A 71,515-nucleotide genomic window follows, 5' to 3' on the forward strand; every position below is an offset into this window, starting at 1 on the left:
ATGCGTTTCCTCTGCCCTCAGCCACGTGGCCAGCTCTGCAGGCGTGCTCTGTGAATCTGTGGCAGCTGCCCCACCACACCCCCTGCCCGCACGCTCCTTCAGGTGTCCGTCGCTGCAGTGCACCTGCTCAGCCAGCACAGATGACAGAGACAGGCAACACTCGTGCCCATGAAGGAAGTTAAGAGGTAGAGGTTGACTGCCAACAGGTAATGCAAGCACTTCCTGCGAGTGGTTAGTATTTTATTTAAGATACCATAGAAAAAGTAAATTAAACATTTTTATATTAGAAGAAAAAATTCTAGATGATTCTGCAATGTTAGTGCCGAATCAAAAGAATCTCTATAATCTAATGGCTTCAGAAAGAAGGAATTCTCTCTCCCCCTTTGTCACTCAAGGGCCCAGTGGTGTCAGCTGCTTTAACAGTGAGGTAGGAATTATAGGAGTGTAGGGTAGCAAAACACTAAAACAATAATTATCTATCACGTGCCAACATTAGAGTATTAAAATCACAGTTAACATGTCACCCTAACATGCCACCATTCTGTCCCCGGTGTTTTCATTTTTACGTATTACCTTCCGTTTGCAGGAGTGTTTCTTCACGCACTTCGGTCTTGCCATAGGATTTTGCACTCTGCTTTATTCACCTGTAATCTGTAAATACCTCTTCTGCTCTACATAGTGTCCGAAATTCCTATTTTTATAGACTATATAAGAATTAATCACGTTGACATCCCTAAACTCATTAAATTCTATATTCCAACATGGGATATTTTTATTATTTCAATGTTTTAGGTAGTGAGTAATGTCGTTCTAAAGAACTTTATACTCATGATGAATTGTTTTCTTAGGATAAACTCCTGGTAGAGCGTGTTGGCTTTGCAATGTGTCCGCTTGGCTGAACTACATTTCCCATAATTCTCTTGCCTGCATGTTTCCGGTTAGGATGGGCCCCAGGAGAAATTCTGAAGAGAGGAGGTCTGGAGGGTGGAAGTGAAGCAGCGGCCATTTTACAGCTCACATGCACTGAAACTTATCTCACGTCACCGTCGTGTGTGTCAGGTCTACGTCCATTCCTAGATCCTCCTTCAGCCTTTCCGACTCCTAGTCCAGGTGTGAGGGTTTGACTTTATGACAAAGAGCCACGACTTTTGCAGGTCTCCCTTTCAGCAGGGCCAGAGCAACAAGCGCTGACACGGTTTCAGCCTGTCCTCACGGGCTCCAGCTCATGCTTGTGAGTCTCAGCTTATCCTTGGGCTCTTCGTTTTATAGCTAACTTCCTTTCCCAGCTGCACCTCATCACCTTCAAGTCCCAACGTCAGGTGTGAAGAAAACAACCTTAGAGACAGCTCAGTCGGGTCCTGCAATTACACCAGATCAAACCCCTGTAACGGGTCCTTAATATAAGTATATCCCCTAGTGATTTTGCTTCTCTGGTGAACTCTAACTGACAGAACGGTTGCAAAGGAACCTTGGCTCCCTCATCTGATGAGATTCAAAAGCACTAAAGACCCTGTTTTCAGCAGAAAAGGAGGCTCTGCTTGTCCATGGCATTCGGTAGGAAATTAGTTATTCGAATGATCACCTTAGACACCTGTAATCAAAGCACATAGAAAGCAAGGATCTGGGTGACCCAGTGTTGATCGCCACAGGATGATTAGGTCAAAATGAGGATTATAATAAAGTAGATTGGTTGCTTTCTACTTTGCTGGAGAACTTGGAGAAAGAAAATAAGCTCAGAGCTTTAAATTCCCAGCTCAAGGTCTGCATAAGGAAACCAAAAGCTTCCATGACTGCCTTAAAAAAAAAAAAAAAAAAAAAAACCTTATCTCCTGTGGTATGGCTGAAATTTCCGTAAACCAAACCCAAAGTCTGATCCTTAAAGTGACTGAATTCCAACACAAACTGAATTCTCAACCTTCCAGGTTTCTTTGGCTAAAGTTACGGCGTCGATTAGGAAGGAGTAAGATGCTGAAGATTGGGATGGGCAGATTCTGACGCAGGTGGGCGCTTTAACCCCTATATTTCACTGAGCCTCCTCAACAGCAGAGGTAGCCCCTCCCCTCCCCCCACCCTCCACCTCCCCACCTACGTGAAGAGTTTAACCCCTTTGCCTGAAGAACCTGTGATGGGCTCCTCTGAGGTGAGCACATTGTCAGCCCCTGCTGATCTTTCTCAACACCTTTTCTCTCACCTCCTCGCTTCTAGATTTATGTCCCCACAGGCCCCAAAGGCAAGATGCGAAGCATGACCAGAGAGAATTGCATGCTCTTGTCAATTTTCATTAGCAGAAAACTGGGGAACATATGTGGGAATAGAGTTTAAGATTGAAAAATAATGGTAGAAGAAACATAAAGTTGGATCGGGCCAAATTTATCGACATGGACGAACTGAGCAGAGATTTTGGATTCGGCATTTTAGCTTGAAGAGCTGGGAATGGCTCTCACAGTTTGTTTGCTGGTTGACTGAACTATGTACCCCAAAGTGGCCTACACTAAACGAAGCAGAAATGCCATAACTTCCTTGGTACAGGATAGAGAAAGTCTCTAACTGCTTAGGGAGATTGAAATGCTACAGCACCCACTCTACCATGTAAGACCCACTCACCCACCCACGGAGTACCTAGGGGACATACCCTTCACCACACAGCGAAGAATAAATGAGCTCCAACATCCTTAAATAATTCCGTGATGGCTCTTCTCTGCAGGTAAGAAATTACAGCGGGGACGGCTGCTCTCAAAATGGGATCTCTAAATGCAAGGGCATCGTGAGGAAGCAGGGACCACGTGATGACACTTTATGGCCAAAAACAAGGCAACTGGGAGTGGTGATCATAATGGACAACAGAGCCCAAGCTGTCATCAGTAGTCTGACAGACTTGGCGTTGGCCACTTGATCATGATGTGCCTAGCATCGAAATAGATGGGTGGCCATCTAAATTCTTACATGATCTGTGTAAGTGGAAGAGTTCGAGGTCCAGCGAACAGAGGTCTAACTTGAATCACCAAATAGAGTGACGGCCCCTGAATCAATTCTAAGATTTGAGGCAGTTTACGGTCCCAGAACCTCTTGAATGAAGGAGAGGCTGGACCCCCTTAAGAAGGAGCCCCACCACACTGCAAGCGATTTATTCTGATACTCTCTCCCGGCCTTCCCCAGAGGAGCCCAGGGCCATTTGTCAGGGTGATTGCATTTGGGAAAAGGAAACAATCCAGCTTTGGGGGATTCCTGAACACTGGCTCCAAACTGACACTAGTTCCAAGGAAACTAAAGCGTCACCGAGGTCCACCTGTCAGAGCAGGGGCTTACGGAGATTGGGTGATCACTGGAGTTTTATCTCAGTTCTGTCTCACAGGGGCCCAGAGGATGGGTCCCCGAACCCATCCAACAGCATTTCCCCAGTTCCAGAACAGACACACTCAGCAAGGGACAGATCCCACATCGACTCTCTGACCTGAGTGAGGGTGGTAATGGTGGGAAAGGCCAAACGGAAGCTGTGGGAACTGCCTCTACCTGACAAAACGCTAAACGAAAAAAATACTGTGTGTCTGGAGGGTTTCCCGCCAAAATTTGAAAAGCAAAGGAGGGCGAGTCTCACCTCGTCCCCACGGAACTCACTGATACGGCTTGCACAGAAGACAAACGGATTTTGGAAAATGACAATAGACCACCGTGACCTTAACCAGGTGGTGACTCCAACTGCAGGGCAGTTTCGGATGTGGTTTCATTGCTGGGGCAAGTCAGCATCCTCCCACACCTGCCGTTGACAATTCTTTTTTCTCTAATCCTGTTAGTAAAGGCCATCGGAAGCTGTTTGTTTTTCCCCCTGGCAAGACCAGCAGTACACCCCCAACCTGGGTCCCACCAAATGCCTAGGAATGAGGGATCCCTCACCATCCAGGGTCAAGGCCCAGCCCAGGAGCTGCAGACTGTGTGCTTTGAGCGGGGGCGGGGCGGGGGGAAGCATCTGCCCAATGCCTCATAGACCTTCTCCCTCCCTCTCAGCCATTATTTTGGTTTCTACCACAAATACCCATAAGCAGAACATAATATTGTTTTTCATGTTTTTAAAGTTATGTAAATAGTCTTATAACGTTAAGTACTTCTGCTACTAGCTCATTGTGCCAATCTGCAGGCAAAGTAAGTTTCTGAATGGCTCATTGGTTAGCCAAGCAAGGAAAGCCATTTTATTAAGTGGAGTTAATGGAATCCTGTTTGATTGCACAGTAAAAAGAAAAAAAAAAGTGACCAGAGGAAAAAAACACATTAAGGTCTGTTAGACTTTTGTTGACAACTCTTGCTCAAAGAGGTGAAGACAATTAGGAACTGCACCAAGAATCAATTTTTTAAAATGGCACGAATGATTTTGGGTGGTTTTCCTTGGCGTTTGACGGGTCGACAGATGCTACAGGTGAGGTGAGTTTGAAGTGAGGGAAAAATTAGCCTCCGAAATGGTCTGTATGGAATAGCTACAGGCAAGAATGCTTTCAAAGAAATTGAGAAGACACTCATTTGATACAATCTGAAGTGGAATCGGCTAAGACGCGTTGCAGTTGATGACGGTTAAAATACGTGTTGAACAACAAAAGGCTTCATCGAACAAATTTACAAAGCCTGTGAACATGGACGGTATTTAAAGACTATGGTTATTCATTAGTGGTACTTTGTGGAACATATTTGACACTATTTTGCATTAAACCAGCAGTGTCAATGATGAGCTTCATTTGCTCTGTGGACTTAACCATCATCAGTTCCGTGGATTTCTTTTTTTAGAAATAAAAATTCAATATCCTATTCTCCCTGCCACACAGCAGTTTGACAGCTTAGCAATGGTAAAATGTTACTGTGATATTTTAAGGTCAGACCCAAGACTGAAATTTTTCTAAACAAGGACGATCTTTACCTTACAGAACACTGAATGGCTCTGAAAATTAGATTTTTCTGCATAATCGATTATGGTTCTTAATAAACTCAACCTAGAATTAAAGGCGAAATAGCACTTACATATGAAACAGACAGCAGTAAAGTCACTTGACAACTGATGTTTGAATCACAAAGAATGTCAAGCCACTTTACACACATCCCTACTGTTAGAAGTTAAGATCAATTAGATCTCAATTTATATATACATTTGTATCAGATATTTTTTCTGAGCTCCAGCTACTGGCACAAAAGTGTTTTTCAGTCCTCAGTGCAAGGACAAAAGAGATCTCCATATTCCAAAGTCAGTTTGTGCAACTAAAGAACATCCTTCTAATCTTTAGTTGGACGTGGTCTACGATCTAATGACATGCTATGATACAAGAGAAAAATCGAGAAAAGAATCTAATACAATTCAATGAATGCCTTCCGAGTGATAAATGTACACACTTAAAATCTCGTTTGCGGACCGATCTCAGTATTTGTCAGTACCGATGAGAAAAGACATTTTCAAGGATGAAATATGTAAAATTTCATGATAGATCAGCATTAAGAGATGAACATCTGCAATCAATTTTAATGATAGAGAATGCTAATTTTGAATGTCAATTAAGCTCAATGTTATCTCCCCCCAAAAAGTATTTCATTCTTCTCATTAGTAAACCTATATTACAAAAAAAAAAAAAAAAATGGTACCCAAGTTGTGAGTCTGCACTGATCCCTCCCACTCCAGCTCAGCCTACAGGTTCTGTCTCGCTTTGCCCAGTACATATTTCCATCTTCCTTCCTTCTTTCGCAGTAACTCTAGGTCCCAAAACATCAACATATTTACTCATTTTCTCCATCCCACACACACATAAAAGATTTCAGAATTGCTAGACCCATACCACTCAGGTTCCCCAGTAGACAGATAGAAAAAGGTTAAGGACATGTACCCAAACCAGTCCTGCCCATGTGGCCAGGAGAAGGGGAAATGAAGTCAGCACTGGACCAGGAAGAGTGACAATTTTATAAGAGAAAGCAGTGACCTGACTGGCGGGTAACCGAGATCTAACGTGAATGATTCTGCCACGGGGAGCCCAATCCTGGATGCTACTGTCTGGTTGTCTGTATGGGGAAGTGTCTTCAACGCAAGAGAAATTGCGAAATATCACAGAAGGATATTTCTAGGAGGGGCCAGCGAGGCGTCCTCTGATCGACTTCTGACCAGGTGCCTGAAATGCTCTGCAGTCGCTTCTTCTTATGTGCTAGTTCCCCTGCACCATCGCCCGGCCCCCACGGCCCTCCGTCCTGAGGGGGGCCATACACGTGCGCAGGTCTTTTCCTGTGAAGCCGACCTTGGGATCCCTAGTGGTTCTGTTTGTCTGAAGACTCTTGAAATTAAACATGTAGAAGTTTAATTTCACTTCAGGGACGATGAGGACGGTGTGGCTTCTTCTAACCGAGACCAGGCTCGGAAAAGAGGAGATGCCTGTTGAGTCTTCTTTGTACAGCTCTGTAAAGCAGGGCCAAGCCACCACTGCCAGAGGCGGAATGGGAAGCAGGGCGGCGCGGGGAATGGCCGGCCTCCCCTTCGTCTGTCTGGCCCAGGGCTGCAGGGCGTGTTTGCTTCTACTTGTTCATGTCCCTTGGAGCAAGGTCTGGGGAGGAAAGGCGGCTGGAACAAGAGTGTTCTCACCCCACAAGTCATAATCTCTTTGCCTCGTCTTCCTCTCCCCCTTTCTCTGGTACCCTAACTTTAATCGTTTGAAATATCGGGATGTGCCCAGGAATGACACCCTCAGGCTCTCCCCCAACTCGTGGAGGAAACAGCTAAAGGTCTCTTTTAAGTTTTGCTGTGGTGGTTGTTGTTTGTTGTTACACTTTGCAGTTAAAGTAGCACAACCAAGCTCTAGAAAATTCTACAGTTTAGACCAGGGACCTACAGCAGAACTATCGGCCAAGAAAACAGTTTGTCTGGGCTTTCTGAGGGCAAAGATCTGACGACCAGAAGGGTCAGATTACATTCCTGAACGTGTCGGAGGTCATTCTCCACCAGGACAAACAGAACGAGGAGGAAAATTCCCACGCTCGGAGGCAGAGGGAATTCCAGGGCAGAAGGCAGCTTAGCCCAGAGCCCACAAGGCCTGAGGACCCCGCCGGCGGGCAGAGAAGCAGAGAAAAAGAGCCGAGAGTGGAGTCTGTGCGGAACGCAAGGCCGTGAGCTTTCCTCAAAGACTGTGAGGCCCTAGGAGTTTGATCACGTGGTGACGGGAACACCAAACGAAGCCCCCTATCAAGCCAGTGTGACGGGAATGACTGCAGGGACCGAGGTCTCATGGTGGCTCAGAGGTTTGAGGTGCCTGGCCCAAACGTGGAGCGGGCAGAGAAAGAAGCATCTGAGTGGCCACGGGATTCTCCGCGCACAGTTCCAACTTTTGGAGAAATCTGTGGGCGTGATTGTTCGAGAGAGTTCACCGTGGATAGTTCTGGGTTTAGTTGCTGGCCCGGTTGCTAATCCAAGGGAGCAGGTACCTGTCCCCCACTGGGCCCTGTTTGCTCACTCCCCCGGTGAGGGTGTCTGTGTCTTTGTAGCTAAAATCCGGCCATTTCGTTCTCCCTTAATTCCCTTCCCTGGCATCGAGACTGTGGGTCAGAAAAAAAACTTTGGAGAAGAAAACCGTGGGGGACGCGCTTAAAGGACAAAGCGTGGACCCACGAGAAGGCAGGGAAAGGTAAGAAAGGAGGAGGGGTGGCCGCGAAGCCGGGGCGGTGTGGTCAGCGGCATCGAACAGCAAAGGGCTCAGAAGCAAGAGGGCCGAAGACCGTCCTAAGCCTGGCGATGGGGAAGGGCAGGGATGGTTTTTTTCCATAATCACATCAGGAGAGTGAACAGGTTAGAATCGAATGATCATGAGGTGAAGCGAGAATGGGTGACCCCACCCCACTTCTGAAGAAAGGGTAGGCAGCCCGCTTAGACCCGGTTTGAAGACCCCGGCTGAGAGCAGTAGGGAAAAAACTAGCAACAAGTGGCTAACTGGAGGATGAGAGCCCATCGGGCCAAGCGCTAGAAGTGTTTTGCATTTTCCTACGCTGCCCATATTTGTACATTTGCCATACCCGCTGCTATTCACTCAAAGCACCTAATGCTCACCAGCCTTCTTGATATCCAGAAGTTTCTTTTACTGATTCCCTGCTTCCTCCTCTTCATTCCTTCCCCCCGCCCTAGACACACACACACACAGGCATGCACGCACGCACGCACGCAATGAGACAACCCTGCGGATGACCAACCACACGCCCTTGGGGAGAGTAGTTGCTTGGCCTGTCCTTGGCTTCCAGACCGTCTGGCGTCGCACCCAAAACTGCAGGAAAGAGGAAGAGCTGGACCAGAAAAGCCTGGAAGACAGGTCCAACTGTGCCGGTATTCGGTCAGACACACACTTTCAGTATACAATTCTGGGAAAGATGAATGATGATGCTTCGTAAGGAATAAAAACCAATAGCATTCCTGACTTTATTTCTTGCTAAGGTGACAGCAGGGAATTGCGAACGCAGGTCTAACTGGCAAACAGCACCTCAGGAAGGGAGAAGGCCCCAGAGTGCCTGGGGCCAGGGGCCGGAAGCAGCGAAGGGCCGAGGCTCCTCGGGGGGCCCTGGGTCATCATTTGGGGCATTATCTCCTCAGGAAGTTGCAGGATTCCAGAAGGGCTGTGGGACACAACAAAGCAGGAGATTCAGAAACCGGTTTCTTTTCTTCGATCAATAAACCAATCAAGGAGAACACGAGAACAGACTTTCTCCGGCCCTTCTCCCTCCATCGTTAAGTCAGTGCTCGTCCTGCTCGCCCTTCCCCATGGCCCCTCCCCCTAACAGCTGCAGGGCCCAAGGGAGCCCATGGCAGCTCTTGTCCCGACCTGGGTAATTCTCCCCACCCGATTTGTCTCTAAACAAAATCCATCGAGACACACTCGATGGATTGTGTCAGACATTGATGGCCCTCTAACTTCTGGAACGTGAGCAATTAACTACGTCATCAAAAATATCTCCAGGCACTGCCAGGTGTCCCATCAGGGGCAAAATCACCCAGAGTTCAGAAGCACTAATACAGAGATTCTTGGATGGACTTCTCCTATTCCTAGACACCCCCGCACCGCCACCAGCCAAGGCCACCAACATCCTGGGTGAAGGGCCAGGAGTAGGACTCTGCGTGGTCCGGGGACACAGGGAGGCCGTGCGCCCTGAAATCTGAGAATCATCACCTGAAGCCTGACAACGCTGTGCGATGCCTTCGAAATATTTTTAAAGGAGTAAGTTATTGTCAGTACATTTTCCTGGCTAAAATCTTTTTTTGAGCATTTGTATCCTCTATAGTTGGTATTTATATGGTAACTGTCTAGAAACCAGAATTTGTCATTTCTCAACACATATGTGTGTACATGTATGTACCTGTGTATATATACACACATTTCATTTTACAGAATCAAAGGATCCGTTTCTAAAAAACCTCCATGACAGTCACAGTCAGCATTATAAAAATTTAGCATATTATCTACTGCTTTATTTTACTCTCTACATCTTGCACCTCATCAATGAGATTGTAATTTCCTGAGGCACAGAGATGTCGTATTGCCTTAACGTTTTTATATCCATCTTCCTTCCTCGAATGCTGTTTGGCCCTCTAGCCTTGACCTTCATTCACCCTTGGTGATTTCTTAGAGATGCTACCTATGGTTCACTTACGGGAGATAGAACACCGTCTCAGATTAGTAACAGCTGTGACATACTCTTGTCCCAAATATTGTTCATACGTCGTTTTGCCTTGGAGTTTGGCCAGACACTCAGTGTTGTCGTTGAACAGAAGGTTTCTGGTTTCAGACTGGAACAAGCAAAACTTGCTCGGGCAGTCACTTCCACTCTTTCCAAACCGAGCCTGTGTCAGGAGGAAAGACAGCCAGTGAGCCGCCGGGGAGAGCACATGGGTTAAGAAGGCCAAGGACATTTCTTCCCTCCTGGGAAACCGTAGGGTGCACGGAGCTGAGCTCTGGAGTCCTTCCACTGCCTTGGCCAAATGTCCCCTGTGCCATGTCCTCCTGCCACCCAGGCCCCAGGAGGAAGCCCCATCCGGGGCAGCACCCAGACTCCTGACCACTTCTGATCTCGCCTGCCATAGTCTCTCCTTTCTGCTTGACCTACAGCCTCTATCCTTATGGGTGACAGCTGACGACTTTTGAGATCTGCCCCCCAAACTGATCGATCACCTACGGCACTCTAGCAGACCAGCCCTCTCAGAGAGGCAGTCTGCATTGGGAACCGTCTCTGCCACGGACCAGGTCATTGCCACTTATTGTGCCTATCAGGGCACAATTCCAGGGCCTCTGTCTTTAAAGCACATCTAGAAACATGATATTTTGATACAAAACTAGAAGCTCTAATAGAGAATCACAGGCTTGAAAGAAATCGTAGGACTTCCACTTCTCACGGATCGCCTTAAGGCGACAGAAGCTCTGGGTTTGTTGTTTGTAAAGATGTCGCATGCAGCGGCCTTGCCTAGAACATTGCTCAGTCGGCCCAGATTCAGGGAGCTTGACCAGAGCACGCCACTTTCTACCTAGTTGTGGGAGGAAGGCTCAGTCGCCGCCCTCATTGGCCTGAAGAACAAAAGGAGGGACAAGGAGAGTCACCATCTCCAAGCCGGGCAGTGAGCACAAGTCCAGGGGTATGAGACTCAGGGCAGAAGTGAGGTCACTCCCAGAAAGCCCAGGGTCAGAGGCCTCTGTTGTCCTCATTGAGACTCTGGGCAGCCCCGTAGCAGGAAGCGAATACTGTCACCACCAGCTTCAAGCAGAGGGACTAGAAAGAAAGGCTTGGGATGGGCTGTTTCATCTAGCTCTGTGATCGGCCCACCTAACAGAAGCCCATGCAGTTAAGAAAGGGCAGGAGCCCTGGCGGTCCCTACCTGTTGTTCCAGCAGCACCTGTTCCAGATGTTCTACCTTATCTTTCCGAGATACCACACCATGATTTGGGGACACGGCCAGGTGACAGCTCTCAGCCTCAGTCACTGGCTTCCGGGTGCCATCAAGACACAGCAGCTCAAAGTCCTCCAGGTTCAAATCCTTAGCCCATGCTTCAGTGCTCTTCCCTGGGGAGAGAAAGAAGGTGGCATCAGCCATGGCTGCCCAGCTTGGTCAAAGGGTCGTCCTTCCTTCCAAGGAGGTGTGACCATCCACTGGCCTCTTGAAATGCACATACTGGGATTGCAATGAAGTGAAGGAGGAGGAAGCTTTGTCCTGCACAAGCTACACGAACTTCAAACATATCAAACATTATATCAAGCATATCAAACAATGCTGTATCCACACAACGAAGTAGAATTCAGCCATAAAAAAGAGTGAAGTACTGATACACACTACGACATGAGTGAACCTTGAGGACTTCACGCTAAGTGAAGGAAGCCACACACAAAAGGCCGCTTATTGTAGGATTCCGTGTATGTGAAATGTCCAGAATAAGCAGATCTAGGGAGACAGAAAATGAAGGGATGGCTGTCCGCTCTGGCTGAGAGGGCAAGTGACCGCTAACGGGGACAGGGTTTCTTCACGGGGTTCCGTGAGCGTTCTGGAATCGGACCGTGTCGGTGGTTGCCCAACTCTGTGAATGCGCTGGAGACTGCTGAGTTGTACGGTCTGAATGGGTGGATTTTACAGTATGCGTATTGTATCTCTCTAAAGCTGTTAATTTTTTTTTTTTTAATTTTTAAGAAGAAAACCTCCAGCTGTGCCATATATGCCAGTGAGGTTCAGAAAAAGGACAGCTGGTTTGTGTTCGAGAAGAAATCGTTTTCCCCTTTCTTTCCTATTCAAATGCTCTGAGAGCAAAGAGAGGAACTTCTAGGGGTTTATCAAATTGATTTAGTCAGTGCCGATACAGGACAGTTGTAAAATCCCACAGAAGCTTATTAATTAAATTCGACATCAATCCGATCCCTGGAGATCACTTAGGTTAACGGTTCATAAATCTGAAATGGAATCGCACGCACGTCTGTGTGTGTGCAGTGCAGGTTCATGGTTCAGGCCCCCGCTTCTCGCCTTCTGCCCTGTCCCCACGAGAAAACGCCCCATCCACTCTCGTGGCTTTGTCTGCTGGACACTGAGGTCACTGCAGATTTACATGTCTGGCCTCAATCCCTCTCCCAAGAGACATGAGGAAGGAGAGGCCGCGACTGTCGATGTCTTTGAAGGAAGGAGGCAGAAAGTTGAGACAGTTTTTTTCTCAGGGGAAAATTGCAAGTCATCGGCTGAGGAGGACGGGTGGGAGGCTGCGTGAAGACGGAGCAAAGGGGCACAGTTCAGGAGGTAGCAAATGGCTAGGAGTCCTGACTTTGGTCATTACGATTTTCATCTAAAGATCAGAAGAGAGAGTGATTATTAGGCATTGGCTGCATGTGCCTGTGATGTTGTCCCCATTCACTCCCAAGGAGTTTCCAAATGGGGGATTCTCTGGGGCTGAATGGGGGCCACTACTTACCTTTCAAAAAAAGGGAAATTTTATTTGCATATGTTTAATTTTTTTTTAGCATCATCCACACTCAGTTTCCCATAGGCTGGGAGAGGCAGACATTGTGCTTCTGTAGCTGTCTAGACAAAACCAGGAAGATATTTGCTACTGGGTACTGCTGGGGTGTGTGTGTGTGTGTGTGTGTGAGAGAGAGAGAGAGAGAGAGAGAGAGAGAGAGAGAGAGAGAGAGAGAGAGGAGGAAGTGGGAAGAGGAGGAGGAGGAGGAGGAGGAGAGAGAACTGTTTCAAAATCAATGACACCTGTAGACATTACCATATTTAGGTAAAAAAAAATTTTTCAGAATTAACTTACTCAAAAGTCTAGAAAAGGGTATACTATTTTCCCAGCTGCAAATCTCAATGCTAGGATGTGTCGTGATGCTGAAGACTTTGCTCTGAGGGGGAAAGGAAACACTTACCATTAGTGTTATCCAAGACAGTGGTATCTTTCACAAATGCAACATCTCCAGCATTCTCAGCCAGGCATCTAAAACGTTCCGGGGAGAAAAAAACAAAACACATTGCCAGAAAAGACAAACTATTAGAGTTTTCATAAACCTTTGCAATATCCATTCCAAAATCTGCAACACGAAAGTAAACATGGAAAAGATAAAGACAAATCTTTCCAGAAACGTATGGTTTAAAACAGAAGACTGAACACATATGTGTACGTTCCCGCCTTCTAAAATCCCAATAAAATGATATTTATGAGATTTTTTTAAAAAGCTATAAATCCATGAGCGAGAAGAGAGCAAGGAGAGAGAGAAGATAATAATGACGGATGAGCAGTAATTGACCCAGCAGAGCAAAGAAAGCTGGAATGTAAATCGGAATGGGGGAAGCCCAGAAGAAAGCCGAGGTGCACTGCAGAGCCCCAGAAAGCCTCGACAGTTCGAAGAACTGGACTCCACGGAAAGAGGCTGAGAACGGGGGGAATGAATAGAGCCTACGCAGATGCAGTTTAGGTACCTTCCTATCCCATGCAGCTGGGTGATTGTTCCCCTCACCCTGGAAGAAGACGGAAGGTCTGTTCCCAGGGAAACTGAACTTGAACAAGACCGTGGACCAGACAACGAAACAGAGCTGAGGACAGAGACCCAACACCGAAATCAAAGAGCAGAGTGAAAATCTATGTCCTGGAAGGTGAAATCATAGCCCCTTACCCTTCTCAGGCTCCCTAGAAGCAGAACCTATAGGTACTTTCCTTGAGTTGATCAGATACTTCTCTGGATATGTTCCATTTTTTTTTTAGCATCATCCACACTCAGTTTCCCATAGGCTGGGAGAGGTAGATGTTGTGCTTATGTAGTCGTCTAGACAAAACCAGGAAGATATTTGCTGCTAGGTACTGCTGGCGTGTGTGTGCGTGTGCGTGTGTGTGTGTGTCTGTGTGTGAGAGAGAGAAAGAGAGAGACAGAGAGACAGAGAGATACTTGTCTGGAGTATCTGATCGACTCAAGGAAAGTACCTATAGGTTCTGATATGTGGATGCCCCACAGTGAAATGACACAAACCAACTGCCCTACAGCGAGGTCTGTACTCGCCAAGATGAGGCAACCAATGCAGAGCTAACGGTCAATTCTGGTTCGTCACTCTTAAGTGTGGGCCAGTGGCCAGAGACCGCTGGATATTTGAAGAAATATCAGAAAAGATGGAAACCAAAGCAATGATACTCAGAGGATACAGAGACAATATAGGAGAGAGAATAAAATATTTTAATTTAAGCTGCAATTAATATCGTTCAAGGGATGAAAGAAGATATGGCATTCATGAGACAAGAACGGGAAGATCTAAAATAGAAAAAGACTAGAAAAAGAGGTTTTAGAAAGTAAAAGATTAATAATCATAAAATTCTTAAAAATGATATAATAATTGAAAAATTAAAATGAACAAATATCCCAGAAACTAAAAGGTATAGAAGAGCAAATAATAAAAAAGAAATAGTTCGAAAATGATATGATAATCCAGGAGGGTCTATAACTTAAGAATTAAAGTTTAAAGAGAAATCAGAGGAAACAGGATAAAAATTATCAAAGAAATAACGAAGTAAAATTTCCCAAAACTGAAGAACTTGAGAATCTAGACAAAAGGGTCCGCCAAGGGCCCGAGCCAATGAATTAAATAAAAGACTCACATAAAGAAATATCGTTGTTAGTTTCAGAATGCTGGAGATTTTTTTAATAGTTTTTTATACTATTTTTATTGTTATTTTTTAAACTCAAAAAGTTTTCAAGAAACTAGTTTTCAAAGCATTTTATATTTGATGAAACCCAAACCTCATTTTTCCTAAAGAGTATTTTTCATTCATTGTTAAATCTCTGTAAATTTAGAGAGAAATAGAAATCATATGTGTCTGATTAATATACTCTTTACAAAATATTCTTTGTGTAGACCTGTTTGTCTAAAACACCTCATAAGTCTTCTGAAGCTTATTCTCTCAGAAGTAGGAAGACGAAAATAAGTTGTTGAAAACTCTAAAAAAGTTTTCAAGAAGAAAAAAGGTCATGTACAAAGAATCGAGAATCAAAAATAGTATCAGATTTCTCAACAGAAACTCTAGAAATCAGAAGACAATGAATTAATGCTTTAAATTTGCTATATTTTCTGTCTCTCTTATGGTCTGGATAATCTTTTTCGTTCATCTTATGCTTCGCTAATTCTCTTTTTAGCTCTGTCTATTCTTCTGTTAACCTGGCCAGTTGCGTAGCTAATGTCAATTGCTGTATTTTTTTTCCTTTATAGAAATTCTATTTATTCTTTTTAAAAATGTTAACTTGCTTCTCCTGCTGGATTTTGCTTCTGATGACTTTTTTCTTTGTATATTTGGTTAATATTATTACAATTACTTTTTACTGTATACTGCTCATTATTAGTGAAAGAATATTTTTGAGCAGCCTTTGAGACCTATCCTGAATATGCTGTCTTTCAGACAAGTTCCTAGAGGAACTACTGGTCTGGGACCACTTTAAAATTATATATATATTTATGTTGAGAATTTCTGGACCTTCTAGGAGACACAAGTTTGAGCTACAGATTCATGCAAGAGCTGGCTCATGGTTTCAATTTCTCAGGGACGGTGTGCATTTTCCTCCCTCTTTTCCTCAGCATCTAGGCAATTCGAAGTCTCCTTGGAGAAAGCATGGAACGTCCTTCTGGTCCACTCTTACCTTAACGGTGTATGTAACCTCTGGGTTCAAGTTTGTCAAGTAAGGCCAATGTCTTCGGGGCAATGTTGTTCCGCTTAGCTCTCTGGATTCCTATTCTCCCTTAGATTTTAATTTAATTATTTCTTATTACTTTGTCAGTTATTCAATGCTTTAAGAGTGTGCGAGCGTGTGTGTGTGTGTGTGTGTGTGTGTGTGTGCCTAATCCAGCATGTGTGCTTATTTTCAGTGAGAAAGTTGAGAAAAATAGCCTAATGCTGCCATTTCTCAGACATGGAAATCTTGTCAAAATTCCTAGGGAAAATGTTTTCTAACCTACACTTAGTTATTCAGCCAAACTATAAATCACTTCAAGGGTAAAATAAAGATGTTCTCAGACACATAAATACTCAAAAAATAGCAACTCCTATTCACCCTTTCTCCAAAAGACATGTTCTGCTCCAACAAAACCAAGACACCTAATGATATGGGATACAGAAAATGGGCACTTTAACATGAAGTAAGACAAAAGGAAGTTCTAGAATGATGGTCAAGGGGAATCCCAGAACCACAGATGTGCAGGGGGGCCTGGAAGGCGCCGATCCAGACTGGGCAGGAGGACTGAGGTCTCCGGGAGGGACAGTCCCAAGGAAATGGTAAGCTGAGACAGCACCCACTCTGTTTATGCACGTCTCGTTAGGAACTGCACTACTGGTAGAGGGTTTTGAGATGACTTAGTGATTTTTTTTTTTAAAGCACGGAAAATAAAATCTATCAATCAGACATCTGTTAACTTTGTACAGAACATACAAAAACTTTGTACAACAAGGGAAATTTAATCTTATGCCATTATCACATGTTTCATGTGAGAAGAATATTTATATATTCATTATCATGTAAGCACTGAATATGACATAATCTTGCTGGGAGCCGAAAGGAAGTGAAGTCTGTGGTTATAACCAGAAGCACAGGACCAGAAGGAGAGGCTAGATCATCTTTCTCCATAACAGAAAGTCATCAGAAAACAGCTGACAGTTAAAAATTAAGAACCAGAAATATACGGATGTTAGTTATAAATATAGAGGTAAATAGGACTTCTGGTTTCAGCTTTCGATTTGAACAAAAGGCAAAGCACTTTATTCTAGTGTAAATGCGAAAGTGTAGGTGTTTCAGTGAAATGATCCCTTCCCATAGGTTTGCAAGAGGAACTACATAATTTCTTTGGGTTTTTCTCAGATGCGTGTTGATTTGATATTTCTGAATGGGATCTCATCGCAGCTTTTCCATTTGCACATTTCCCTTACAGATATTTGTGTACGTTCACAAATTATTTTCTTATGAGTCTCTGAGGGCAGAGTAAAAGCTATTTTGTATCATCCCGCCGCTGGGAAGAAAGCTATACTGAATTTGTTATTAAAAAGTTCAAAGACCAGAGTTTGATCCCGGATATTCTCAGACACATGACGCCACCTGGTGGTGAAATCTATTCTTGGAGACTGGAGAGAAAAGGTTGGTGGAAAACTGTGCCCTTCAAACCCCTAACCTGGTAAGTACCACTGAGAAACAACGTCCAATGGATGAGATTGCAAAACGTGAGTTGCGGATAGTTACTGCAGATCACTCGGTGGTCATAATTCTGAAAACCTATTTTTTGTTTATTTTTCACTTCATCAGCAGAGAATAACATGGCAGTGCTGATTTTTCTTTGCCATTTCATTTCTAAGGCCAAAATCAAGGAGAAGAGTGAAGTGTGAAACATGATGGCCCTAGATTAGAAAATTCTTCCCCATCAAACTGAAAATCGTAGCAAGGACTTAAGATGCCACGTACTCTATAAATTTGATTTGGAGGATGAGGACATGGAGGCTCACTGAGGTTGACTTTGGTTCCAGGTTCCACAGAGAGGAGCTCAACAGAGCCGAAGTCAGACAGCCCCTGTGTCAGCCTCCGCTCTAGGGTGGTGAGTATGTTGGGAGAAGCCCTCCCTGGTGCTGCCCATGAGCACACCCCCAAGGTGACCCCCGGCTCTGCTGTAACAGGCCATGTCTGACCACCTTAGAAATGCAGTGCCCAGATGTTGGAGGATGAGGCACAAGGCCCTAGCCTGGTGGAGCTCAACCGTAACACTCACCTGAAAGCCCCATTGTAGCCAAAGTATCTCTCATTGCTGTTGGACGCACATTTGTCCTGGCCCAAATCATTGCCAATACACAGAGCACAGAGACTGGAGCTCGGGTCTGACCCGGGGGCACAGCTTTGACTAAAGAATTCACCTGCAGAGAAGAGACATGGGAAGTCAGCACTCCCTACCTGAGTTAACACAAGTGACCTTTACCTAGCAGGTGACGCAGCTTGATTCAGGTTCATGATATTGCCACCGGCAACGTAATCTGCTGGTCACCTATCCGGGACCTGACTTCCCTTCTTTCTCAGTAATAGAAACTCTGCTTTTTACATGGGTGCCTGGTACCCTAGAATAAAGACTAACCCTATCTGATGCCCTGTGACTGGTACAGCCATGCAGCGAGGTACCGGCCAGTGACATAGGAGTGGGAGTGCTGTGTGCCAGCATCTTAGAAACAGCCTTAAAAGGTAGCTGGCACATGCCTTTAGCCCCGCTTTCTTTCCCCACTTCCTCTATTCTACACATGGGATGCAGAAACAGGGACTGGACCTCCTGTTGTAACATGGGCCATGAAAGAGACTTTGAGCAAGAAAGCCACCTATGTCAGAGGAGCCAGATGCTGGAAGCCCAGGTCCCTGATACCATGCCGCCATCACACTAGTTCTGGACAATGCGCTTCTGGAATTCACTCGCATGAGACAGAAATAAACGTCTATGTTGCCTGAGCCTCTGCTACTTGGAGTTTTCTGTCTGTGTAGCGGAATCTAATCTGAACCAACCCATCAGGTAATTTAAACCATGCGAAGGGATGGACACGAATGGATGTGGGTTAAGAAGAGCAGAAATCGAAGTGGCAAGAAAGCTCTGCCTGGATGAGCAGGCAGCACCGTTATCCAGCAGGAAGAGCCACACGCCACGTGCCAGTCTCGGGCAGGAGCTGGGGAGCACCTAGCTCGCAGGCAGCTGAGGGGCTTGGAGGGAGACACGATGACAGGCACTGCCCCATGAGACGCCCAAGGAGAGGCCTGCACGAGAGGTGACCCACGGCGAGAACATGCCACACGCACCTTCGCGTCACCAGGCCCACAGCAGGTGGGGCGTGGCTTGTGCATGGGGTGTGAGCATGGGACGTGGCGGGGCGAGAAGGCCCCGGAAGCAGGCTGAGCTAGACCCTGGAGGTCTTACTCCACTTCCTGTGCAGTGTGGAGTGAGAAGTCGGTTCTGTTTAGTAACAGAAGTCACCTTTCGTGAGACAGGGAGATGCCTTTTCCGAAATTAGGAAGCCAGCGCCTGTGAGGAATTTAGATCTGGAGCCCCAAGAGGTAAAAAATAAATAAATAAATAGATAGATAGATAGATAGATAGATAGATAGATAGATAGATAGATAGATAACATTCGGATTTCTCAAACCCTTCATCTCTTCTTAGGGTGCAGAGAAACCAACTGATGTTCCAGTGTTTTCCCTCAGAGTGGAGTGGGTGGGCATGGAGAACCTCTCAGAGCATCCCTGGCTGCAGGAGGCCACAGGGAAAACTTGCTGACACCAAGAGAGGCTGCAGGCCAGCAAATCCCCTGTCCCCTGCCTTCCCTGAGGTTCCATAGACAGTTCAGAAACCCGCTCTCCCACCCTCCCACCCCCGCCAGGATGGCCCACCCACCTCCCTCAGGACTCCTTACCAAATTTGCAGGAGCCTGTCTGTTTGAAGAGCAGGCCCATGGGGATGTTCCAGCCTGCGGTCCGGCCCACAGCAGTGTGGCAGGATTTCTTGTTTTTCAGAGAATTCCAGGTGAGATCAGCATTTGATTTCCTGACAACCGCCACAGCATAATAGCCTTAGATGACAGAGAGCAAATCTTAACCTCTAGGAGCCTGGCATATGGACTCCAGTGCAGCCATCTGCGACCAAAGCAGGTCGAGAAGCGTCACCAGCAATGACTCCCTCAGCAAACTGGCATCGTTAGGTAGACCAAAAAGGTTCGGACGGCTGTCCTATGTTAAGATGATATTCATCTGAGCTATGAAATGAGATGGTAAGGAAAGATGATCCTTTAAGGAATTGCTGGGGACAGTCCTTGACCAGCCACACACTGTCCCTGAGTTATAAACCAACAATTCACCTTTAGGTGTAAAGCAACAAACACTGGACAACAAGCATGACCCCAACAGTGCATAAATCGCCAACTGCAAAATGCATTAGGGCCAGAGCAATGACAGTCACCAGGCTAAGTGCTGTCTGGATGCAGAGGGGTGCCTCCAAACACTGCCCTGCGCTGAGTCCAAAGCAGCCCTGTGGAAGGGTCACCGTGGTGGCAATCCTCTTCTGGAGAGGGTGCACCTGATGGGCCCTCGGGAGACCCCTGGGCCACTGTTTCCTCATCCAGATGAGCTGGGGATGTAACACCCCTCCTTCCACATGGCCAGGACACAATGAGAAACTCTGAGAGGTCTCTGCCAAGTGTGAACGTCACTATGAACATTAATTATGATTATTCACCTATGAATTATTTGCATCTTCAAAAGAACATATGGCTTCTATGGTCATGCTTCTATCTGTGAGTTTTCAAAATTTCTCGCCACCTCTTCCTCCAGCAACAAGAATTTACTCTTGACCCTGAAAGTGATCAATTTCAACTCACCTTCCACTGGTCTATTCACACAATCTGAGTTCCTGTTTTTTTCAGATTCTGAAAGAATAAAAACAAGCAAAATGTCATTAAAGACTCAAGGTTTATTGAGAAGTGACAAACTTCTCAACAATGCAGCATCAAATTCAGAGACTGTCCCAGTGGCTCCAGGCAGTAGAAATACATGTATTTGTTCACCCAAAGACATGGACACAGATGTTCATAGCAATACTGTTTACAACAGCTGCCAACTGGGAATGACCCAGATGCTCGTCCACAGTAGAAGGAATGAATAATAGCGGTAGAGCCACACGCCAGACTGCTATGCAATGGCACTGAATATTGTACAAAGACACACATATGTGGGTGAATAGCACAGACATAACACCGAGCACGAAACATTGAAAAGTACACATTGTGCAACTCCTTTTACATGAAGTTCAAAAACAGGCAGAACTGATCTGTGTCCTTGGAATTCGGGAGTCGTTACCCTTGCTGGAGTAAGGCGGCTGGTAACAGGAGGGTATGAGGGAACTTGGGAAACTTGCTGTGTCGTGATCTGGGCCCCACATGCCTGGGGACACACCAGTTTGTGAAATGTCACTGAGATGTACGCTGATGTGTACTTTTCTGTATGTATAGTACACTAAAATCTTTAAAAATTAAGAGGACGAAACCAGTGTGTGCTTTGTCAGTTCTCAACAGAAGAGGCATTGTGGGTACCACGGCCCCTGTTGTGTAAGCTTTCCCCTGATTCTCCTGCTTGAATGTACCCATCCATTTTAATGTCTCCACCTGGACATACAGAGTGGGGTTACTCCTCCCCGCACCCACTCCATGGCCTAAAGGGAATAAACCAGAGAGGACGCTCCCCCTACTTACTTTGGCTCTCTGCCAGGACAGGCACCAAACCACATTTGCCAGCAATGTAGATAAATCCTCCATCCAAACTCATAGCATCAGCTTCTCCTTTCTGGCAAGACAGAGCAAACCACCGGCACCACAGTGAGACTGTTTCCCGTCCCCCTGTTTTTATAGCTCTCTGCCAGAATGTTGCATGTCAGGTGTCTCAGCGAAGCGGCACATAGAGGCAGCGGGTGTTTCAACTGAGCGCCCAAAGGAAACACCGTGTGCGCTATTAACTTTCTGCCGCGCCCCACATGCCTTTCATGCTGTCACTTCCGTGGGAAAGACCAGGCACAGGCTGCACTGACTCTTTGTCCTCTGAATGAAACGCTTTCTGTGCTCAGAGCGCTCTTGGGATGCCCTCCTGGACCAGCCTTACTCACTGAGACAGATGGGGCCAGCTGGCCTTGTCTCCTCTCAGTTCAAAGTGCTATCCAGAAGTTGGTCAGCAATTGAGCAGAAAGAATGAAATGGGCTCAAATCAGAATGAATAAGCCCAAACTCCAAACTAGGACGTGGATTCATCAAGCTCCCCGAACTCTCTCTTTGGCCCAGTAATAAATTTTTTACCGTGATATTAAAAATAACTGGAGATGTGGATGAAGATTTCTATTCAAGGATATCATCACAGTGTTATTAATAGTAATAAAATAAAGGGACAAAGAGGAATAGGGTCATAACTAAACTGAGCCACATCCACATAAACGATATCCTGAAATTATTTTTTCGAAAGTATTTTCAAAAAATATGTATTCAAGTGGCCATGATATACTATTCAGTGAAAACGACTCAAAAACTACCTAACTGGCATGATCCAGTACGTTGCCAGCCCATGTATCCACGTACCCAGAAATCCTGGGCTGGGAGATTATCAACACTTTAATAGTGGTGTCTCCCTGTGTGAGGCCACATGAGGTTTTCATTATTTATTTATTTAACATCCTACCTTTCTATATTTTCCAAGTCATTCTCATAATCGGAGTGGTGGTGAACCCACAATAAACAGGGGTGTTTTTTTTTTCTTTTAGATAGCTAAGAAAATTAGGCTGATTTACAAGAGAAGGGGGGACTACGGAGTGAAGAAACAAAGGACTTGTCTCAACAGGGTGGAAATCTTTAAACGGTTATTAAGAAATGGGATAAGAAATTGGACATTGGTGGGCTCAAAATAAAGACCCTAATGTGGCACTGTCAGAGAGTGACTGGCCAGGTAGGAGACCCTGCTGGTCTTTCAACATTAAAGGGCCCTAAACAAATCTGCTTGGTTTACTTTACTCTGGAGGGATTTAAAAAGCCAGAAGGCAAATATAGTAATAAGAAACTTGACCTCAAATCAGCTCAGGCAATAGTCCCACAAACCAAGCATCATTAGGATTGATGAAAGGGGCAGAGGACCCAAGACCATAGGCACATGTGTGGGCAAAATGGCTAAGGGGTACAGAAGATATTTTTCCTAGAACTCTTTGACGTGGGACCCCAATGTTTTGTAATTCCAAAACTTGTCGGGGATGTCTTAATGGGGGCTCCAGTTAATTTGGGAGGATATACGGATGCAAGAGTTGACGAGATTGAGGTAGAAGTTCAAACGAACGTTGGAATATTTGAACAGATTTTATGTACATTACCTAGAAGTTCAAACGAACGTTGGAATATTTGAACAGATTTTATGTACATTACCTAGATGTATTATTGAAATAAAAATTATGTCTGAAAGGGAAATACTTCTACTACCTAGTATCGTAAAACAGAAGGCATGTTAAATTTATCCTTCAGCCGGTATTAGTTAGGCATGCTCGTTAGAAATCTATAGAATCGGCTGAGCTTGTACCGGTTAATTTGTAACAGTATAAAATACCTACCGGACAAAAAGAGAGTGCCCCTTTAATGAATGACATGCTAGAAGCTGGAGTGCTGGACTAACAAATTCTGTGACAAATTCCCTTTTAGCCCCACGTGGACTAGACTGGAGTTTTATGACAAAAGCCTGAGTGCCACCCAGAGATGACCGCTAGTATTTTCGACCAGATAATTTCCCAGTGCACTGGTAAGACACGTGATACTTAAGAAAGAATTACTAGCCTGCTATCGGACATTATATGAAACTGCCCTCATGACGGACGGACGGATGTAAAATAATTTTGAAACCTGAATTACTCATCACGTCTTGGGTGATGTGGAGAAATATTGTAGGGAAGGCAGTGTTCGGAAGAGATCCGTAACAAAACGGAAATGGTTGATATGGTAACGTGCTCCTGGAGGAAAGCAAGGAGGCGCTCATCATATTCACCCTACAGCTGACTTTGGAATCACCTGGGGAGATGCTAGAACCTACTGTCTGTCACCTGAGCACTACCCTGTGAACAGCTATTAACGGACAAACACCTGCATGGCTTATGGGTGGCAGTTCCAAAGTAAACGGACAGAATCCCATTTGGAAGACTGCTGTATTCCCACGGAGTGAAGGGGAAACTCTGACTGAAGCAGGGAAAACCAGTCAGCGAGCTGAACTGCGTGCTGTTCTCTCCGATGCTTGGGTTTTACCAGCTCACGGGTGGTGGCAAATGGCTTGGTCATATGGTCAGGCAGATGGGCGATGGAGAACTGGACTATCAAAGGGATGCCCATATGGGGCACGGCAACGTGGAAATAACTGCAGGAATTTAAGGGTGAATTAAAGTAGTAAACTAGTGGCTTTTCTGAGTCCTGTGAGTCCCCGTAGAGAATTATTGAAACTAAGAATCATCCCACAGACGGCAGGATTTATAAGTGGATCCAGCTGGGTCTGGAGATTTATTTTTTGACAGTTTTTCACTATGAATTCAACTTTTAATAGATGTCTATCTATTCGTCCTTGGATGACCTTCAATAAACAGCTTCAGCTTTTTTAACTGAAAGCTGTTCCTATTTGCACACTGTGCCCTCGCTGGCCCCAAGCAGACCCTACCGGCAGCCCCTGCCTAACCCACACGCACCCTGCCCCCGCGCTGTGTCTTAGCACCCCGTCACTTCCAAGCAGATGCCCAGCACCTGGGCTTTTCTCAGAGGCCCGCTGTCCCGCCCCCACGCGACGCAGGCTCCCACAGGGGGCGGCGCCCTACCAGGACGAGGGCGATGCAGTCCTCCGTGGTGTTGGCTGTGGCACAAGTCACTTTCCCGGCGCTCTGCGCGCTCCACTGCTGGCACTTGCTCTCCTCCTTGGGGCCCACGGCGCACCAGAGGACCCGCGCACGCAGGCTTTCCACCTCCTCCGCCGCTGCCCAGAGGGACACGGCCATCACCGGGGGCCCTGGGCCTCGCGAGGGACGCCCCGGCGCCACCGATCTCCTCCCGGCCCAGGCTCCACGCCGAGCGCCCCTCCCGCTTGCCCCTCCCGCGGCAGCTCCCTCCCGGATGTAAGAGTCTTGCTGCCCCCTCACCCCCTCGGCTCAGCAACCAGCCCCTTCCCCGCTGTTTCTCATTCTCCATTCTCCTGGCTTCTGATCCGCCCTCCAATCTTAAGTATAATGACTTGCCTAACACCTCGGTTCCACGGGGTAAAAGCTCCAGGACACAGAAACAGTGGCGGCCCCAAGAGGTGGCCTACCCCGCGGGGCTGCAGACCAGTACTGGTCAGTGGCCCGTTAGGAACCCGGGGCACAGCAGGAGCTGAGGGGCCCATGAGTGAGCAAAGCTTCATCTCTGTTTGCAGCTGCTCCCAAATGCCAGCATCACCGCCTCAGCTCCGCCTCAGATCATCAGGCATTAGATGCTCATAGGAGCACCAGTCCCTGGTGCCAAATAGGTTAGCAGCTGCCGGCATAAGGGACCTTGTTCCCCTCCCTGACCTCCCATAAGGCTCGCAGTCACCACTAGTAACTATAATGCAACCCCTGGATTCACCCGCACTCCACTCCAAGCCCTCCAGTAGGGGAAGGGCCAAGGCAGAGCAGGCGCTGTGTGGAATGAATCCCCAGGCAAGACGGGAGCCCGGGCACAGGGTGGTGTGTCCCCAGGCCGTGGGAATCACCCCAGGAGGGGCCCTGGCTCTCTTGGTTCATGTTCATATTTCTCATTTCATAAGAGGCAAACTGATTTTTCGGTCGGGGCTGGGGAACCTGTTGTCCATGGGGACACACGGCAGCACGAATCAGGTGGCAGCATGTTTGTTTAGAGACAGCCCACACGTTGAAAGGCCCTGACTCGGTCAACCGAAGACACTCGCACCTGCATCAAACCTTGCACGGTGAAGACCTTCAGTGGCAGGGAGATGGGGAGGGCACCCTTAGCCAGCAGGGCCCCCTGCTCTTACACGAGGGGGTGTGCGGTACTCTCCCCGATGGACTCAGCCATGGCCCACCACCCACACCAGCCTGTCCTCACTCACTTTCTCTCAGGCCCCTGACGGCTTTGAGGTAGTTGGAACCGAGGTACAGCCCAGCATCCATCGTCGGGGGGATCCTCAAAAACCCTTTAGAGCCATCTTTGAAAAGCAGGTCCTTCTCCTCAGAAGGGGAGTCAAAGAGCTGGAACATCGGATCCTTGCCATTTCCAAAATTCTCCTAATCAAGGAAAAATAGAATGTATGATGTCAGGAATAAATAAGAAAGGAACAAAACACGATGTCGAAAAACAGTACGGGGAACTTAGGGATGATTCTGAGGGTAGGGAGACTTCCCCCTGCAAGGGACTCGTGCCATCCCTGTGACATAGCTCGGTTATGGCTTATTCTTTAGAGCAGTGGTCCCCAACCTGTTTGGCACCAGGGACCGGTGCTCCTGTGAGAGTCTAATGCCTGATGATCTGAGGTGGAGCTGAGGCGGTGATGCTGGCGCTGGGGAGCGGCTGCAGATACAGATGAAGCTCCCGCTCACTCTTCTGCCACTCACCTCCTGCTATGCGGCCCGATTCCTAACAGGCCACGGCCCTGTACTGTTCTGCGGCCCAGAGACTGGGGACTCCTGCTTTAGAGCATTGCTGGTGTCCAAACACCTTAGAGTCCGGAGAGTGTCGCATCGTATTCCTCCCATTTCCGCTCCCGCCCATGAGATGCTGTCAGTCGGTAATGTCAGAAGGGCTTTCTAGTTTCTGCTGGCCAGAGTCCAGCCTAGGCAAGCAGGCTACTGAATTCATAAGCTCCTGTGCAGTGAGGCTTCCGAAGGACTGTTTCGGGAGGAAGGAACCACCCAGCACCAAACCCAAGCAGGTAGGACTGTGGCTATGGATACCTGTGCCTGGTTGAGAAACTCCCAGATCTCATTCTCGTTGCCATTCACACGTCGGGCCACAATGGTGTGAAAAGGGACTTGAGCCAGGTAGCAGTCCTTGAATTCATCCACTGGCTTCCGGGTATTGTCGAGGCAGAGCAGCTCATACTGGTCTCTTTCAGCCCTGTCTTGCAGGGTCTCTAGGGAAAAAAAAAGAAGAAGAGGGTTGTGGGGCCCAGAGGAGCCTACCCCAGGCAGTGACCATGAACTGTAATTCCTCTCCCTCCATGGAATTCGAGCTAGAGGAGACATCTTACACAGTGGACAAAACCGGGGGGCGAGAAAGGCAGTAGATTGTTCCAGAACACTGAGAAAAGTAAAGACAGTGCCCAAAAAACCTTGGCGGCTAGGCTGGCATTGCTCTGACTGGATCGTACCGGTCCTGATGCTGGCAGGCCAAGAAGGCTGAGCCAGACCCCTCCTGGTTTAATGGCAACTCAGCCTAGTAAAGGGTCACATGATGAAAACAACCCCAGGGCCAGCCAGCGGGGGCTGCCTTACCCACATGTCGAGAAGGAATAAAAATGACAAAAAAAATTTAAGGAAGGAAATACAGTTGAGTCACCTTCCAACACTAGGTGTATCAAAAAAAGAGGAAAGACTGTTTATATGAGTGAGTTTAGCCCAATTTGGAACTGTTCATCTATATCATATGTCAATGGCTTCGAAATATATCAGATGACAGAAACCTGATCAAGTCATTTTATGAGATTCGTACAAACTCGATCTCAAACTCGGAGAAAGAAGTACAGGAGGAAAGAATCATGGCCCAATTTTACTTATAAATGTAAAAATCTCAAATAATGTATTAGCTAACTCAGTCTAACAAAGTATTTTAAAAACGGATCAATCATAATTATGGTTTATCAGTTTATCCCATTAAGAAGAGTGGTCAAACATCAAAAAAAGCTAGTTATTCATGATGTAATGGATTAAGGAGGAAAACCATGAGATCATCTCAGTGTTAATAGGACCTGAAAAAAGCATTTATATGTTCAATATCTATTTGTGATTTTTTTTTTTTTTAGTTTCAGGAAACTAGTAATATAGAGAACTTGGTAAAGTTATTGAACTTGATAAATGCCATTTATCAAAATGTCTGCAGCAAAGTCATTTCATCTAAAAGAAGAAAATTTAAACATTCGCTTCAAAATCAGGAACAAGGCAAGCCTGCTGGCTATCACACTGTCACCACAATACCAGCAAGTCTGGATTACGCAATTTGCAAAAGTAATAGCAGATACAAACGCCGAAAGGAAAAAGACAAACTCTATTTAAAGATTCTATAATAAAATTTTTAAAAAGATGCTATAATCATCTACATCAAAAATGCCAACAAAACCAAGAAAGAACTCCTAAAATTAACCAGAAAGTTCAGCAGGGTAACACTACAAAAATCGAATGGTATCTTGAGGATTAGCAAAAAAAACAAATAGAAACTAATACAGAATATAATATACTATAATAGCAACTGAAACCATTAAATAGATGGTAATCAGCCTCACCAAAAAAAAAAAAAGCAAGCATGAGACCAACAAAGAGAAATTTTTCAAGCTCTACCCAAAGATCTAAAAAGAAAACAAAGATATAAAAAGTGACGGTGAAGATGTGGAGAAAACGGAACCCTCGTGCACTCTTGGTGGGACTGCAAATTGGTACAGTCATCATGGAAAACAGTTTGGAGGTTCCTCAAAAAACTAAGGATAGCACTACCTTATGACTCAGCAATCGCACTTCTGAGTATTTATCTAAAGAAAACTAAAAACTCATTCGAAAAGATATATGCACCCCTACGCTCACTGCAACGCTATTTACAATAGCCCAGATATGAAAGCAACCTAAGTGCTCATCAGTAGACGAATGGATAAAGAAGATGTGGTACATAAATACAATGGAATATTACCCAGCCATAAAAAAAAAAAGAAACAAATGAAATCTGATCATTCGTAATGCCATGGATAGAAGATGACCTAGAGGGTATTATGCTAAGTGAAATAAGTCAGGCAGAGACAAATACCATATGATTTTACTTATATGTGAAATCTAAGGAACAAAATAAACAAAATGAAAACAGACTCATAGATACAGAGAACAAACTGGTGATTGCTAGATGAGAAGGGGGTTGCGGGGGCTGGGTAAAAAAGGTGAAGGGATTAAGAAGTACAGATTGGTCGTTAGGGAAAGAGTCACGAGGATGTGAAGTACAGCATAGGGAATATAGTCAATAATATTGTAATAACTGTGTTCGATGCCAAGAGGGGACTAGAGTAATTGGGGGGATCACTTCATAACTTATGTAAATGTCTAACGGCTCTGCTATACACCTGAAACTAATATAAAATTAAATAAAATCGAAAGGTATAAAAAGAGGTGTCATCAAACTAAAGAGATTTATCATAATCAGGGCTTGGACAATTTATCACTATAAATATTGAATTTTTCATCGGCCTATTTAAATTCAAAACAATTATATTAAAATTAAAGAATGAAGTTCTCAGAAATTCAACAAAATAATTCTAACATTTTAGTTTTAAAAAATTAAAAATGACCAGCAAAGTGTAGGGTGATAACCGCCTCCCCATTTATCTCTCCCAGATATTAAGACCCCGTACAAGCCAGGGTAATAAAAACAGAAAATACAAATGCACCAATAAAACAAAATAGCTCAGAAAATGATCCCTGGATATACAACTTGATGTAGAGTGGCTTCCCATGTCAGTAGAGAAAAAGTGGTCTAATTTAGAGTTGTTTTTGTAAGAAAAATGGTCTTGCTATAAAGGGAAAATAGAAACCCAATGCATAACTAATTTCCTAGGTAGAGTACGTATAGATAAATATATGTTGGGGGGCTGTTGTGAAATCTTATTGTAGGAAATCTTTATGAAGTAGAGCAAAGAAGGCATCTTAAAATACCCCAAAAGTACAACCAATAGTACAAATCAGATGGTTTTGACCCTATCAATATCGAAGACTTCCGTTCAACACGAGGTGCTATTGATAGATTTTTTCAACTGAGAAAAAAATCTTCATAAAGTCTAGAACCAGCAATGGCTTGATATCCAGGTAGAAGGAACGCCTGTCTTTGAATCAAAACCGTGAAGAAACAGGCATGAAACATAATAGAAATGCAGTCGAAGATTATGAAATCAAAAAGGGAAGCCCAAATTCCTAGCAGATATATTGAGATGACCAAACTCGCTAACTGTCAGAGAAATGCAAATTAAACCACCAATGAGATATCTATTGCTTTCCAGTTATCATTTAGACAAATATATATATATATGTGTGTATATATATATATATACATATATATATATATATACACACAAACGTGTGTGTGTGTGTGTGTGTGTGTGTGTGTAAAGTCAAAAATACCCCAAACTGACGTCGTGGGGAAATGCGAACAGTTGCAGAGTGCCAGCAGGAGCGTAATTCCGGAGCGTGACCCAATAGCCCTAGGTGGACTGTGGTGGGCCCGTCTCTGGAGGTCCTGGGTGAGTGTGGTGGGTCTGTCCCCAGGGGTCCCAGGTGGAATGCGTTCAGCCTGTACATCCCCGGCTACTGTGCTTCAGTGTGTGGTCCCTCAGGGGCATTCTCCAGCAGGACAGTGAGAGGACGCACATAAGGGCAGGGGTCATGGAGCTGTCTGTGGCCAAGGCCAGGACGAGATGACCAGGTTCGTCACGAGGGTGATAGGTAAGTGAAATCCGGTGGATGCCTCCTATGGAGCATTCCTCTGCAGTTAGGACCGTCACCTAACGAGACGTACGACGCGGAGAAACCTCTGCAACAGAACACTGGGCGGAAACCCCTGGCAGCGCCGTGGTTGAACCCAGAACTAAACCAGCACTGGACACTTTGCAAGGGCGAATACGTGTCAGAGGGCACACGGCAGGGACCTGGCATGCTGTCTGTGAGGGGCAGGGGAGAAAAGCAGCGGATGAGGAAGCTTTAAAGGCAACTGGTCATGTAACCGACGAAATTATATAAAATGAGAACTGTGCCCTGTAGGGAAACTTGATAATAGCGTGCCAAGGACTGAGGAATCTAATTAGCTCAATATTCAGAATTATGATAAAAGGAGGCAGCCCCCGTAGCTCTTCGCCCTGCTCTTACCAAACACTGTGCTCGCGACAAAAGCCACCTCTCCAGCCCCGTCCTTCAGACACCTGTGAAATGAGAAGGTGCCAGGAAGGTCAGCATGGCTTGGCCCTCCCCAGTTGCTTCCTCATGCCCCGCTGTGGGCAGGGCCCCGGGGGCTTGTCTCCTCTGGGCATCTGTTCCTTGGAGGGCAGGGCTCTGAGGCTTTGGGACACCCTAACTGGGAAGGTGGCAGCATCAACCTCCAGGTAGATTCTGCGGAGGAAGGGCTCAGGTGTTGGCCAGGGGCCCCAACCTTTCACTTTAAGGGCTGAGAGGGCAAAACTTTGTCTTTCTATGTAAAAGAGAGTTTTGAAGCCTTTACACCAGGGGACAAAGACTCAGTATCCTTGGCTATGAAGTTCTTTCTCCCAGGACTGAGCGGGCAAATGTGGCCTGGCTGGCAGAGAAGTGGGGAAGCCTCCCTCTGCAAAAACGCCTGAGCCCAGGAGCAGATGGGGAGAAGAGGAGCAGAGTCGGCCTTAGCATGGGGACAGAGAGGGTACAGGGGCTGGTCGGGCAGGGCTCACTGTCCCCCATCTCGGAGGGGAGGTCCAGGTAGGGCAGACCTGAATCAGCCTGGACACTCCGCCATCTTACCCAGCAGGGAGCCTGGGACTGGTTGTCTCATGATAAGACTCCTTCAGTCCTTCTGTGGTTAGGGAGGGGACAGAATCAGCAGGTGGAACCCAGGACAACACAGGGGCAAAACCAGATTCAGGGTTCTCTGGGGGTGACTGAGGGGGCCACTACCGAGGTGACTGCGCCTCAGGCTGGTGTGACCCAGGGGGCTGCAGGGAACACGCCGTGGGCAAAGTCGTCACCTCTTTGGACTTAGTTTCTCTATTCACACAGCGGTGAGAGGACTGGACCTCCTCTGTGACCCCTACTAGCAGGCTGAGCTCTATTTGGAGCCAGAGAAAAGGTCTCTGGGCCTGAAGACATATAGTGCTCAGGCCACCGGGGAGAAGAAGACTGTCTCGCTCACTTGATGGCACCGGAGTCGCCAAAGTACGGTTCGTTGGAGGAGCAGGCACATTTATTTTCCCCTGTCCCCGAACACAGCTGACACAGGTTGGGGTACTGTGTTCCATCCGCGCAGGGAACACAACTGGCAGAGAAGAATTCGGCCACAGCTGTTGAAGACAGAAAAATGGGCCACAGAGTGTGAGCCAGCCCGGGCCACGGCCGGTCACACCTCCCAGTGTGCACTCTCCCACAGGCATCCCTCCCTCCACCCTGCCAGACGTGTCGCCTCTGTTGTGAGGTCGGGAGCTCAGAGACACACCTTGGCCGAGAGCAGACTCAGCCCCCAGCTCCCAAGGGCAGCCCGTGCAGCGAACCCCGCCAAGGCATGTCAAGCCAGTCAACCTCACCCCCACCTTGGAGTCACCCCGCATGTGACTGTGTGGTCCCGAGGTGGCTGGCTAGGTATGAACTGGAGTAGAGACCCCTGCTTGAGATCATCCACAATCCCCCAGCCATGTCACCTTTCTGAAGGGGCTCAGATGGCCCTGCCCAGTTCAGGAGCGGACGGAGCGTGCCGATAGGGATGTCCCACCCAACAGAGCTGTTGAAGGCCGAGTGGCAGGACTTCACGCCTTTCACTTGGTTCAGCAGCAAGGAGCTGTCCCTCTTCACCACGGCCACAGCATAAAAGTGGGTTTCTGGCTCAACAAAGGGACAGAGAGAATTGAAAGCTCTTGGCCTGGACCCAAGGGAGAAAAACAGCCCACCTTGACAAAGCCCGTCGTAGGACAGGGACCCTTGTGCCTGATTGCCCAGGGAGCATACAGTGTCCTCACCCAGTGGATCAGCCTCTGGCCCAAAGAGCCCAGTGACTCCATCCCCTGCAAGAGACCCCACCTCTGCGACTCATCCGCTCTGACTCCGTAGAGGTCAGGGTCAAGGCCTCGGCCACCCCAGCACTGGGTTCTCAGGGAGAACTCACTCTCTTCAGTTCCGTAGAACTCTGCTGCTACAGGTCGCAGATTGTAGGGGTCCGTGACCGCCTCAAACAGCAATCTGCTATCAAGGGCCACAGCATCTGCCTTGTTTTCCTGAAAGCAAAGAGGCCAGACCAGCTTCAGGGGAAAGCCCGCCCTAACCCAGGAGAGTGGCTATCACACGTCATGAGGCTCCATGGCTGCAAAGATCTGCAGAAGAGTCAGCGTTTGATCACGTTCACGCACATCCTATGAGAGGTGGCACAGGCCACAGGGCCCTCTTTTGGGACAACAAGCACCAATCCAACTGCTTTACCTCCTGAGCTTGGCACATGGCCTCCCTCTGTTGGTCAAACTCTTCACAGTCATTTATATTTAAAGTCGTTTGTCCTGGAGGCTTTCTTCCCTGTTTTCGCTCTATATTTATTTCTTCCAAGTTCTTTTTTATTGGATAGAAAATATAACTATTAAGGTATCTTAATTATCATAATTAAAGTTATCATAATTAACCATGTTCATCTTCTTTGGTATATTACTGCTCACATGCTTACATATTTCTTGTATTTGCAATCTGGTAAAGATGATATTTTGTGGGCTGCTTTATTCATCTAAAATTGTACATATTTTCTTCTACAGAGTCCTTATTGATTTTACTGACTTCACAGTATTTTATTATAATGTTGTTGTTCCATAATATATTAAATAATTCCCCCAAATGTTTAGCAATTGGGTTATTTCTGACTTTTTGCCGTGAAAACTACGTTTTCACGGATAGCTTTGTCCTCATCGCTTTTTTCCCTTCTGATGACCTGTTGTCACGGGATAGGCATCTGTGAAATCACCCAGACAATAATTATGTTTATTTATTGGCTGCTGTCACCAGAAAATTTGTAATGCCAATTTAGAATGCCACTGACCCTGAGCGTAAGTTTCACTATAGAATCACCAGCAGGATAAGCTTTCATTTTATTAAGTGTTATTACTTTAGAAAACGCAAATGCTAACGAATTGCTTAGATTCGCATTTGTCTGATTATTAAGAGGAACATTTCATAAATATTTTTATCGATTATGAATTCCCTATTATGAATACTCTGTTTATATCATTTTTCTCATGTGATCCTGCATTTCTTGCCCATTTGAATTAGTTTTTTTGCAGAATGAAAATAAGAATCACTTGTCAGAGCTGGCGCATATTTACTCTGGGGCTTTCTAAAATTTTTGTTTAAATGTTTTTACTGGCTATGAATTAAATCATTTATATTTTTAAATCTGTCAGTTTACTGAATGATTTAACTCATTGCTGCTACAAACTAAGAGATTTCTCTTTCTGCTGTGGTTCTGCTAATTAATATCTCCTCTAGTTTTTCAATAATATCCATTTTCTTTTTAACTATTTAATCTACCTCAACTTTATTTTGATGTATGGTATATAGAACTGGTTTCAAATGGGACGCTGGTTAAAAGGTAGATTTTCAGAACTCATTCACAGATATTCACGTTGAATAGGGCAGAATAGGGCTGAAGAATCTGCATTTTAAACCAGCAGGAAATGATGTCCACAGGCCATGATTGTAAAATAATACCCTAAAACATCGCTCAAACTAGATTTTTCCCCTCAATACTGTTTCGGTAACCCTAGGTCTTATTGGAAACTTTTATACAGATGACGCGCTCTTTGCCAGAGTCAAGTACACGCACCATGACACAGAGAACACGTCTGTTGAGTGAATAAGTCAAAATTATTTCAGTAGATCTTTTTGTCTCAAAAAACAAAAGGAATCTGAAATCATCCACAAGTCACGATTCCCTTTTTTCTCTCTCTGAAAACATCTTCCCCATGCCCAGTGCCCTGGCAGGCCCTCCCCCGCAATGTGACACGGGGACGATAACCGGCTGAGTTTATTTCTCTCAGGGTTTAGAGGAAATGATCTTCCAGAAGTAATCTTGGCTTTTGTCAGTGTTACAAGTTCATCCTATATGACCGCTGAAGTGTCATTATTACATAGCTGTTATCAACAAATTATGGTCTCTTCACTTCTTTCTAAATAGCCTTGTGTCCTACAAGAGAGGACTGCTGTCCCCTGACAGGCCCCCCGGGAATAAAAGCCGGGAGTCGAGGGGACAGCACATGTTCTATTTTGCTCCATTCCTTCCCTTCCCCTCCATTCAGCGTGGTCCCACCCAACACATGGCGCCGACTTACCGCGATGGCCTGGATACAGTCCTTGTGGGAGGCTTTCCTTGAGCAGGAGATAAGGGGGCCATTCACTTTTTTCAAATTCCGTCGGAGTTTGCTGCATTTTGCTGCCTCTGCTTTGGATACGTTGCACCATCGAAGGCCTCTCTTGGAGGCGGCCAGACACAGTCCTGGGAGAAAGGCAAAGGAGTAAGGGTTTAAGCACTGCCCGTGGCAGAGACTGCCTCACCCTCCGACGGACTTTCCCAGACTCCTCCATTCTCTCTGCTCCCCTCCGCCCCCCTTCCCTACCCATTCTGTGGCAAAGTCAGGCCACTCTCCTCAGGTGCAGGTGTCTTGCTGGCCTAGTAAGCACTCTGTCCTGGCCAGAGGGCCACTGTTCTTAGTAAGTTAGAGGAGACAATCAGAGCCTCGGGGTTTTCTTCCTGTGATTGACACACTTTCCACTCCTAGAAAAATGATGAGGATCCCATGCATTCGTTTATGGGGTTCTTCTACCTGCCTCGTCCCACTTGAACCTGGGAGGTGGGCAGGAGAAGAATTATTGCTCCCGATGTGGAAACTGGCTCTCGAGGAGGCTGAGCAACTAACTGTTGAGTAGCGGCAAAGTCCAGCCTAGAATCCAGTTGCCTCTAGATTGTCTATAAGCATCTCCACAGGGGACGCCAAAGGAACTAAGGAAAATGCACCTGACTCCTTGCCAGTAGCTGCAGTAAGTGGTGTACCAGATGGGTCAGTGCACCTGAGCTACTGCCATTCATTCCTGTAACGGAAAGACTGGTTCTCTTGCCAAGCCTGCCTTTGTTGCTGGAATCTATGTAATTAGGGAGGAGGCTGAACTAAATTTGCTCACAGCTCTTGAAAACCATATGGATGCCTAGTAAAGGGCATCTATGAAAAACCTACAGTGAACATCACATTAAAATGGTGAAAGATCGGGCACTCTCACCCTAAGATCAGGAATAATGCAAGGGTGCCCCTCTCACGTCTCCTATTCAAGTTAGTACTGGAGATCCTTGCCACAGCAATAAGGCAAGGAAAATAAATAGATAAAAGACATTCAGACTGGAAAGGAAGAAGTAAGACGGTCTTTATTTGCAGACGACATGCTCCTCTACGTGGAAAATCCGACGGAGTCCACAAAATGCTATTAGAACTAATAAGCAAGTATGAGGTCACGGGATACGAGATTGATATACAAAAATCAATTCTTTTTTTGCATATGAGCATTGCATGATCCAAAAATGAAATTAAAGTACAATTCTATTCATAAGAACATCAAAGAGAATGATACTAAGAAAAATATTTAACAAAAAATGTAAGGTTTGTACACTAAAAATTGCAAACTTTGCTGAAGGAAATTAAAGCTCTAAATAAATGGAGAGACATTTATGTTCATGCTTTACAAGACTCAATATTGTTAAGATGATAATTCTCCCTAAATTGATATAGAGAAACCATTCAATGTCTATCAAAATTCCAGCAGGCTTTTTTTTTTTTTTTGCAGAAGTTGATAAGCAGGTTCTAAACTTCATATAGAATAAATAAATAAATTTACATAAAATAGTCAAAATAATTTTGTGATTTATAACTTATTTTTATATAATTTATATAGAATAGCCATAAACAATTTTGAAAAAGAACAAAGCTGAAGGAATTTTACTTCTAATTTCAAAGCATACTATAAAGTTACCGTTATCACAACAGTTTGGTATTAGCATAAAGATAGACATATAGATCAATGAAACAGAATTGAGAGTCCAGAAGTAAATTCTTACATTTACGGTCAATTGATTTTTGGCAAAGATGCTAAGACAGTTGGTAGAAAGGGTAGTTTAACAAATGGCACTAGCACAATTAGATATCCACACACGAAAAAATAAACTTAGAGCCCTACCTCACCCCATGCACAAAAATTAACTCTAAGTGGATCACAAAATTTACTGTAAGAGAAATAACATGTAAACTTTGAGCAGAAAACACAAAAGAAAAACTTCTCAACATTAGGTTAGGCAAAGATTAATTATCTATGACACCAAAAGCATAGTCCATAAATAAAAAATAAGGATTAATTGAACTTATCAAAATTCAAAACGTTTGTGTTTCAAAAGACAGTTAAAATTAAAACATGAGCAACAATCTGGGAGAAAACATTTATAAAGAACTCTGACAACTCAATAACAGGAAGACAAACGACCCAATTAAAAAATGGGCAAAAGTTACGTACAGACATCTCTCCAAAGAAGATACTTGACTGGCTAACAAGCACATGAAAAGATGCTCAACATCATTAGTCATTAGGGAGATGTAAATTAAAAGCACAACGAGATGATTGTTATTTCACACCCACTGGAACAGTTATAATATCCAAAGCAGAGGATGACGAATGTTGGTGAAGATGTGGATACACAGGGACCCTCATGTATTGCTGAGAATGTAAAACGCTGGAACCACTTTGGGAAACAGGTTGGCGGTTTTCCAAAATGTTCAACGCAGAGTCAGCAAGTGACCCAGCAAGTCCATTTCTAAAAATAGACCCTAAAGAAATAAAAATATGTGTCCACATATAGACTCCCGCATGGATATTCATAGCGATATAATTCAGAACAGCCAAAAAGAGGAAAGAATCTGAATGACCAACCGACAACCGGTGAATGGCTAGACGAAACGTGTTATGTCTATACAACGTGATAGTATTTGGCAATAAAAAGGAACTACTGATATGCACGACAAGATGAATGAGCCTCGTTTATGCCACGTGAAAAAAAAGCCACACACAAGACCCCACATATTATTCTATGATTCTACTCACACGAAACGTCCATAAAAGGCACATTTACAGAAACAGAAAGTAGATTCGTGGTCGCCTGACGCTGGGGTGAGAATGAGGATTAACTATATTAAAAATGGACATAAGGAATCATTTGGGGGGGGCGGGGAATGAAAATATTCTAAATCTGATTTGCAGAGATGGTTGCACCACTGGGTAAAGTTACTAAGAATCATTGAGTTTGTACACCTGAAACAGGGGAGTTTTGTGAGATGTAAAATACACCCCAGTAAAGCTGTTAAAAACAAAAAGCAAAAACACTTGGTCACAAAAGCCCCCTTCCCCTTTGTGCTTCCGGGTAGAACATTCGGCCAGCTGCCACTTCTACCCCTGAGCCACGCCCTGCACAGTCAGACCCACCACGGTATTTGAGGCACACAGAGGGGTGTCGGGGGGAGACCTGTGGCCCCAGGACTCAGGGGTATGCTGCCATTCGCCTCCTCCGCCAGCTACTGTCCCAAGGAAACCCCGGGGCATGTAACTTATCCTGGGACTACTTCGTGGAACTGTCCTTTGGTGAAAATCAACCCAATCAGATTCAGCCATTTGCGACCCAGTAGCATTTACTGGATGTCCTCTGTATACACAGCACTATGTGTCACACAGGCACATGTAAGCAGACAGGACCAGATCTCGCCTCTCATCTGGAGAAGCAAAAAGCCAAGAAAAACAAAAGAGGAAGCTAAGTGTGAATAACGCTTTAGAAGGGAATAAAGACGGAACCAGGAGTGAGGCCTTCGGGCCCTTGGCCAGTAGTTGGGAGGGGTGGGGCGGGTGCTGGACGTCCCAGAAGGCGGGAACAATGTGCCCGTGTGCACAGCTAATGTTGCAAAAAGCACATTCTAGGCCAGGTGCTTTACTCAGCGCTTCACTGATTCTCTCTCCACTGACCCTCCCAGCCTCGATTTATTGTGAACTCTGCCAACTATCCTCAGGTGAGGAAGTTGTGGTCGTAACCAGTGAGAAGTTGTGGTCGTAACCAGTGACGTGACTTGCCTGAGGTCTCACAACTAATAAGCGTTGGATCAAAGACCTGAACCAAGGCAGTCAGATACAACCCCCCCACCACCACCGGGCTAGCCTGCCTTTTTAGGGTTGGCTGAGTTAGAGACCGCTGCAGTGGAAATGAGGCTGGTAAAGGTTTGGGGATCAGATCGTGAAAGTCTTTGACGCTGTGACTCACAGAGAGTAGAAATCAGCTCTGCGCGGGGTAGCGGGGGAGGGTGGACTGAGAGCTGGGAGTCAGACTGAGAAGCAGCGGGAATGGAGAAGGGAGCAGGGATGGGGCGTTGCTGGAGGAACCGAGCTCGGGGCTGGGATGGGACCTGGGGGCGAAGGGAGAGAGGAAAATGGAAGACCAGATCTCAAGCTGGGTGGAGGGCGTGAGCAGTGGCAGGAAAGGGGGAACCGTGGCAGAGCTTGTTTCCTCCCCTGGGCAGGGCTGACCCAGGACACCAAAGGACCACCGGAGTCTTCCGAGATGCACAGTCCCCAGCCCCCAAACGCCAGGGGCGGGGTGCAGATCCAGCACTCTGTTCATCCCTTCTCGCTCCAAAGGTATGTGCCCCCCCCTCTCGAGAGCAAATGCTCCCTGAAGCCGGTCTGGGTCTGGTCGCTCTTATATCCCCAACCTGGCACCTGAACCGTGACGGCCACTCAGATGCTTCCCACCTGGGCCTGGATGGAATCTTCCTGAAGGTACACGTCCTCAGATTCATTCTGTGCAGACATGGAGCGCCCCGGCCTCGCCCAACCTCTGCCAACCAGAACTCCCAAGAGGAGCAGCGTAGGAACCCCCTAGGCAGCTGCTACTCCTTCCTCAGGGTAGGATGAGGGTTTCGGGGACACTTTGGGATGCTGGCCACCATCCCATTGGCTGCAGGGTTTACACTGAAAATGTCTGTGGGGCCGAGAAAATCAAAGATTCAAGTGAAAACAGAACCCAGCAGTGCAACTCTGAGCCAGAATCTTAGACCGAGGTCCGTGACCGCCTATAAGACAGCAAAGCTTCCTGCCCCTCCGCCTCTCCCGGGGGGCCCCAACCCTGTGCTGTGGGCCCAGCGGGCCACGTGTCAGAAAGCAGAAAGGAGGCTGGTCCTGAGCAGTCAGTCCTGGCCAGGCCCAGTCGTGCTTTAGGAAAGAGAGGAATTTGGAGAAGGGGACCACAAGGCAGGGTCAGGGGCGGCATGTGCTCCCTAGGTGTGGGGAGCACCGCTGCTCTCTAACCACCCGCTTCCATCCAGGAAGCTCCCAGCCCAGAGCAGATGTCCTAAGACGGGAGGCGGCAGAGCTGCTGTGACTGGCCTGGTTGGACCTGTGGGGGCAGGGGAGGCGGCTTCCACTCTGACCCCCACGCACGCTGCCTGGGCGCCGGGGCCCTTCACAGCCCTCTCCGCGGCGGCCTCAGACGCCGGCTCCCACCGCGGAAACCCTGCGCTCACACACAGACGTCGCCGATGCCGTCGCTGGTGAGCACCCTCCAAGCACCCCAGGAATCACTCCCGGTACTTGAGTACAGAGCTAATGATTGTTTAGTCCCTGTAGATGTTTGGCCCCTCTTTTATTTTTTATTATATATATTTTTAGGCGAGGCAGCCCTTGGTTGACCTCACAGATTGCAAGGACCTTGTCAGCTTACAATCCCTTATTTTTTTTTTTATTTTTTAGCCTACAGCACCTGGTCTTCCTAGGTGGTCTCCCATCCAAGTACTAACCAGGCTCAACCCTGCTTAGCTTCCGAGATCAGCCGGGATCCGGCGTGTTCAGGGTGGCATGGCCGTAGACTGGACCCTCTTTTAAATGAAGAAACTAAGGCTCCGAAAGGCTCTGCAGGAGCTCTACACGGCCCTTGCAGGAGCTGGGAGCTGAACTCCAGGTCTGCGGTGCATCTTGGGTCTCGTTTTGCTCCCATGTAAACCGCTATGGGTAGGACAAAAGGGGACGAGGTCTGGGGAACCGACACAGCTCTAGGCTTTCAGCCACCGGCTTAGAGGAGCAGGTGCTCCAGCTTCTCCCCAGGCTGGTAGGCAGGATCCGGCCCCAAGCCCTGGTGCCTCCGGGGCTGCAGGCACTGTGTGTCAACCCTGCAGGGGGCAGGGACCGGCACACCCACATGGAGGGACACGCAGTGACAGGAAAGGGGGCCCCCACCCCGCAGGGCGCATCGACCACGGCCCCCCGCCCCCGCCCGCAGGGGCGCAGGGACCAGGAGGCCCGGTGGGGGCACGCCCCCAGGCACCCGCACTCACCGAGGACCCAGAGGGACAGCAGGGCAGAGAAGATGAGCTTCATATCTGGGGTCCTGAGGAGACTCCAGCAAACCAAGGCTCTGCTACCTGCGCCTGCTTCGCACCCCTTTATCCCCTTGGTAACCTCATGGGGTTGGCCCCGCCCTGTGGCCCAATAGGGCCCCCTGCGCCCTCCCCCCACTTAGTTCCTGGAGGCTGAAGAGCCCTGGGGTGGTGGGGGAGGGGACAGAGCTGGGCCGGGAAGGAAAGGTGCCTGGGCCAGGCTTGGCACCAGGAGAGAAGAAGCTCAGCCCACAGCCACCTCCCTGGTCTGCGCTGGCGCTCCCGTGGGGCCACCCTTTCTCTCCCATCACCCTGCAAGCCCCTGGGGCATTGCAGCCGTTGGGTCCAGTCTTCCCTCTGGTCTCAGTGCCTCCTAGAGGTGGGACACAGAGCAGAAGTCCTAAGGTGAATATTTGTGCATCATCTGGACTGCGACACCGAACTTTCCTTTAGCAGACGGTGTCTGAAGCACCTGGGAGGCGACTAGGGCAGGGGGCTCCGCCTCCATCTTGGCTCGGCAGCCAGCCTGAGGTCTAAAGGGGACCCACTGCCCAGCCTGAGGTCGGCAGCAGCGTGGCCAGCTGGAAAGATAACAGAGGCTGCCCGGAGTCTGACCTGAGCCGCCCTAGGGTCCTCCCAGCCCCACCGAGACCACAATCCAGCTTCCTAAGAAACAGAGCCAGAGGCCTCTGGGGGAAGAACCACCACCCAGTGCCCAGTGGCTGTCCCCCTGTCCCCTCGTCTGCTGAAGAGAAGGATATCCTACCCCTTGTTTCTGTTTTGTTTTGTTTTACGGAAGAATGAGGTGGGCAATGGGAAGCTCATTTTAATGTGTCACATTTTGTCCTCTATGCTTGAGTTGACCGGCTCCTTCCCCGTTTTTGGAAGCTGTTTTTGAATCCTAAAGTTAGAATTCTGCTTCTAAGAATACATCTTGTAAAATACACTCCTGTGACGTGCAATAGCCTCCATACAACGGTGCCCAGGGCAGCACTGCGTGGTTATGAATGGACTGGAAGCAAACTAAACGTCCATCTCTGGGGGTGTCACATGGAATGCGGTGCCATGCATGCAGTGGGACACACCGGGGGCCTCAGCGAGGGCGGGCCACCTTGTGTGTATCACTGCGAACTTAGCTCCCAGAGACTCTGAGGGAAGGTGTTAGCGCTAAGAGCTGGAGGGATCTCAGACCACCTCGACACCCCCTCTCATCAGCTCATTCTGGCCAGCGTGTGAGCCTGAAATCTGCTTGTCCGGAGAAGCTGGCCTTGACCCTGCCCTTGACCCTGCCCTTCCCGGAGCAGATCAGCAGCACCCAGGGATGCCGCACTGGTGAGGGTGGGCACCGCATGGAGAGGCAGACCCCGCCCGAGTCTCTAAGGCTCTCAAGGAGGCCATGGAGTCCCCACCCTGGATGGGGATCTGGCCGAGACACAGATTGGGGTCCGGGGTTCAGGGCTGAAATCCCCAGTTGGGTTTTGGGCGACAGATCCAGAGTCTCTCGTTGTTTGGAAACATAGTATCGTAACATTAAAAGTTGCTTTCATCAATAATTGCAATAAGCTCTTTCAAAAATAGTGAAGAAATGTAAAATTGACTAATTCTCAGGAGTGCCGAAGCATCTCTGCGGTTAGATTAGTAGCTCAGCTTTGCCTCTCCATGATTATAAACGAATTAAGAAACGTCACAAGCTGTGTCTCTATCTCTGAGTGCAAATTAGGGAAAGGATGGGTTGGAAAGTCAGAGGCTTCTAGACCCTCTGATGTCTGGGGCAGCTTTGGCAGGAACACAGAGTGCCTGGGGCCACAGCCAAGAGGCTGAGATTAAGGGGTGCCCTGGAGGCAGGACTGAGGTCAGCAACAGGGCAGGCTGTTTTTCTGCTGTGTTTGCAGGGGATGACCCGCCCCCAGCCAGGGATGTGTTCAGCTGGACACTCGCTGAAAAGTCCTCCAAGGCCATCTGCAAAGGAAGCTGGTGCAGGAGTATGTCTGCCCAGAAGCCAAATGAAGTTCAACTGATCTGTTATCAATATCAATTTATTCATTCATTCATGCCAGAACCGGTGAGGGCAAAGGGTCCGTCCTTGCCCTCAGGAGCTCATGGCACAATGGAGCCTGGGAGATTGGGGGCACAGCCACACGCCTCTGTCACACGGGCCACCTGGGAAAAGGCAAAGCAGCCTAAACAAGGAGAGTGGGAACTAGCGGAGGAAAGACCAGCCAGTTCCTATCATGAGGGCTCCAGAAGAGTCTGAAAAAGAGCCTTTGACCTTAGTACCTGGCGGGAGGGGTAGGGTTTCTACGGGGAGAGTAGTCAGGTAGAAGAAACAGCCTCAGTGACCAGTGACCAAGTACCTGAATATGAGAGACCACAAAAGGTCACTCAGGGCTTTCTGGCCCGGAAGTCTTATTGGAAAGATAAACAAAGTCACCTCCTCTCTCCCAAGCTCCACACCAGGTGTCTGTCTGCGCGCTGGACAGGTCCTTTTGAGATTCCCGTAGGCATCTATTCAGTGCATCTGAAATGCAGCTCATCCGCTCCCTCTAGGACCTTCTCTCATATTTCTACCGCTTTCCACCAAACCCACCAGACAAAGAGCCTCAGAGTCCTCCCCAATCCAGCTGGCCCTGCACGTGTGATGGGCACTTGATGATCAATATTGGTTGGATGAACGAGTGAGTGAGAAGGAGGAAGGACAGGAGGCGGGCAAGGGATCCTGCTTGTCTAGTCTGAAAAACGGCGAGGCCCAGGGCTGGCCATGCCGGGCTGCTCAGAGCCTGTGCGCGTGGAGTCATTCATTTCCCGCTAATTCAACCTCCATCTATGGGGCAGCCTGCACGGGATCTTCCCGAAGGTACAAGTTTCCAAACGCTGAGACGGTAGCATGGCGTGACCGTAAGGAGTACGCAGAAGGTGGCTGCGGTGCAAACCACCATATCGCAGCAGCAGCTGGTGCTTAACAGGTGGGTGAGGGAGGCCACCTCTCTTCCCTCACTCCCTCTCCACCCCCGAAATCCACACCGTGACCCTTTGTCGGTCACGGACGGGCCCAAGCTGAGCCCTCCCCACCTATGAGCAGTAAAGCCCACCACACTGTGCCCTCTATGGAGTCCTCTGGCTTCCAAACCCGAGAGGGGTTTCGAAAAGGAAGCGTGGGATCTGGGCGGAGCTGGCTCCAGGTGGAGTAAGGGAGGAGAGTTCTCTAGATGGGCACTCACGCTGGGTCTCTAGCCCGGCCGACGGGAGAGTCCGGGCCTGGTTCCTGCCCTTGCCAGCGGTGCGAGGTTGGTTGCTGGCTGGGTACAGACCCGTTTGGTAAATATTAAGGATTTTGTGGTAGGTTCTCAAAGCATTGGGAGCTCGAAATCAGTCGTGGTGGAAGTATTTACACCATGGAAATGAGCAAAGCTGTACATCCGGGCACTTTTCCCTCCCAGAGAACCGGTTTACGGCACACCGTAAACTGCCTGTGTTTGTCATCGTCGGCATTCAGTGCCCATGTTAGTGTGGCATGGGGTTTGGGGGATGCCGTCCCAGGAATGAGACCAGGTAATAATTCACAGCATTTGGATGGCACTTTTAACTCCAAACAGACCTGTCAGTGACCTCATCTCATGTGACTATAATGACGGTTCCGTGAGTTAATAAAATCACTGTTTCTGCTCTAAAAAACAGGTAAACCTAGGGTCGCCTGTGGTCACACAGTGAGTGAGACGCAGAGACAAAGCCCTGAGCCCCCCATGAGCCCGCAGCCCGGGCTCTTCCACAGGACCCTCCAGGGAGCTCGGGGTGCACACCGAGGCCAGGAGTCTCCTCCGCTCTTGATCTCAGCAAGCACTGACCCTCCGCCATGGACCCGGCACTGTCCAGCCGCATCCACACGTCAGCCGCAGCTTGAGTCCTCACGGAAGCACCACAAAGTGACGAGGGGACTCAGACAAAGCCAATTGTCCCCAGTGACACAGCTGGAAATCTGCCAGCGACCCCTGCCCTCTATCTGGTGATCCCTTATGAGTATCTATCCTGATCACCGTGGAGAGAGAGCAGAGAGTGAGCAAGAGGTGGGCGGAGGGCTCCCTGCTCCTCCGCCAGAATGATGGCCATGACTTCGGAGCGAGACCTTCACATTGACCCTGCCTTAGTCCCCTTGCATGGAGCCAAATGTCCTGGGGAGGCGGGGGGAATCTTTGAGTGGGTCTGTGGGTGGTGCCTTCAGGAGGGGGCTGAAGGACAGAGGGGAGGCAGGAAAACGGCGGCTTTATTAACTAATGCATCTTGTTGCCAAATGTTGCCCAACGTACAAAGAACCCGCAGAGACAAAGAGCTTCTATCTCCTCAGACGTCTCTCTTCCGCCTCCCTCTCCTCCTCCTCCTCCCTGCCCCTCCCCCCATAATCAGGACCCTCTCATCACAGTGCCAGACGCACTCCACAGACCCGCTGAGTGACCCCACACCCTGTCCCCACCAGTCCAAGGGGCAGCAGAAACGTTCCAGGTTCTCCCAGTTGCAGGAGGTCAGTTCTCCTGGCCGGGGTGGCGCCCACGTCCCTGGCAGAAATCTGACCTCCATAGGCACCTAATCGCCACATCCACTGAGAGAAGCGTGCACAGGCCAGGCCCAGGGAGACTTCCGGGAAGGTGCCAGCCAAGGTCGGCCCGCAGAGTGGCGGTGGCTGGCGCAGGGCCCAGCCATGCAAATTTCTTCCCAGAAGGAATGAGGTCCCTGTCCAGGGAAACCCCCAGGCGGAAGCTTCCAGACCTCCTTTTGCTGCCTTTCCCTGGGGGCTGGCTTCTGGTAGGGAGAGGTCTGCTCTGCAGCCTTCGGCATCTGCAGCTCAGCCAGTGTGATGGCCATGACTTCCGGAGCTGGAAGCCTCCATGTCTGCTGCCTGCACTCTCCAGGGGAGGGTCGGGGGGCTTTGACTAGAAGGAGCTCAAGCGGGGTGCTCAGAGGGGTGAGGAGCCACCATCTCCCTCTGTGTCCCTGAAGGAGGCTGGTGATCCTCCTACCCTGCTCCTCCAGGCAGGAGTGCCCAGCCCCCTGGGCTGTGCTCCAGATGGACTCCCCTCCCCCGCCCCCCATTTAAGTCTTCTCCGGACAGCCTGGTAGGCTGGAGGGCACAGGGGAGATAGGGTTAGAAGCACAGGAGATGGGGTTGAATACCTACCTGGGTTTGAACCTGCTCCACCCTAAGCAGCCACTTGAACCTAGGCCAGTCTTTCGACCTGTCTAAGCCTCAGTTTCCCCATATGTAAAAAAGGGACACAAATAATACCCACCTGAGGAAGGGAGTGGAGTTAAAACCTGGTGTTTGAGATGCTGGCACAGTGCTCAGTGCAGACAAGCTCTCGTCCATATTTGCTCACACTCACGAGCCCCACTGTGTGGGGCTCAGTAGGCACAGGGGCCCCAGGAGCAGCAAGAAGTGGCCTCTGGGGCACTTAGTCCAGCAGGAGGGACCGTGTCCCCATCCGTGAGTAAGTCTGCTGACCGAGGTGCTGCAGGGAGCTTTGACGGCAGAGGGAAAGCCGCGCCACAGACACAGAGACTGTGGCCACCAGTTTTCCCACAAGCCCCTCCGTGGCTGCCCCCAGCTGCCCACATTTTCTAGACCGTTTCATCTTACCCAGGCCTGCTGTCCGGCCCCTTCCCCACATCTCTGTCCCTAACCCCTGCCCCTTCCACTCGCCATGTCTGTCTGTCTGTCTGTCTGTCTGTCTGTCTCTCTCTCTCTCTCTCTCTCCTTTCTCTGTCTCTCATTCTGTCTCTTCCTCATGCCCTCCCGGTTGTTGGGGATCCCCCTCCACTGGGGCCTTCTCTGACCCTGGCCAAGCTGCCTTCTATCACAGTCACTGTAATCACTGACACGCCTCCGAGCCCCACCCCGTGACACTGAGCTCCAGGGGGCCGACCCATCTCCAGATCCTCAGGCCCAGCTCAAAGCCTGGCCCAGGGGAGAGGCTCTCTGAGGGCTGGTTGATGGGGTGCGTGTGGAGAGAGGTGAGCTGAAAGGCCAAGACCCTCCCCTCCCCAAAAAAAATCCTTTGGTCACCATTCTAATTGATGGCACGCTTCTCATCCTCCCGTAGGAGGAAAAGCTGGCCCATAGGAGTGGCTGAAGCACTGAGTCCCAGCATAGCGTGTTGCGGGGTGGTGGCTACACCCATCTTTCCTTGTCCCCAGTCTGTGCCCTGCAGAGACCTCCCAGCAGGTCAGACATTCTGCCCCTAACCCTGGCCTTGGGGAGGAGGAGCCGGCTCATCATCGCTGAGCAGAACCTGAGACCTCATCAATGTGATAAAGCACAGGGAGGGGGGCCCCAGTCCCATCCTGCACGGCACCTGCCTGTCTGGTGGCCCGAGGTGTGTGGCTGTGAGGGCAGCGGCAGGGAGTGAATGCGAAAAGCTGCCCCCAGCACTCACCTGCAGAGATGCTAGGACCTGCTTATACTGAAAGGCCTCTTTCCCCTGCAGCCCACATCGGCTCCCAAAGACAAGGAGAAAGGGCACCAGGAAAATGCCAGCAATGAGCTGGGAGAACCGCGGAGGCCAGGGCCAGAACCCCCAACCCTAAGGCGCCCTCTTTCAAGGCCGGAGATGCTGTCTTCTCAGTGGCTTAGTATTCAGGCAAGGCCTGTGGGGTCTCCAGAGGGGTCCTTGACAGCCTAGGAGCTCCCTCCCTCCCTCTCCCTCCCAGCTCTAAGTCCATCCTCCTTTTTCCTCCCTCTGGTCTTGTTCAGCTGAAACCAGAAGTAAAACTCGCACAGCTCGGGTCCCTGCAGGAGGCGCATGCATGTCAGCTGTGGCATTTTGTGTGTGTTATTACTGAAATCACATTCCTCCGCGGTCACAGAGCAGGCAGGTGACAGAGAGCGCTAGCCCCAGGGTTCTCTCCCGGGCACCCCGCAACCTCCTGCGTGTTCGCGTTGAAAGTGACAGGAAGGACAGAGAGAGAGAGAAAGGGGCTCCCCTTTCCTAGATCCACGGAGCAGATCCCTCCTCCCCTTCCCACTCCTCCCTCCCCTCACGAGGCTGCCCTTGGACCACACGGCTCTTTTGATTCGGCTACAGACATGTGACCACTGTGGGTCACCTAACTCAAACTCTTTCTCCAGAGAGTATTAACCTCCAGAAAAATCCATTTGGGAAAAGACTGTAGAAGCTCGGCCACCTGGTTGACCCTCTTGAAGAGAGACCTGAAATCCTCGGAGGGCGTAGTGTCCGCGGGGGGATTAAGAGGAAGCCGAGGGGGCGGCCAGAGCACAGGGGAGCAATGGCTCTGAACCAACAGAGCTGTTGCCCAATGTTGCCCCATTTGCAAAGGAAACTCAGTAATCAAAGAGCTCCTCTCTGCTTGTGCTTCCTGCCCCTTCTTCACGTCTTCCTCTTCCCTCTCTGAAACGCTGCACCTGTTTAAGGTTCCCCCTCACCCCTGCCTGGCAGGGAGGGGCCCAGGCCCGCAGCCGCTCCAGGTCGCAGCCGCGGGTCCCCTTTCTCCTTCACTCTGGCCCCACACACACGCGGTCTTCCTTCCTCCCGCCTCCCGTACCCTCAGCTCCTGACCACGTTCCCTGCCTCTTGTCCCCTCTGCAGTCCATCCCCGTCCCTGAGGGGATCTTTCGAAATCACAGAGAGGACGGTGGTTCCAAGACATCGTTCCTCGTCTCTCTCCTCCCTACGCTCTGTCCTTGGGGAATCTCATCCTCCTTCCTCCTTTGGCTTAAACCGCCCACTCGGTGCCAAAACCCAAGTCTTCCCCAAGAAGCCGGATCCGCACGTCAACCACTACGCGCTCTAGCCTGGTTTCTGTTTTATTGATTATAGACTGAGCTTATTCAGTGGAATTATTATTCGGTTAAAATATTCTCTATTAAAAAAAAGGAAAAGGGAGAGGAAGGGAGAGGGGAAGAGAACTTGAATTTCTCCCAAGACTCTGAAACTCGAACCTTGAATAAGCAACCAGATAGGCCAAGACAACATATTTGAGAGACACAGATGAGAGAGAGAGAGAGAGAGCGTGAAAGAGAAAGGGGGGAACCCCATTATTCTTGGGGAAAACTCCCTCTCTGCTCTCCTTCCCACCTCTCCTGCCCGCGAGGCAGGAGCTGCCCGTGCACCGCATGGCTCTTTGACCTGGCTGCAGACAACTGACCATTATGGATCACCTAACTCAAGTCCGCCAAGGAATGTTTTTTTAAAAAAAATTTTTTAAATGACTGTCATACAGAAAAATGTAAACACATAAATGTACAATTCAACAAATTATCCCAAAGAGAACACTCGTGTAACCACCACCCAGGTGAAAAAAAAAAAAATCGCCGGTGTCAAGCCCCCCATACCTCCACTCAAATCAACCCCCTCTCCCCACCCCCAGAGTAACATTCCTAATGCTATACTTTACTTTTGCCCATCTTTGAACCGTAGTTAAACAGAATTATACAGTATGTATTTGTATCTGATTTTTTCATTCAACATATGTGTGTGAGATCATTTTTTTTCATTTTCTGATTTTTATTTCATTTTCTAGTAATTGCTAGTATTAAAAATACATTCTGTTTTTGTATATTATCCTTATGCCTGGCAACTTCATTAAATTCACTTACTGACTTTAATGATTTGGGAATTTCCACCAACGCAGTCACGAGAGCATCGTAACTCTTTGCGCATCATTTCACACTGGAAGAGACTCTGGGCACAACGTCGAACAGATGTGGAGATGAGGAAGTTTTCGCCACTTCCCCCATTAAATATGATATTTGCTTGCTGTCATTTTTTTTATTTGTATATTTTTGTAAATTAAGGAAATTCCTTCAATTAGTTTTTAACATACATAAACGTTGAATTTCAGCATCTGTTGAGCTAATCATTTGATTTTTCTCTTTTGTGATGAATTGCACTGATTTATTTTCATTGTCAAATCAACCTTGTTGTTTTAGATAGGTAGATAGATAGATAGATGATAGATAGATGATAGGTAGATAGATAGATAGATAGATAGATAGATAGATAGATAGATAGATAGATAGATAGACAGACAGACAGACAGTCTGGTAACCTAGTAATATTCAACTTTTAAAAGTAAACTTTTTATTGAAATGAAACTTACATAATATAACAAATGCACAAACTGTAGGTGTACTCTTTGATAGATTTAAAAAATCTGAACATTCTCTAGAAAACAGCTCCCAATTTAAGGACCGGAATGTCACCAGCCCCCAGGCGCCCTGCACGTGCCTCTGTCCAGTCTCTTCCCCAGACAGTGCCCACTGCGCTGACATCGAACACAATGTATATCTGTTTTGACTGTGTATAAGGGTTTTATAAGTGGGATAATATAGAATGTGCCTGATTTCTTCTGTTTGAAATTTCGTGTGGGAGATTCTCCCATGATGTCCCATAAAGAAGTAGTTGAATTTGCATTGCAATACGGTCTTTGTTTATGCGAATACACCAAACATTGTCTGTGTTTTTCGTTAGTAGTAGACATGTCGGTAATTTCCAGTTTGGGGCAATTCCAATAGTGCTGCAGGGAACATACGTCCTCGTTCCCGGTGGGCATATGCACAGCACGGATGTTCTCCTGGAGAAACCTCTGCCAGTTTTCCTAAGTTAATTCTAACATCCCGCATTCCCGCCAGTGTGCGTGAGAGTTCCAGTTGTTTTACGTGTTTGCCAGTGCTCGGAATTCTGTCTTTTTCGTTTTAGCCACCAGTCCAATCTCTTTCTTATTGGCTCGAAAGAATTCTTTATCTATTCTTCAGAGCCACCACGTCCCTCCAATTCCTTCCTCCCCCCTGTGTTCCTCCTGCTTGCCTCTTCTAAGGTCAGAAGTAGCCCAGTTCTGAGCACATCCCAAGGCCACGCCTCTCTTCCAGAGGATTCCCTTGTCCCTTCTTTTATGCCCTAGATATTCTGGTGTCCCAAAAGGCAGTGGCGGTGATGGGACTGGATAAAATCACAGGCAGGGGAGTTTGAAGCCAGCTCTGTCTCTAACCCACGTCCCAGATCTGGAGAAATCATTTAATCTGTCTGAGCTTCAGTTTCCCCATGTGACGATAGGAATATTAAAAAGTACTTCGCCTCGTAGAATCGTTAGGATTTAATGAAGTAACTTATATATGTGCTTAGAACCATGCCCAGCACATGGAAGGAAAGAGTGAGTGAATGTGCGATATTCGGTACACAGCCAAGCCATACTTTGAAAACCGAGGAAATAGCCACTATTATTGTCATCATTTCCAGACACCTCTGAGCCCCGCTGTGTGGCATCCCCAGGATCCCACCCGGCCAGGAGTCCCCTTTCCACAGGGAAGACGTGCAGCTTCCAAATGAGCCACGATCCGGGGTGTAGAAGCTGTTGACAGGGGCGTCTGAGAGCAGAGCAGGTGTAGGTCGCGCAGGGGACAGCGCGTGATCCATTCTCCCCACCAGCCCCCTCTGGAAGCTGAAGGAAGCAGTGCTCCCAGGACGTCTGTGGTCCTGATCCTCCAGCACCCCAACTCCCCACACCCTCATTCTGTCCCGCTGTCTGTCTGTAACTCCTCCTCGCCCTCTAGTTCTCTCTCTTTTGTGACTCCCGCCTCTCTCTCTGCCTCCAGGTCTCTCTCTGCCTTATCCAATCTTCATCTCTCCTCCTCCCTCACCACTCCTGCCCTCTTCCCATGTGGCCACTTGGCCACCTCCCCACGAGCAGAAAGGTTACTAGGTTGGTGATGAACTTTGCCTATCAGAAGGCAATGACAGGGGCCGTGGAGTGTGCCAGGGGCCACGGGGTGAGTCCGGGCCCAGCTAGGAAGGTGCAGCTCGACAAGAAAGCATGCAGCGTGGATGCAGGGGACCGGGAGGAGACTGTAAAAGCAGAAGATGACTCGCAGAAGGAGGAACTGGTGGGCCAAGCCTGGGGGCCTGGTGGATGAAGCAGAACCCGATGCTTATTTGGAAATGAAGGACAGAGTCAGGGAAGTGAGTAATTTCCAGGATATTTAGAAATATTCTGGCTTGAGGTTGCTCCTGTGAAATAATTTGAGCAAAAAAAAAAAAATCAAACGATGTCAGAGCTGAATGTTTCTTCTGATGCCATTTTACCGCCTGGAGGGTCTAAGCCCAGAGGGGCCATGTGGTCTGCCCAGACCTGCCCTGGTAGGGCAAGGTAGAATCAGATTTCAGACTCCTCGGTCTGGGGCGGGGAGAGGGAACAGGGGGGTGGTTCGCTTCAGTTGAAAACATCCTCGTGGAGCATTTACTGTGGGCCAGGTGCTTGTCAGTGCTGCCAAGGACAGTGGCATGGGAGCCGGCAGTTACCACCACCGGGGAGAGGACATTGTCCAGGAAAAGGCATGGGAGACCGTGCCTGTGTCCAGCACCTTCTAAACGGGGCAGGAGTTCTGCCTCCCACCTGTGGCAGCTCTGGAGGAGCCAAGGAAATCACCGCCACCCCGCAACCCCGGCATTTTCTAGCGACCTCCATAAGGTGGACTTGGCTAGAACCAAGTGACTGAGGGGGAGAGTATATGGACCAGGAATCGTGGGCCTTGTGGGGAACTAGAAGAGTTTCTACCTTTCCTCCGGGGGAGAGAGGAGCCACTGGAGGGTCTGAGAATAGATTGAGAGAGACGAACAAGGGAGGAGGGGCAGAGAGACGATTGTGGAGGTTCAGCAATAATCCAGGGGAGAGATGAGACAGCTTAGCCTGGGATGCAGCAGTGCGGAAGGGGCACATAGATGTTTTAAAGACAGGATCCACTTACACCGCCAGGGGATGCAGGGTGTGAAGGTCAAGAGTGGAGGATGACACCAAGGCGCTTGGCCTGAGAACCTAGAAGGATGGACTTGGATTCACTAAGACATGGAAGACTGCAGGCAAAACGGGGCGAGACGGGGTAAACCAGAAGTTCCATTCTGGACACCATCGGATTGACAGCACTTTGGTACCTCCAGGTGGATTGTGAAAGAAGAAACTCCTTGACCTACTGTCACCCAGGGTGGCACTGGCACTGCAGGAGACAAAGGCAGAAGTCTGGAACTTCATTTAAAATTATATCTGGGACCATCAGATAAAATTATATCTGGGACTTTCTCCCCGGGGTCATGCTGACGCCTGGTTATACGAAACACTGTGTTTCCGCTCATGAAACACACTATGTCACGTCCATGAATCGTTCTCGGATTTTCGGAGTCTGGAACCGACCGGTTTTCCAAACCGCCCTTTCCAACCCGCTCGGAGCTCTCTGCCCCCGGCTGTCCCCGTGCCCGCAGCCACGGTGGCAGCCCGTCTCCCGGGCGAGGCCACCGCACGTCTGCATCATGTCCTGCGTGTTGGTTCCTTCCCTGCACTCACACTCAGAAGGGGGCCGAAGCTTTCCTTCGTCTGGCCCACATCTGGTGCAGAGCCCGCCTCTGCGAGTTTCACAACTCAGACCTCGTTGTGGTTGAGTGTGGACCACACGATGACCTTTCCGTGAGAGCAGGAGCGAGAGATGTTTACCCTCGCGGCAAGGAGAGAACAATGGGCGAGTTCAGAGGCCCCGGAAGGGCTCGTGTGTATTTGGGGGCAATATTTATTATTTTACGGGTCACTCTGTCGCCCGCGGATGTCAGCGCACCAAAGAATTTCTTGAGATTCGATCTGAGCGGTGACGTGTGAGATGTCAGAAGGGAGTCTGTGAGCACAGTCTCGATAAGGGAGCGGAGCTTCCTCAGACTAGGCTTCTGCTCCAGGGACAGCCTGGGTCAAGCGTCCTTCCGGGTGGGCCGTGGGGCTGATGCATAACAAATGGGACCCCTAGAGAGCAGGGACACCTCTGCCAGTGGACATGGCCCCAGCTCTGCCCTCTGCCACTCCTTATAGGAGTTTGTCCCAGCCACACTCCCTGCCCCACAGTGCTCACAGGCTGTTCTGCCCAGCGCCTGGTGCCTCCTGTCCCCCACTCAAAGTCACAGAGCCATCAGAGCGCAGCCCCCTCCAGGAAGCCCAGGGCTGCATCAGCGTGACTTCCTGCAGCCCACTGCCCTGCCCGGACCACCCTGCAGCTAGTGGCTCTATGGGAGTAGCACTCGCTTGTGCTATCTTTTACCAATAATGATCAACCAGCGGGTGTCAGCCACAGCCTTAGTTTCTAGGAAACTGCTGGCCCCGAGACGGGAGTCGAAAGTACAGCTGAATTTTGTCTGCAAACCCACCAACAGACGTGCAAATTGGTACAACCACTTTGGAGAACCAGTTGACAGTATCGGCCAAAGCAGTCTATGCTCTGTGTCGAGTGCTGGGCTGGTACCTGGCTCTGGAAGCATAGACCCAACGTGAATACTGGTGAATATTTTTGTTTACGTTAAAGAGTAAAATGAAAGAGAAATGGCTAGGCATAGGTTGGAACTTTGCTCATCTGCCAATGACGTGAGCAACTTTTTTCCTGAATCGGATAATACTTTTCTTCTTTATCTTTTTAATTTTTTTAATTTTTTTTTGTTTTTTAATTACGGTTGACATTCAATATTATATTCATTCCAGATATACAGCATAGAATCATTTTCCAATATTGGAGAAATAGTTCCTCAATTTTTTTTTTTTTGCTATTAACAATGTTACAGCTAAAGACATGACACACTTCTCATCTGTATTATTAAAAATTACTGCTCTCATAAATCTAACTCTAGACAATCAACAATACGATAACTCTATTAAGCCCTGATGTGTAGCATCTGACAATTTCCATGGTATAAAAACTCCCCCATGGCTGGTTCCACCCTATGAGCATGGATGGACATCACTGAATTTGGATTTAGGGAGAGATGAATAATACCACGTTATGTCGTATTCCCACCATACACATACGACAACCATCAACCACCTCAGGAGCCACAGGAATGCAAGGGGAGGGAGATCAGAGTTGGGCGAGATTTTGCCAATTCCTGGCAATCTAGCAGTCGATTGTCATGAGCCGGGATGAGCCAGCTCCAGGCAACACCTCTCCTAGGTCTACGCCCAACAGAAATGCAGACAAGTGTGCACCAAAAACATAAACAGAAATGTTCTCAGGAGCATTACCTATAAACGCCCTAAATGTCTCTTAGTGGTAGACGAGAGAGATAAATTAGAATATGATAAGCTAAGCAATGAGAAGAAATCCATTGCTGCTACCTGCGTCGACATGGCTGAATCTCACAAATATAACCCCGAGCAACAGAGGTGAGACACCAAGGGCCGCATTCTTATAAAGCTCAAGAGCCGGTCAGATCAGCCTGTGAGGTCACAAGGTAGGAGAGTGGTGACTTTGGGGAGGAGGGGCAAGAAAGTGATTGAGCGGGAACAGGAGTGAGGCTGCAAGGTGCTGGTACCATGATGCCGGTGATTCCGCGAGGGTGTTTATTGTGTGATAGTTCATCTAGCCATATAGAGCTTAAGCCGCTTTTCTGTATGTATGTTATACGCCAACGAGTTTATTTTTAAAAGGCAGCAGCCTGAAGGCATACGTGACTGCAGCCCTGTGAATAGTCCCCTCGGCACGCCCCAAGACACCGTCCTTGCTTGGGATGTGTCAGAAATGCTCCTCTGGGAGCAAAGCTCTCCTGGAAAAATGACTTCCTCCCTCAAATGCCAACCTCGTCAATGGCTACAGAGGAAAAGGAGGCGGGGGAGAGGGAGAGGGGATGGATATTTGTAAATGGACAACAGTTACGGTTACCCAAGTCCCAGTGGGATGGCTGCTTACTCTGGGTCATGGGCTCTGGGGAAGGAAGGAAGGAGGCAGAGGAGGAAGGAAGGAAGAAGGAATAGAGAGAAGAAGGAACTGCCCAACACCTAAGCGCAGCCAGGCCCTGGACGCTGTGTGCACAGGACTCACTGGATTCACACCCCCCCCTGTGATGTAGGTCATCGCACCCATCTCACAGACAAGGAGGCAAAGCCGGGGTGCCCTCCAGGCTGTTGCAGTCCCCAGGGGCTGTGCGCCCCTTGCTGCACCCCACCACTGTTCCCCTAGAAAAGGAGGGGAGTAGTGATGTCACTGCTCGGAAGACAGTGTCCAGAGGGGCCAGGAATGTTCTGCCCCAGAATGTTCTGCCAGTGCCCCTCCTCCCACGCTGGCACTGGGCTTTATGACCTGGGGGCCCCTACATAGTGCTGCCAATCAAAATTAGCTATGGTTGATGAAGCAGGGACATCAAAGGGGCCCTCAGGAGGAATAAGGAAGCGAACGAATACGATGAATGAGAATAAGCGAGTCCAGTGTTCGCATCAGGTGCTGATAACCGAAGCATTGCTGTCTGTCTCATGCAGAACCCCACCCCCGCCCGCCTCCAGGAGGGTAGGGCAGGAACCCGGTCCCCCTTGGGGCAGAGAGGCCAACTCTTGCATCCTGGGGGCTGTGGAGGGGACTTCACCGTGTGCCCTATAAGCCTGGCCCTGAGGCCATGCTTCCTCCCTACCCCCATTCCTCCCATCCCACCCCCCCACCCCTTCCCAGCCTACCCTTGCCTCCCAAAGGAGCAAGCCTTCTTCTGTCTTTGTTGATTAAATTCTAGATCGACTCTGACCTCAGTCAAGAGCCCGGCTGGAGTTTCAGGCTGGAATCAGGGAAGCTGGGACCGGAAAGCTTAGGGTGCATCCTGGCTGAGCCAGAGGCGGGTGGCCTGGAAGGTGGTGATGAGGCCGCCTGTCTGGGCTTCAGGCTTTGTTCTTCTGGGCTCTGGCTGTGCTCAGGGCCCAGGCTGCCCACTGAGAAGGGAGCCAGAGTTTCCTGCTGAGGAGCAAGAGCAAACGGGAATGGGGGTGCTGGGCCAAGGAAGCAAACTGGTGGGAAAGAGGGAGTTCTGGGTGCAGGGTGTCCACCTACAGTTCCCGTGACAGCTGCTGGTGGCAATGGAGAACCATCTGCTCGCTTAATGTCAATGCCTGGAATGCTGAGGTCACAGGCAGAGGCTGGTGGAGGTCGGGACGGGGAGGGGTCCAAGGACCCAACACAGCTCCTAGAGCGAGTATGAGGCTTTCCTCAGGAAAGAGATTTCAGGAAGGTAGAGACACAAATTGTCACCAGCATTTTCTAGGTGTAAAAACCAAGGACCAGTCAGATCAGCGATCCATCCATCATCAAGGGACCGAGGCCTCCTGATGGGGTCGGGGTGTGTGTGCTGTGGCCACCGGGTGAGGACGTCCCCTTTGTGAGAGTGGGCGAGGAGGGCTCACTGCTCAGAGGAGGAGGAGGGGGGAGCTGACGCGGTGGGCGAGCTGGAGCTGGAGGGCTCCGGGGCGGAGGAAGCCAGAACCGCGGCTCAGGTCAGAGAAGACGTCCTAGAGAACTCCCCTCCGCATCGTTGGGGGTCCACCGCAGCCCTGGAAGCAGCACAGGAAGGGGAGGGGAGGAGGAGGTTGGCCTGTCCTCCAGAAGCGACAGGCGTGGGCACAGGAGTGTGGGTTCTGTGCAGGAAGGAGGAAGAGCAAGTCCGTGCCGCTGTCCCCCAGGCCCCGGCCCCCGGGCAGGAGCCAGCAAAGGACTCTAAGGGCCCCTGCCTCCTTCCCCACCGAAGCGTCCCCGCGGGGCAGGTAGGAGGAAGGCCCAGGGGAGAAGCGATGCTAAGGTTGGGGGGGTGATCTCAGACAGGGGCGGTCACAGAAACCCACCACAAGAGGGACAGCGGCCTCCGGCTTCCCACAGAGAGCCCGGGCAAGAGGAGTGACATTTCTCATTCACCAGTTTGAACCTCAGTTCCCTCATCTCTAAAGTGGGAGTAATAAACTCCCAAGGCTGTAGTGAGGATCAGATCATTTATGTAAAGAAAAAAAAAGCTTGGCATCATGTCTGCCCCACTAAAGAACTGTTGGTTCCCTTCTGCCCTGCCTGCCACCCCGCAAAGCTACACCCTGCTGGCCTGTTTCAATCACTGGATGCCTGATAAATGACTGAATGCAGGAATGAGAGAAAGGAAGCAGGAAGGGAGAGGGGCTGGCGGGATGGGGGGGAGTGGGGGGGAGACAGGGGAGGAGGGAGCCAGCGAGAGGATGGAAACTCTGGAGGAGGGGAGGAAGGAGGGGCCGTCGTCCAACACTCCCAAATTCTCAGACCTCACAGGAGGTTCCTGGGCGACCCCCTGGACGTGTCAGGGAATCTTCCCCACCCCCAGCCTCCCACGCCACCCACCTTGCCCCACTGTCCAAAGCCTGCTGGGGCAGGGAAAGGGCCTGGGTTCCCAGAAGCCTCTGGGGCCTTGGGATCATGCCAGCGTCTCTCTCGTTGGCCACGCTCCCCAGGGGACTAGGCTGAGTGGAATAGATTTGGGGCAGTTTGGGGTCTGTTTTTTTGTAAAGTGTTCAGTCTTGTTTTGTTTGTCTCCTCTCTCTCTCTCTCTCTCTCTCTCTCTCCTCTCTCTCTCTCTCTCTCTCTCTCTCTCTCTTTCTCTGCCTCCACTTCCCCCAATCTCTCCCCCTTCCTTTCTCTTAAATCAGATGCAGAGGGCCGTAAAGAGCCACTGCAAGCCGGTCCAGACAAGCAAGCAGTGCCCTCAGCACTGGGCGGAGGCTCTGGCAGCCAGGGTTCAGGCTGAGAGCAGTACGCAGGAAGGCTGTAACTCCTAAAAAGCAAAATCCGAGAGGCCTCTCCAGCTCAGCTAGGCCCCTGAAGGTAGAGGGGCAAGCAGAGCAGCCGGCCTCCGCGCTCTCCTGGCTGGGGCTCAGACACAGCCTGGGGGGGCTCCTGCCATCCGCTCACTCAGCCAACATCAGAGCACTGGGCTCCTGGCAGAGCATATGCCGGAGAACACAACAGAAGTCCCTTCCTTTCCGAAGCCGACATGCAGGGGACAGGGACGTGCAGAGGGACAGGTCATATAAACATCCGAGGCTACTCAGAAACATGATAGTAATGGTTAAAAGATACACTGAACCATATTAAAATTTTTCAGAGTTTATTTGAGCAAAATTCGATTAGAACTGGGCAGCACCAAGCAGAAGTGGACGACAGCCAGGGACGGACTGGGAAGAGGGAGCAACAAGGAAACTATGGATTGGCTATACTTAGAGCCTCCTTGGCTGTGGGCGATGGGTTGTCCTCAGCCTCTTGATTTCATGACCTCGAGGCATTTGCGGGCTCAGACCCGGGTCAGCCTCGAGCCACATCAGTGTGGTGGCCTCCTGTTCCATTCACACAGCTGCCACCAGGGCGTCCCTCAGCCGAGTCCAGGGATTTACACTCACAGCACCTCCTGCCACACTCACCGCATCCTGGGTGGGGGCGAATCCTCGGGCACCCCGCTGTCGGTGTGGCAGCAGAGTGGAACCCCATCTTCTCACTCACTCTGTGCCTGCGTCACTGGAACAGGCTGAAGACTCATCCGACCCCAAATTCAGAGTCACAGAGTGTTTGAGCTGAGGGGACTTGGCGACACGGTGGTGACTGACCTGGACGCCCCACGCCTGCAAGGCCCAACTGGGGGATTGTGAAAAGCCTTGCTGCTGAGTGAAGTCCAGCTCGGCCCCGTGGGTGGGACCAAGGTATCTTCTGAGGTGCAGAGCTTGGACTCCTGAGCACCCCCGTATCCGAACGCCTGCACCCCAGTACACGCAGGTTGGCCTCTGCTGCCCACAGAGACAGTGTCTTCATCGTGGTCTGGAAGGGTCTCAGAGAGTAGTCACCTTATCTTACAGGGAAGACTGAAGTTCAGGAAGGAGAAACTACCTGCCTCAAAACGCCATTTTCTTAAAATAAACTCTTAATGTGGGCATAGTTTTAGAGTTACGGTAGCGTTACAAAGATAGTTCGGAGAGTGTCCCCACGCCCCTCATCCAGCGTCCCCCACACATCACTGGTATGCACCTCGAAACCGAAGAGCCAACCTGGGCTTTACTCTTAAGGGAACCCCAGACTCTACTTGGATTCTCTGTCTTCCAGGAGACCACAGTGCATTTAGTTGTCACATGTCCCCAACCTCCTCTGATCTGACCTATGACAGCTTTTGAGTCTCTCCTTCTTTTTCGTGACCTTAACAGTCTAGGGGAGCACTGGCCAGGTGTCCTGTAGCATGTCTCCCAGCCAGGTGGGTCTGACATGATTAGCCTGTGGATGTGGGTTTTGGGTAAAAACACCGAAAAGGTAGGGCACCCTCCTCCTCACATCCTATCGGGGTGGGGGACGTCCCCACAACATCACTGGTGGTGCTCACCTCACTGCGTGGTTAAGAGGGGTCTTTAGGCTTCGCCACCAAAAAGTTGCTCCTTTTCCCTTTCTCTGCCGGAGTCCTTGGAAGGGAGTCTAGCCCCCCAGGAGGAGAGTGGTAGGGACTAAACGAAGTCTCACCTGCTAGACGGGGTGAGGAGAGCATCTACATACAGCATTTGGAATTCTTTCGTAAAAGGAAATCTGTCTTTCTCCCTTATTTATGTATTCATTCCGTCATTTATTTATATCGCATGCATTCGTGTATGTTTATTTTATAGTGCTGGGGTTACAATCCAATACTATGTTATTTACTGTGTGGCTCACATTGTCCCAGCTTTGGCCATCGGGAGCTCTTTCAGGTTGGTTCCCGCACCCCTGTGACATGTCCCCATCCTTTTGGTTTTTTTTTTTTAAGCACCTCCTGACTGCCTGTCACGGCAACGTGCTCCAGGCTCCCCTTGTATTTGCGCCGCCCCCGGCCTAGAATCAGCCGTTTCACGCGGGGGCCTTCATTCCTTTTTGTGGGGAATGGTATTTAGAAACCACGATCTGAGCACCGGGTGTGCGCCTTGGTGCCAGGCCCTCCCAGTGACCGGGCTAGGTTATAAACGTACAGGCGATGCATGCGAATCGCGCACACAGACGTACCTCCGCCGTTTCTGTGTCTGTCCGTCTGTGCGTATGCTGAGTTTCATCCTGAGGTCTCCGGTTCTAATCCAGCCCTCAGGATTGGGTCTAGTCTTCCTTCCTTTCTTGTGTACGTGCAACTTCCCTGCCCTACAGAGCGAACGACCCGGCCCACCTTCGAGCATCCATTTACTTATCTGTTCAACCCTAGCACACCTGTGAGGCGATTTCAGCATCAGTAACCTGTACCCCTCTGGAAAACACACTTACCAATTACGGTACGATGTTTACGGCTCCTTTCATCGTTAGTCTTACAGTTCCCAGGCCGAACAATGTTTTCCAGAGTTTCGATGGGCCCCTTTTCCCCCAACCGCTTCAGTGTGGTCATGTCACGCATCTGTATAAAGTTTCGTCACTTAACCTGTATATTGCCTCCAGCTCCAAGCACCTGTGCTCTGAGCTGGAATTATTTATTTCTCCTTTACAGGGAGCGCGGTGATAAACATTTCCAGTAGAGGGCGCTGGAGGAACATTGCAGGAGGAAGAGGCCCTCCTGCCATTCTCAGTATGAGCCGGGGAAGGGAAGGGTGGATGTGAGCTCAAACAGTCTGGGCTGCAATTTCTCAGCCTGAGTCTGGTGATAATCTCTCAACACAGAACCCAGAGGCCCGCACGCCTTGTGTGCTCTGTAGCCCTGCTGGATGCTGGCACCCGAGTCCCTCTCCAAGACTCCCGTATGGTCTGGGCACAGAGGCCTGTGGCCCCGAGGGTCACATACTCCCCTGCAGCCCCTTGTGCCACCTCCACGTGGCTCACCTCAGGCACTAGAAGGCCTGTCCCCCTACAGTGCCCAGTGACTGTCTCTGCTATCTGCTGGGCTGACCACACCCTCTCCAGAGAGACCCCACAAGTGTGTCCTTCCTTAAGCACAGTCCCTTGGCCTTACAGTTCTATAGAGTTTCTTTATCTAGTTATTCTTTTATCATAGTTCCTAGTTTTATACTGGCTCCTCCGATGCCCTAGGAGCACTCCTGCTGGGAGAGGTTGGCCTCACCCCAAACAATGTCCTAATTTAATAAAGCAGCACAATTTTGGCACTTTGGGACCAAGGCCAATGGAATGAGAAACGCAGATTCAGGTGGTGGTTTGTGCCCCTAGGCTGGTGGCAGGAGCAACGAGCTGGTTAGCCTCCCAGTCCCAAATCCCATCCTTGAGTGTTCACTTGGAGCTCAGCCCTGGTGGCTCTCCCTGGCTTTCCTGTGTGGCAGCGAGAGTGTGCCTTCTGTCCCTGGACCAGGTGAGCTTCTCTATGGTAGGCTGGTCTCAGGACAGGTGAGCCACAACCTTGACCATTGGAGGGTAGGACCCATAAAGAAACCAGACTCTTTACAAATCAGAATTACAAATCAGCTCTCTGTCACTTGAGTCCAGTGTATTCTCTGCTCCCTGTCCTGGCCATGGCATCGTCTGCTCAGAGATGCTCATTGCAGCACGTGGAAAGGTAGATAGTACGCACACTCCCAAGCCTGAGATTGAAACACTGTCTAGTGCCACAACACAGCCACAGGCTCCATCAGGACCCTGGGAAAGGCCTGAGTCAGGGTACCAGGACCGGCCAATAGCACGGAGCCCGGAGTCCACGGAGAGACTTCGTAATCCCTCATTTTATGTCTTTGCGTTTCTAATTTATTACGAAATACTTAAAACATACATCAATACAGAAAGACCGAACAGTCAGACTCGACTTCCAGCTTAAGAGATGGAATGTTGTCGACACAGACACTGCCCCAAGTGCCCCCTCCTGGATCACACCCACCTTCCCTTATGTTTTAGGACAAGTGAAGGATTCCCTAAGCTACACGGAGTGTGGTGTTGGGGTTCTGTTCTTCACGTAAGTGGTATCACGCTGTGTATGTTCTCCAGAAACTTGAATCCTTTGCTCAACACTGTGATTTTGAGATACGTCCATGTTGCTATATGGAGCTCTAGTTTAGAGGTCAGCAAGCCTCTTTCTGCAAAGGGCTAGATAATAAATACGTTTGGCTTTATGGACCAAGAGGCAAAATTGAGGATATTATGTTAGTACTTATATCAACAAGAGGGAAGAAAAAGTTCTACCAATCTTATGGATGAAATTCACAATATGATAATAATAATTGAATGCAATTGTTTTTTTGTAATACAGGTCTAGCAACGAGAAGAATGGAATTCTTGGGGCGGAGGGGGAATGACACACGGCACACGTTCATCTTTATAAACCATTCTTAGCTCTTGGGCTGCACCAAGACAGGCGATGCGCCAGCTTGGCTGCAGGTGGTAGTCTAATGACCCCCCATCTGCCCTGCAGTAGAGGATGGCATTGGATGACGCGCGACAAGATTCGTTTATCTATTCACGGGGAATGGAGGGGTTTCAGGTGTTTTGGTATTAAAATGATATCTCTATAAACATTCTAGTTCATCTGTGCACTAGACAGTGAGTGTTTTTCTGGGTGGTAGACATAGAATTGCTGAATCGCTAAAAAAAAAAGCATGTGAATCTTTAATGCCAAACTGCTTTCTAGAGTGATAGTACTAACTTCTACTGACATCGGCAGTGCACACGCACCCCTGCTGGGCCTCGGGCGTATAAACACTTGGTATTTCAGATGTTCTCGGTTTTGCAAAGCTGGCTGGTGTGCAGTACTGCCTCACTCTGACTTTAATTTTCACATCTGGATTGCAAGTGAAGTTGAACAGCTTTTCAAGCGTTTATTGAACTTTCGTTTTTTTCTCTTTTGTAAATTACCTATTTGTAACTTTCGCCCGTTTTTAGATTGCATTGTTTATGTGTTTCTCGTGGCTTTGTCAAGGTTCTTTGTATACTGATTCACCTCTTTTTTAGTTCAAATGTGCTAAAAATAACTTCTCCCATTAGGGGGCTTCTTTTTTCCATTTTTAAGAGTGTCTTAAGAGGCAAAAAGTTAAATCAAATCTATAGCTCTTCTTTTTGTGTCTTGTTTGACTACGTACTTTAAAAAGTTAAAAATTTTGCTCTTTATATTGGGTTCAATCTACCAGAAGTTAAGGTTGGGATCAAACAGAATTTACTGGATATGCCGCGTCCTCTTTCTACCCTACTGCGTGACAAGGTCCGGAGATGGGGACAGAGGCTTCAAGGAATGCATCGTCAAGAACGAGGACGTGGCATGTGTTTAGGGATAATTGGTTTCTTAGGAACAATCCTATTAACAGGGGGAATTTGGGTAGCACAAATTCTAGTAAGTGTAAACGCTGTACAAGTAGATTTCCTCAAAATTGGCTCTGAGGAAAACATAGTAAATTCCCCGCGTATGGAATCAACTCCAGTCACCCTGACGTGTCCAGAAAGCGTAAACCCTTTATTTGAACAATTATTAAGAGAAATTCCTTTTGACGCGCCTCTTAAAGATGTTATGAATAAATTACAACGAGCCAAATCACTAGAACCAGCTTATACTCCTGCTCCCACGCAATTAGTAGAAAAATTAGTAAAGGATAAGAAATTTACTTATAAGCCTGTGCCTACTGTGGAAGGGCCTCCTTTTGTGGTCTACTGGATAAATGGAAAACTCTGGTATCCACCTAGGGGGGCTAATAGTATGAAAATATTACTTGATCCTCCTTTGCCTTATACAGGAGCTTATAATGAAGATAGCATACGTGTGGTGAATAAAGATGGAATTCATGTGCCTTATAGTAGTTTAAGTTTTATAGAAAGGCCGGCTAGGTCAGGACCTCTTTGGTGCTTAAAAAGCAAAGGAACGAAACTTAGCTTACGAAAGCAGCTTTGTAAAACTGATTTTTATAAATATTTTCCTCAATACTGCACCAAGGAAACTTTTGAACAGCTGTGAGAAAGGTTCAGCTTGAACTTTAAATACAGCATAAATCAAATAGCATTTAAAAGATTTCTTCAGGCAGAAAGAACAATATCTGCCCACAAGCCAATACTTGCTGTTATGAATACTTCTATCACCTTTACTTAAGTCAAACTGTATCTTATGTAATAGATATAAGAATTAAAAGTTTAGATTGTTCCATCAGGTAGTTCTGTTCTAATGATGGAGAGAAAAATGTACTAGTTAATCATGAATGTTAACAATAATATACTCTATAAGATCTTCTGCTTCGCCTAACCACAGAAATTTAACTCCCTGCTACCTTAACCACAAAGTATAATCAAATGCCAAAATAGAAAGTATAAAGGTTGTACTCAAATCACAATAAAACGGAACAGTGTCACACCGCTTCTGAGTTGTGTAGTCGACTGTCTCCCGCGCCAACGCCTTGCCCACCTTTGGGACCCCCTGGATCCTGTCGTGGCTGGACTGCGGCAAGTGGCGCCCGAACAGGGACCTGAAGGTAAGGATTTATAATTTCAGCAAGGATAAGGCTCTCGCCGCTGGGTGCTGCCGACCCCCTAGCAAAGGAGACTAGGTAGAAAAGGGCGAGTAATCATGGGACATACAGAGTCAAAAGAGAGAAGTTTATTTATCGATATAGTTAAACATATGTTAGTAAAAAGAGGAATTCAAGTATCAAGTAAGAAGTTACGTGAATTTTTTCATTTTGTACAAGAATGTTCTCCTTGGTTTCCTGAGGAAGGGACTTTAAACTTAGAAACTTGGAAGAAACTAGGAAAAGAAATGAAACTTTACTATACATTATATGGCCCGGAAAGGGTTCTTGTAGATGCATTTTCTTTATGGAATTTATTGAGAGATAGTTTTGATCCTACTCATGAGGCCGTATGCTTAGCAAGGAAAACGGAGGAAGACCTCCCACTTAGTTCTGTAGTTAAGAAAACTAGAAGTTATACAAGTATAAATAATACTGAGCCAGCTAAGGCGACTGTAATGGCAGTACAGAAAAACGATGATACTGAGAATGAAGTTTTAGATCCAGGAGGTGAACAGGAGTTAGAGGACGAAGCAGCAAAATACAATCAAGATGATGATTATAATACATTTGGCTCCGTTGAGGCGTTTGCTGTGCCTCCTCCAACAGCTCCTCCATCATATCAGCATAGGCAGCCAGAAAGGGTTCCTACTAAGGTAGGGTTCTTAGCGGCAGTAAGGCAAGCTAGAAATGAAAGAGAAAACAGCCTAGGGTGTTTTCCAATAATCTTTCCTTCAGATGAAAGTCCACCACACTGGGAGCCTATACCATTTAAGTTATCGAAAGAGATAAAGACAGCAGTTAAGGATTTTGTGGCGTCAGCTCCTTACACTTTACAATTAGTAGACTCTATAGCTGGTGAATGGATGACACCTTTTGATTGGCAGCAAACTGCTAAATCTTGCTTGCCTCCAGGTTTATACTTAATATGGAAAGCAGATTATGAAGAGAGGGCGAAAGTTACGGCTCAAAGGGGAATTTTGAAAAGGCCCAGAGACCGAATAACTTTCTCTATGCTGATGGGAACTGAAGAATATTTTACACCTCAAGCACAGCTTGAACTTCCGAAAGCAGCACTAGAGGAAGTCTCAAAGCTTTCAGTTGCCGCTTGGAGACAGCTGCCCTCGCCTGAGACAAAAACAACTTTCTTAAGCAATATTAGACAGGGTCCAGAAGAGCCATATGAGGAATTTTTAGCAAAATTAGAGGAGACTATTTCAAAAATCATTAGTAATCCAGAAGCTGCTGAAATGGTCATGAAACAATTGGCGTTCGAAAATGCAAATCTTACAAGTCAGTCTCTTTTGAGACCGGTAAGAAAAACAGGAAGTCTTAATGACTATATAAGGATTTGCGTGGAGGCTTCACCTGCATATATACAGGGAATAGCAATGGCCGCAGCTCTTAAAGGTCAGTCATATACTCAATTTTTAAAAGAAGTTCCTAATGGAAAACAGGGGAAAAGAGCAGGAAAAGGATGTTATAATTGCGGAGAGTATGGGCATTTCCAAATCCACAAAGGCCTTATCAGAGGTACCAATGGAAAGTCTTGCCTCAGAGTATGAAAAACAGCCCTACTCTGTGTCAAAAGTTTGTAGACATGGCATCAATAAGTACTAGGGGAAGATATCCTACAGCCTGTATAATTCATTACATGGATGATATTTTATTGGCTCATGATCAAAAACATATACAAGAGATTTTACAACGTTTGGTTTTGAGTTTACAGCAATTTGGATTAGTAGTTGCTCCGGATTTTCCGGAGGTAAAATCCACCATTTAATTATTTAGGGAGAAAAATAAATTCTCCTTTAGTTCAAACTCAGCAGTTAGAAATTAAATATGATCAATTATGAACTCTTAATGATTTTCAGAAACTTTTAGGAGGTATAAACTGGCTAAGGCCATATTTAAAGTTAACAACTCAGGAATTAAAGCCCTTATTTGATATCCTAAAGGGAGATGTTTTGCCTGTCTCTCCAAGGGCTCTAACATTAGAAGGAAAAGAAGCACTTATGCAAGTTAATAAAGCCCACAGTCAAAATAGAGTTCTTCAGGTAGATTATGATAAACCTTGGAAATTAATTATTTTAAAAACTCAGTATACTCCTACTGCTTGCCTATGGCAGGATTTACCCATTGAATGATTACATTTACCTTCTACTCCAAGGAAAATAATCTCCTGTTATCCGCATCTAGTAGCCTTAGTTACACAAGGACGAATCAGGAGGAAGGAATTATTAGGACAAGATGTAGCAGAGATTATTATACCCTATACCAGTGATCAATGCGATCAATTATTTACCCTAGAAGATCAATGGGGAATTGCTTTTGCAAATTTTACGGGAACAATTGCACATCATCTGCCAGCTCACCCACTTTTGCATTTTATGAAAAATACTGTAATTGTTTTTCCTATAGGGCATTCTAAAAATCCTTTACCTCCGCCAGCAATTACACTTTTTACTGACGGGTCCTCTAATGGCAAGGCAGTGACGCTCATAGGAGAACAAAGTATTGTGCAACAAACAACAGAAACATCAGCTCAAAAAAACTGAATTGGTTGCAGTCATAACTGCATTTCAACAAATAAAGAATGCCTTCCATTTATATACAGATTCGGCTTATATGGTTAATTTATTTCCAGCTATAGCCACAGCTCTTATTTCTACATCTTCAGCTATTTGCGAACAATTTAAACTGTTGCAAATTCTAATTCAGGAAAGAGAATATCCATTTTTTATTGGACATATTAGAGGACATTCTCATCTATCAGGCTATTTATCTGAAGGGAATCAAAAGGCCGCTCAATTAACAAAAGTTATTTTAACTGCTATGGAAGAAGCTATAGCTTCGCTTTCTTTGCATCATCAGAATTCAGCAACTTTAAGACTGCACTTTCATTTAACTAGAGAACAAGCAAGACAGATTATCAGACAATGCCCTGCATGTGTTACTCATTTACCTTCTCTAGCTATGGGAGTAAATCCTAGAGGACTTCGTCCTAATATATTATGGCAAATGGATGTGACATACATACCAGAATTTGGGAAGCTTTCTTTTGTGCATGTAATTATAGATACTTTTTCTCATGTAATTTTTGCATCAGCAAGAACTGGAGAAGCATAGAAAGATGTAGTACAACATATGATTCAGTCATTTGCCTATCTGGGCTTGCCGCAACATATTAAGACTGATAATGCTCCAGTGTATACTTCAAAGAATTTTAAAGAATTTTGTGGGAAATTTAATATTAAACATAGTACAGGAATTCCTTATAATCCTTAAGGGCAAGCTATAGTTGAAAGAGCACATCAAACATTAAAATTACAAGTATCCAAACTCCAACAAGGAATAAATAAATATTTGACTCCACATCATACGTTACAGCATGCTCTTTTCGTTATCAATCATCTCAATATTAATGAACGAGGGCTAACTCCAATGATGAGACATTGGGAACAAAGACATACTCCACAGGTAATGGTAAAATGGAAAGATTTATTGACTGGTCAGTGGAGAGGGCCTGATGTACTTTTAACATCGGGGCGAGGATATGCTTGTGTGTTTCCACAGGATGCAGAATCACCAATATGGATACCGGATCGGCTCATCCGGCCTGCATCACAAAAGAAGATTCCCTCCATTGGCCCATTCGACACCTGATCCTGGGTCGCCAGATACATCTGACTCATTGACTCCGAAAATGGCTGAGATAAATCCCTCATCTCCTCAACAGGCTCAATCCACCAAGAAGGCATCGTTTCCCACCTGGGGTCAAATTAAGAAACTCACCTCAGAGGCGGAAACTTTAGTTTCTGCTGGAGGACATCAACCCACTCCTGAAGCATTGTTTTTAGCTATGCTAGCATTACTTTCTTGTCAGGTACCGTTTGCTAATGCAAATTTTTCTTATTGGGCTTATTTTCCTGATCCGCCATTATTGCATCTTGCTTCATGGGGATCACAAAATATTAAAGTTTTCACTAATAATTCTGATCTTATGGGAGGTATATCTGATTCATTAATACCTCACAAAACATCAGACAAAATAGATTTTGAAGGCTTTGCAGACGATGTGCCATTGTGTTTCGTAGTAACAGGAGTTCCATTACCAGGTTGCCTCCCTATTAATTATAGAACTTTTTAAACTGATTCACCTATGGATAATATATATAAGAGAAACACATGGAATTTAGAATTTATATCATTAGGATATCATACATATAATGATACGTATATATCTTACTAATTCTTTTACTTTCCTCCTAGAGGCATGAACTACAAAATTTCCTAATAGAGATATATATTGGAATTCTATAAATAGTAAACATGGATTTCCAAAATGGATTGATTGTGGCTTTAACCATAAAGCTACAAAATTCTCTCCTGTACAGTCCAACAAAACTATTTATGATTTTTCTGTGTCTTCACCTAATTATAATTACAGAAATTATTTGAAAACCAAAACTGCTAATTTTACAGGACTTGACTCCACAGGAAGTAGTATACATAGATGGTTTACTCCTGGCTGAGTTGCTCCTATATATCAAAGTACTTCACCTAAACATAATAAAACAGTTTTATATCTAGATTTATTTAGGCTTTTGGCTGCTACAAACATGATTCTTTTTAAAAGGCCTTTAGAAAATAAGACAGAATCTTTAGCCTTGAGAGCATGCGTTAATACACCATACACTTTGCTATTAGGACAATATAAAGACATTAATAATTCTGTTACTGCAGATTCATATCATATTAGTTGTAAAAGTTGTTTATTAACTAATTGTATACATTCTGGGTTACCAAAGAATTATACTGTGTTCATGATTGTATATCAGCCTCCGTATGTCATGATTCCAGTAACATTAACTGAAGAATGGTATGATGATTCTGGCTTGCAGGTATTAGTTAAACTTAATGAACTCATAAGACCAAAAAGATTTGTTGCAGCATTAATATTAGGAATCACAGCATTAATTAATATTATAACTTCTTTAGTTGTTTCCTCTACAGCTTTGGTGCAACAAATTCATACTGCTTCACATGTTAATGATCTTGCTCATAATTTTTCCACTGCTTTAGCAATTCAAGAAAAGATAGATAGAAAACTAGAAACTAGAATTAATGCTTTAGAAGATACAGTACTATATTTGGGACATCAGGTACAAAATATAAAAACGCAAATGACCACTAAATGTCATGCACGTTTTAAATGGATTTGTATTACTCCATATAGCTATAATGATACTTCAGAACCATGGGATAAAGTAAAAACTCATTTACAAGGCATTTGGCATAATACTAATCTTGCTCCGGACTTACACGCATTACGAAATAATATAAAAGCAATAAGTCATGAACCATTGAATTTACCTTTTGGCGAAAATTTGGCTGAAAGTTTACGGCGCTCTTTAAGCAGCATTCATCCAACTGTTTGGTGGTCAGGGCTGATTCACATTGGGGTTACTATTTTCATAATTTTAATCATAAATTATCATTTTTCCAGTCATATTCAGAGTGATTCTTTCGTCAATCAAGCGTCTACACACACAACTTGAGACATTTAAATTAAAAAATAAAAAAGGGAGAGATGCCGCGTCCTCTTTCTACCCTACTGCGTGACAAGGTCCGGAGATGCAGACAGAGGCTTCAAGGAATGCATCGTCAACAACGAGGACGTGGCATGTGTTTAGGGATAATTGGTTTCTTAGGAACGATCCTATTAACAGGGGGAATTTGGGTAGCACAAATTCTAGTAAGTGTAAACGCTGTACAAGTAGATTTCCTTAAAATTGGATCTGAGGAAAACATAGTAAATTCCCCACGTATGGAATCAGCTCCAGTCACCCTGACGTGTCCAGTATGCGTAAACCCTTTATTTGAACAATTATTAAGAGAAATTCCTTTTGACGCGCCTCTTAAAGATGTTATGAACAAATTACAACAAGCTGAATTATTAGAACCAGCTTATACTCCTGTTCCCACGCAGTTAGTAGAAAAATTAGTAAAGGATAAGAAATTTACTCATAAGCCTGTGCCTACTATGGAAGGGCCTCCTTTTGTGGCCTACTGGATAAATGGAAAACTCTGGTATCCACCTAGGGGGGCTAATAGTATGAAAAGATTACCTGATCCTCCTTTGCCTTATACAGGAGCTTATAATGAAGATAGCATACGTATAGTGAATAAAGATGGAATTCATGTGCCTTATAGTAGTTTAAGTTTTATAGAAAGGCTGACTAGATCAGGACCTCCTTGTTGCTTAAAAAGCAAAGGAACAAAAACTTAGCTTACAAAAGCAGCTTTGTAAAACTGATTTTTATAAATATTTTCCTCAATACTGCACCAAGGAAACTTTTGAACAGCTATGAGAAAGGTTCAGCTCAAACTTTAGATATAGCATAAATCAAATAGCATTTAA

The 71,515-nt window shown here is 47.5% G+C and overlaps 1 protein-coding gene, 1 long non-coding RNA gene and 1 other non-coding gene across 3 annotated transcripts; 1 reads left to right on the plus strand and 2 right to left on the minus strand.

Annotated features, from left to right (window-relative positions):
• Window positions 1–8,381: 8,381 nt before the first annotated feature.
• On the minus strand, window positions 8,382–41,259 carry LTF (lactotransferrin). The gene is made up of 17 exons (XM_039837557.1): window positions 40,861–41,259; window positions 34,789–34,952; window positions 32,589–32,697; window positions 32,128–32,304; window positions 31,626–31,773; window positions 30,614–30,666; window positions 26,459–26,637; window positions 25,618–25,792; window positions 24,353–24,507; window positions 21,231–21,321; window positions 20,361–20,408; window positions 19,401–19,556; window positions 17,729–17,870; window positions 12,874–12,941; window positions 10,856–11,040; window positions 9,640–9,829; window positions 8,382–8,607 (listed from the first exon to the last, which is right to left on the minus strand). The coding sequence occupies exons 1-17, from the start codon at window positions 40,901–40,903 to the stop codon at window positions 8,573–8,575; spliced, it is 2,118 nt and encodes a 705-aa protein (XP_039693491.1). The 5' UTR covers window positions 40,904–41,259; the 3' UTR covers window positions 8,382–8,572.
• Window positions 38,655–40,028, plus strand: LOC120582276 (uncharacterized). The gene is made up of 3 exons (XR_005647524.1): window positions 38,655–38,746; window positions 39,052–39,169; window positions 39,856–40,028. It is a non-coding gene; the product is annotated as an uncharacterized LOC120582276 (long non-coding RNA).
• Window positions 40,278–40,396, minus strand: LOC120582597 (5S ribosomal RNA). Its single transcript, XR_005647595.1, has one exon. It is a non-coding gene; the product is annotated as a 5S ribosomal RNA (ribosomal RNA).
• Window positions 41,260–71,515: the final 30,256 nt, after the last annotated feature.

Source organism: Pteropus medius, unplaced genomic scaffold (genome assembly GCF_902729225.1).
Source record: "Pteropus medius unplaced genomic scaffold, Ma_sr-lr_union100, whole genome shotgun sequence".
Taxonomy (NCBI): Eukaryota; Metazoa; Chordata; class Mammalia; order Chiroptera; family Pteropodidae; genus Pteropus; species Pteropus medius.

Bases quoted from the DNA above. Each gene is read 5' to 3' on its own strand.
- LTF (XM_039837557.1), bottom strand. From the start codon at position 40,903: ATGAAGCTCATCTTCTCTGCCCTGCTGTCCCTCTGGGTCCTCG. The intron at 32,698-34,788 runs GTAAGTCGGCGC...CTTTGCTTTCAG, and splicing joins ACTGTATCCAGGCCATCGCG to GAAAACAAGGCAGATGCTGT. The intron at 32,305-32,588 runs GTGAGTTCTCCC...TTGTTGAGCCAG, and splicing joins GTTCTACGGAACTGAAGAGA to AAACCCACTTTTATGCTGTG.